The sequence below is a fragment of the Corythoichthys intestinalis genome, chromosome 16 (assembly GCF_030265065.1).
Source record: "Corythoichthys intestinalis isolate RoL2023-P3 chromosome 16, ASM3026506v1, whole genome shotgun sequence".
NCBI classification, from domain to species: Eukaryota; Metazoa; Chordata; class Actinopteri; order Syngnathiformes; family Syngnathidae; genus Corythoichthys; species Corythoichthys intestinalis.
In genome coordinates this window covers 7,627,665-7,683,885 of record NC_080410.1, presented here as the reverse complement: position 1 = coordinate 7,683,885, position 56,221 = coordinate 7,627,665, and the positions used below count along the sequence as shown (strand labels likewise).

The 56,221-nt window shown below is 38.6% G+C and overlaps 1 protein-coding gene across 4 annotated transcripts; it reads left to right on the top strand.

Annotated features, from left to right (window-relative positions):
• Positions 1-23,836: 23,836 nt before the first annotated feature.
• On the top strand, positions 23,837-55,497 carry LOC130904687 (protein FAM83G-like). Of its 4 annotated transcripts, XM_057817623.1 has the most exons (6): positions 23,837-24,576; positions 36,219-36,386; positions 46,400-46,524; positions 46,869-49,560; positions 52,522-52,595; positions 55,312-55,453. In XM_057817623.1, the coding sequence occupies exons 1-5, from the start codon at positions 24,124-24,126 to the stop codon at positions 52,579-52,581; spliced, it is 3,498 nt and encodes a 1,165-aa protein (XP_057673606.1). In that variant the 5' UTR covers positions 23,837-24,123; the 3' UTR covers positions 52,582-52,595; positions 55,312-55,453. The 4 variants fall into 4 exon arrangements, 3 of the variants coding, with proteins under 3 accessions (XP_057673606.1, XP_057673608.1, XP_057673605.1); XR_009060892.1 differs by lacking the exon at positions 52,522-52,595 and having other exon boundaries at positions 46,869-49,632; positions 55,312-55,436; XM_057817625.1 differs by lacking the exon at positions 52,522-52,595 and having other exon boundaries at positions 55,312-55,497.
• The last annotated feature ends 724 nt before the right edge of the window (positions 55,498-56,221 follow it).

Here is a 56,221-nt window from a genome sequence, read left to right as displayed (position 1 = left end):
TAAGCGTAGATTTTTGGGCTGTGGAATGAATTAATCGAATTATAATGTATTCCTATGGGAAAATTCCGCTCCACATACGACCATTTCGACTTACAAACCAGGTCCTGGAACGAATTAAATTCATATATAGAGGTACAACTGTATGTTTTTCCCAAAAAAGTGGTATCGATACCACAATGCCAGTTGTCTAAACCAGTGTCGGGAGCGGGGGGAAAAAATGGTATTGGTGCAATACTAGTTTCTGTGCACTGAATACAAGCTTTGCAGTGCTCAAATGAACATTTAAATGCATGCATGTGTATAGGAGTGTGCGTGTGTTTGGTGTGATGACATAAACAGCCCTGTACTCAGTGATATACACAGAAATGAAGGCACTATGAGAACATTTCAATCCTAACCATAACCACTTTGACCTAATAGCAAGACTATTATACGATACATTTTGGGCAAAGTGTATTCATGTTTTTGGCGAGCAGTGGCATCCACAACTGCTGAAAAGTGATACCGAATGATGCTTATATTCATGTACAGTTTATCCCGAAATACTTGAAGAGCACATTGCATTGTATGATAGTAACCCATGAACACGTCACCAAAATGACTCAAACTTGCTTTACAAATGAACTCTTGCTGAATGCAAGGGTGAAGAACTGGAAAAATACACAATGGACACTCCCCCCCAAAATTTTATATAGCCTATATTAATAATTTAACTTGTAATTATATCACTAGTAAGTACAATTCCAAAACTATATAATAGTATTAAAACACGCCACATACAGATACTGTACATGGATTATAAATTATTTTTGTTTTGAAATAAATACAATTTAAACTTAGCCATTTTATAACTATTTTGACTCTGTGATCGATATACGTACAATATATACTCTCATGTTTCAGTAGCTGCAGTTTTCAGTTGATTCGCGGTAACGTCCACCGGAGACAACGGTGATCAGGACGTCATTTCAAGAAGCTCAGCACAACTATCTGACATGGAGCCTTGCCTTGATGGACTGAAATCATCCGTCACATTACTGCTAGCTGTAAAGAAGATACCCATCAGCTGGTGATCAACTCTATCTTCTCAGCCACAAACATGGCCAATTAGAAGGAGCTTGGAACTTGTTTGGATGGCTTTTTTGGTCATTTTAGGACAAAAAAAAAAAAAAAAAAACTACCGTGGTCAATTAGTCAATGCAAAAAGTTGAAACTGTAACTCAGATAACAATCTTTGAGTGTTTATATCTATGTAATCTTCTATTTACAAACCAGTAATTCCAAGTAGGATTGAGCGTATTTGTATGTTTTCTGTCACAGCAGCTTGTTAGAGAGTCACCTCTATTTAATGATACCTGTGAGTCATTTGAATAAAGTGAGCAATGTTTCTCTTTTCACGTAAAGATCTGACCTAACTGTTGTGTTACAGCTGAAATGACACAGTAATAAAATTAAATAGGATACGCGTTTGACAATGTTTAACACTTTGCTTTATTTTTGAAAGTGTGAAACAACCTACATGTGGTAGGCAATGTTCAGGCAAGGCAAACTCCTGAGCACGCAAAGGACCACTGTGAGCAACATCAGATGTGTACACTGTGGCCACACACCAGGATCCCGCCTGTTCAAAACCTTGGATCATAGCAAGTTACATGGCTTATAAAAAGAATGAAATTACAGCAGCGGTTTTTATTAGTTTGCTTTTTTATATACAGTTGTGGTCAAAAGTTTACATACACTTGTGAAGAACATAATGTCATGGCTCTCTTCAGTTTCCAGTTATTTCTACAACTCTGATTTTTCTCCGATAGAGTAATTGGAACAGATACTTCTTTGTCACAAAAAACATTCATGAAGTTTGGTTCTTTTATTACTTTATTATGGGTTAACAGAAAAAGTGATCAAATCTGCTGGGTCAAAAATATACATACGTGGATCTGAAAAAGCGAATCATTGACTTGAACAAGTCAGGAAAGTCACTTGGAGCCATTTCAAAGCAGCTGCAGGTCCCAAGAGCAACAGTGCAAACAATTGTTTGTAAGTATAAAGTGCATGGCACTGTTTTGTCACTGCCACGATCTGGAAGAAAACGCAAGCTACCACCTGCTGCTGAGAGAAAATTGGTTAGGAGGGTGAAGATTCAACCGAGAATCACCAAAAAGCAGATCTGCCAAGAATTAGAAGCTGCTGGAACACAGGTGTCAGTGTCCACAGTCAAGCGTGTTTTGCATCTCCATGGACTGAGAGGCTGCCGTGCAAGAAGGAAGCCCTTGCTCCAAAAGCGGCACCTTAAGGCTCGACTGAAGTTTGCTGCTGATCACATGGACAAAGATACGACCTTCTGGAGGAAAGTTCTGTGGTCAGACGAAACAAAAATCGAGCTGTTTGGCCACAATGCCCAACAATATGTTTGGAGGAGAAAAGGTGAGGCCTTTAACCCCAAGTACACCATGCCTACCGTCAAGCACGGTGGTGGTAGTATTATGCTGTGGGGCTGTTTTGCTGCCAATGGAACTGGTGCTTTACAGAGAGTAAATGGGATAATGAAGAAGGAGGATTACATTCAAATTCTTCAAGATAACCTAACGTCATCAGCCCGAAGATTGGGTCTTGGGCGCAGTTGGGTTTTCCAACAGGACAATGACCCCAAACACACATCAAAAGTGGTAATGGAATGGCTAAATCAGGCTAGAACTAAGGTTTTCGAATGGCCTTCCCAAAGTCCTGATTTAAACCCCATTGAGAACTTGTGGACAATGCTGAAGAAACAAGTCCATGTCAGAAAGCCATCAAATTTAACTGAACTGCACCAATTCTGACAAGAGGAGTGGTCAAAGATTCAACCAGAAGCTTGCCAGAAGCTTGTGGATGGCTACCAAAAGCGCCTAATTGAAGTGAAAATGGCCAAGGGACATGTTACCAAATATTAGCGCTGCCGTATGTATATTTTTGACCCAGCAGATTTGATACCTTTTTCTGTTCACCCATAATAAAGTCATAAAAGAACCAAACTTCATGAATGTTTTTTGTGACAAAGAAGTATCTGTTCCAATCACTCTATCAGAGAAAAATCAGAGTTGTAGAAATAACTGGAAACTCAAGAGAGCCATGACATTATGTTCTTCACAAGTGTATGTAAACTTTTGACCACAACTGTATATATAATTTTTTGGGCCAACTTAAAATGAAAATGACAAAAATCTTGTTGTTGTTATATGTGAGTCATGCTTTAACCAAAGGAAGGCTTTGGCCTGGGTAAGGTCCAGTTGTGACATGTGTGAGTTAATAAATAAAACATAATGAACAACCACAATGGGAGTATATCTAACTCCCACATTAAAACTGTTCAGACAATAAGGACACTCAAGATTTCTATTCTCTGTGTCCAAGCAGCTATACAGGACAGGTTAAAAAAAAAAAAAAAATTCTCAGTTTCACCACTTGTTCTTCTATATGCACATACTCCGACAGGCATCTCATCTTAAAAGAAGCACATTTCTTTTTTACTTTGGCATGCTGAGTGTAATATCGCTGTCCATTCCTTTCGCCATGATAAGGGATTAGCATTTGCATCTTTTAACTCCGCTGCACTATTGCTAGCTAGCGTACCTGCACGGCGTGTATTCGCAGGAGACATATGCACAACACTGTCAATGCTATGATTGGCTGTGTAGGGTAACAAAGGTAACTATCGTATTATTGGCTAGACACATGTTGCTCATTGAGTTACGTTGCAAAATTGTACAAAAACAATTTTGTTGGTCTTTTTTTTCAATTAACTAGATTATATCAGTTCTAAAATGAGATATTAATTAATACTGTAGCGCTTGGGGAATATTGCTTCAGTAAATCAGCACAGGAGTCTAGCTCACTTTTGACTCTTTATTTTTCTCCTCACCCACCCAGGTCATACACCTGACAACTATACTGGTATACAATAATGGTGTAGTAACGAGAGCTGGGAATCTTTGGGCACCTAACGATTCGATTACGATTCAGAGGCTCCGATTTGATTATAAAACGATTATTGATGCACCCCCCTCCTTTTTTTTTTTTTTAATGTTTAGTACATTAGTTCCAAAATTGTTCAAAAATCCTCTCAGGCTAAACCAAACTACTATTTCAGTATCAAGTTAACATATAACAGTAAACAAATACACAAAAATAACAGTAAATAAAAAACTCCAGTCCCCATTCTGTATCAGCAGCTTTAAACTACATTCAATTAAATTAATATTGTGAATCAACTGTTACAGTTGTTAAAATTGCTCCCATTATTCCATAATTTCCCTTCTGCTTACTTTTGTCAAAGTTTTAACACTATTTCATCATTTAAAGATAGATTCAAGACAAGATTCTGCCGATTTAGGAGTATTTTAGATAAAAAGTTAAATAAGTTCGCTCCAACAGAGCCTTCTAGAGAGGTCTACTGCTTTAAGATGGCGGCTGTTTACTTACGCCGGAAAGTCTGTCATATCGAATCTCTGTTCAATAATACATGGTCTAACACTGATGTCGTATGTCATTTTGCATCTAGTTCTACATACTGTATATATCATATCTACTGTAGCCGTATGTTTGTAGCAACTAGCAACTGGGCGTTCTTTGTAGCGGCTGTCAGCCGCAGTCAGGTATGATTGTTTTTTTTTTTTTTTTCTGGCAGCATGAGTTGAACGTGATATTTACTCTCTGTCCGTTCTTCATTGCGTCCCAAAGACCACGCTGACTGTGTTTTACTTCCGCTTTACCTGGTATAATTCAATAATTGGAATTTGGATATTTGTGAATCATTCTCGAATCTTCCACGGCCAAATCGCGAATAATCTAAGAATCGGAAATTTTGAACGCCTCACCAATAGGAGCATCGTGTTGCCATATCCTTATAGCTCGTATAAGAGTGTCGCATTGGCGTATCGAACGCATCAATAGGAGTGTCGCGCTGACACATCACTGCGGCGCTGACAGTAGTCCTAGTGTTGCTACAACACGTTTATGTTCAATTTTTTTGTGCACTGCATAGATTTTCTTGTGCGCTGAGAATTAAACCCCTTTCACACACACCTGAACCCCATATAAATCCCGGAATTTAAATGGGCAACCCTTATGTGTAAAAGCAATTTCCCGAGTCGACTGACACGGAGATGACGTGGACATTTCGCATCTTAGTATAATGTCTGGGACTTTCCCAGGAAGACGTATGTGTGAAAGCAGGCGTTAAATTCACGAGTCACAGCACGAAGGCTGATGACGTAAACATAATGGTGGGCCGATGGTCATTTCCTCTTTCTTCGCAGTGAGATGAAAAGCGGTAAACAAACATCGCAATTACCAACATGGCAAACTGGAAATAGCTAAATTAAACCGAAAACATAAAACGAAATTGCTACTGGATTGCAAAGCTGAGGAAGCGTCCATCGTCCATCTTTGGAAATGTGTGGTTTATTTTTTGTGATGCAGACCAGTCGGCAACACGGGACAAATCTTTGAACGTGTCTAACCCGCGTTATTCCTGGGATACCTCCCCATGTCTGAAAGCCATGACACGATCACATCCTGTGTCACCTTACACACGGATTTACGGGGATTTAAATCTGAAAGGGGCTATAGAGGGAACATTGGTGGTAGGGATTGTACTCGAAAAGATGAACAGCACACCATGCATTTTACGATATCCCCAGCGACAATCCAGTCTGTCGTAGGTTAACGGCAAGGTTTGCACCGATATCCTTTTCGGCTCCCGATACAGATTCCAACACCTGGCTGTGTGGTATCGGCCAATTTCATTTTAGTGCTACATCATTACTGACACTGGTATTGGTTCAATACTAATAACTGTTAAGAGGTGACACTATCCCCTTTCACAAACATATCCCAGTAAATTTCCATGTAACTTGACGTGGGAATTACTCGCGTCATTGCTTTCACGCATGTAGAGATATCCTGGGAATGACAGGGGTTGGACACTTTCACAGACTTGTCCCATGTTGCCCACTAGCACTCTCTGTGCGAGAACGGCTGCTGGTGCGATTTTATAACCCGGACATTACGTCATTTTTGGTCGGCATGGGTTGTCACAACATTGGTCAAATCGTGTTTTGTTACAGAGCCGTTTGTCATCATAACTGGAGCCAATTTAAGCTCATCAAGACTGTATTCAAGCCCAGGTGATCCAAGAGAAGGGTGCCGAGATATTAACTTGCTGGGCACCATTCAACATCTCTGCCGCCCTTGTTTCGAAATTCCCTATGTTGTGCTGGTATTTGAGTATATTTGTTTTGTTTTCCTGTTGGCTCTCTGCCTACGGCTGTGGTTAGTATTATGGATCCCTGTCAACCTACTCTCATGGACCCCTTGTGTTATTTCCCCTTTTCTGTGATCGCGTGTATTTTTGTTTGTATTTAATAAACCCTTGAACGCATCCCTCCGTTGTTTTCAGATTTGAGGTAAAACCTTGTTTCCACAGTTGCGAACCCTAACATCGGCAACAAAATAAACCACACATTTCCAAAGATGGACCATGGACTCTCTTCCTCGGCTTTGCGATCCCGTAGCAATTTAATTTCTTTATGTTTTCAGTTTAGTTTAGCTATTTCCAGCTTGCTATGTTGATAATTGTGATGTTTGTTTACCGCTTTTCGTCTCACTGCGAAGAAAGAGGAAGTGACGATGGGCCTACCATGATATTTACGTCATCAGCCATCATGCTGTGACCCGGAAATGTAATGCTTGCTTTTACATACAGTACAGCTTTCAAATAAAAGGACTGCACGTGAAAATCCCGGGATTTTGACAGTGATTAGGGTTATGTGAAAGGGGCTATAGTCACATAAACAATCCAATGAGACCAGCTATGTTGTTTGGTCTGGAGACTGCGCCACAGAGAAAAAGACAGGAGGCAGAAGTGGAAGTGGCAGAGATGAAGATGCTGTGGTTATCTCTGAGAGTGACATGGATGGATAGGATCAGGAATGAGCATATCAGAGGGACAGCACATGTTCGAGGATTTGGAGAGAAAGTCAGACAGACCAGACTGAGATGGTTTGGGCAAGTCCAGAGGAGAGATAGTAGGTATATAAGCAAAAGGATGCTGGATTTTCATAAACCAGGCAGTGGTTCTAGAGGACAACCAAAAATGAGGTTTATGGATGTAGCTAAAGAGGACATGGACATGAAGGTAGTTGGTGCGAGAGCAGAGGATGCGGAGGACAGTGTTAGATGGAGACAACTGATTCGCATTGGCGACCCCTGACAGGAAAAGCTGAAAGGGAAAGAAGAAGATTGAAGGAAAATACAATGAAGAATGAAAAGCTGTATAAGAAGAAACAGAGGGAGCTATGCAAGGGGCTAATTATGACATTGTGCAGATTCTTTGGACTGCACACAGAAGACAGATGAACATGCGGTTGGTTGAAGTTCTACTAAATTTTAGCGCTCATAAATCCATCAATTCAGAATGGGATCCAGAGGCATGTGCAGCGGTGGGTGTGGCCAAAAATCAGAATCAAAAAGAATAGTATTACTTCAAAATAATATTACTCAGATAAGAGTAGTGATAGAAAAAAATCCCTCAAGTACAAGTAAACTGTATGAGGTGAATAGACTACTCAAGAAATGGCTAACTGCTCACAATGTCATATTTAATTAAAAAAAAAAAAATGGTACATTATTATTTTTATCAGCACAATGTAATCAACATGAATAGTTATAATTATACTGCACTATAACCTATTACATGACCATCACTTAGAAATACATAAAATAATAGAATTCCGACTAGGAAAACCTACAGAAATGAAACATCACCCCTCCAAAGAGCATGAGCGCCCTCTAGTGGAGCAACCATATTTCCTAACATGAAATTAAAATGATCATAAAAAACTGGGAGAAAGGTTGAAATCCACGCTTTCAAGTAATGTCGGCAGCGCTCTACGAATACAGTTTTTGTCTTACAGCGCTTTAAAGACGCCATGCGATTGAACAGGCCAGCGTGATCATTGGACTTCCGACTGCAAGCATGTGTGTGGTCGTGTGACTGTATTATTACATCTGCTTTTCATAATTGAGTCACATAAACCTGCGCTTATGTCAAATTCAACTTTTTGCAACAGTTTCATGCATAAAATAGATCAAAGCGTGGCCCATTGGAAGTTTGTCATTTATGTGGATTGTATTTTGCCTGCAATCACTTTTGTAAATCAAACTGCTCTGAAAACCCGCAGATTAGAAATCCATGATGGTGTGACATCACGCCACTCCTCATTGATATGCAAGAACCTGCCCACTTCATTCACAGCACACCCTTTAATTCTGTACAATTTTGTTTCCCACGAAGTTTCGGTCGAATCCAAACTGTCTGGGATTTACAACGGTTTTATTGTCTTGCGCTAAACAGATCATTGTGTTTTGCGCGCCAATGTTTTCAAGGTACTAAGAGTACTGCAATATTTTATAATCTTGTAGTATTATATTTCAGCAGTTAAGGGCATGTAAAAGTTGTTGTTGTTTTTTTCTTAAACTTGGGGCTAAACAGACTTATCACTTCCAATATTTTTGAGTTTCAAGGCGGCTCACACTCAGTGTCAAAAATGTACACACACACACACACACACAAAATGCATGCTATTTTGAATGGTAAGAGCTCTCACTTGAGTGCTGTTATGTGAGGAATGTGGTGCCGTTTCTTTCACAAGGATGCCAATTTCAGATGGAGCAGGAAATGAGGTCACCTGCGGAAACTCCCCTCCACGGCATCACTTTGGATCAACTGATTTTTTTCCTTATGTTTCCTCCATTTTATTTTTTATTTACTGTATTTATCATTCCAAACCCCTTGATACCAAAATTAAATAAATAAATGAATAACTCACTGGCTGCTATTGACAGTGATAGACACTTACTTCATTTTGACAGTCAAATTGAAATGGTCGTCTATTGCCGTTAATGGCAGTAAAATTTGCCTGGCACAGCCAGACTATTCTCCCTGTATTTTTCAAACACTGTGAGAAATAGTCTGGGACCCAGCCCATTAACGGCCTCTGGAGCAAGGTACAAAATCAGTCGTCCATTCAGATTCGTTTATTTGCGTGACGTGTTCTTAACGAGTAACGTCACTCTTGCGCGCCGAAAGTCGTGTCTACAACAACACAGATGGCGAACAGGAGAGCCGAGAATATGTTCCAATCCGCGGTAAAACCAGTTTTAAATGACCAAAAACACATCAAAACAAGTCATTGACAACAGTCAACATGGCTCGCGCTAGCCATGATGAATAAACTTTTCCATTCTCCGCTCACGCTAATTACTTGTCGCTTTAACAACGTCACGTCTGCCCGTCGCTGATTGGTCCACTCCGCTGTCTATTTGCTGTGGCTTGCTCCGCCCTCGGAATTTGATCCGCCGGACGGTCGCCAGACTCAATCGCTGGAACAGTGGTGAGTCTGGTACACTAGGCAACAGTAAAATATGATTACTCAATAACAGCTGTGTTTTTACAGCACTTTTAAAGGTGGTCTTAGTGTTTTGGATGACATTACTTACTAGTCTTAGTCATATTTTAGTAATCTCAAAATGTGTTTATCTTCCTCCAGTTTTTACAATGGCCGAGCGGTGTCAGGAGAAAAAGTCCAAACACTTTGCAAAAAGAAAAAACCAAGAGCCCCAATTTCAAACACTTTGCAAAAGAAAAAAGCATGAATGCAACCTGCCACAACACAATCCCCAAAAGCACAATTGCAAATTGACAAAAGCAGGAACCCCACTTGCCCCAACGCGAATGCAAATAGACCCCAATCACCAACGTCACACAATCACGTGATTGCTGTATTGTGCCACCATATTGTCCGTCATTGTGTGTCCGTATTGTCATTGATTGTAGTTTCTAAAGGCGGATTCACTTGCAAATTATGGAAGCCCGGTTGCTTTCAGACGCTGTAAACTCATTGGATGAGTTGCATAAAAGCCGTTATTTGAAAAACCTTCGGTCGATCCAGTTGCTAGATCCATATTTGATGCCCAAACCGATGTTTCCTCCGTCCGGTCCCGTCCCGTGTGTCAGAGCTCGTCCTGAGACCACAAAATTTCCAATCATACTCCAGTTTATGTCACGATGAGGAGTCGGGTACCCAAAATCGGCACCGGCCCGAATATAAACCAACATTTGGTCAGCTGAGCGTCACCGTTGTCACGATTGTAAAATGAAACTTGATCGACAATGGGCCGGTGTGTGCCGAAAAATAGCTGCCCCGCGAAATGTCCCCCCTGACGGGAGCGCTTATTTATAACGCTTTATTGATGTGAAAACATTAAATGTTTTAATGGACGCATTACAGTAATGGATTTACGACTGTAAGATCAGTTTTAAATAATTAAATTACACAAAATATTAGTACTGTATTTTAGTAACAAATCGTGGACTGAGCCACATAACCATCTTTGAACAGAAATGTATTAGTCTACAGGTTTTCACGACCATATCCCAATGACAATCACACAGGTATGACATTTATTAGTTCAAGCTGAGTAAAATAATACATATTCACGGTACAAGAAAGTCGTTTCCGTGTGGGCGCTCCCGTCAGGGTGGAAATTTCATGCAGGGCGGCTATTTTTCGGCACAACATCTGTTGTTGCGCTCACCTTCTTGCTGCGCGATCGTGGCGACGAGCTTCGTAGTCTCCGTCTGATGATGTCTGCGATCGTGTTGGCATCATATTGATGTTTTCGCCGCTGTCTAATGGTTGTCGACACAATCGCATCATGGACCGAGATGAACAAACCGTGCTGCTTTCGAGATTTGCCCTTTTAACAATGGGCACACAGCAACTACTAAAATGACCGTTTATCTTCTCTCTTACTGCAACCAACCGCCATACATGCCTTCACCATTTTGATTAATCAATGTTAACAATTGTCAGGAAGGTTTTTGGGTTCGTTTACTAGGCGGTGATTCCTTAGACAAGCAGAAAAACACGCAGTAATAGGAGGAATGTACGTAGCGATAATATTTAAACGCGATGAGCTGACGGACAAAATGGCGGCACCAGTCAGGGGGGCGAAGTTGTGACGTCACGTGATTGGGGTCTATAGCCACAGCACAACAGCAAATAGCCGCAACATGACAGCAAATAGGCACAACACGACAGCAAATAACCACAGCACAACTGCAGGAAGCCACAGCACGACAGCAAATAGCCACAGTTCAAAAGAAAGAAGCCACAGCGCGACTCGAAGAGGAAGACCCAGAAGTACATTTTATATCTACATATCTACATTTCACAGAAGTAGACATGAGGACTACAACTCCTGCCCTCCTCCTGCTACCATGTAATCGCAACTCATGATTTCCACACACGTGCAGAATTGGAAAACGTAAGTTACAGAAATTTGCTCACACATTTAAACTTTAAATATTGCTATTTGTGCTTGGTGACCATCTCTACCGACCTAAACGAAGTCACCCCCCCACCCTTCAGATGCAAAAAAAAAAAAAGAAAAAAACCCAAACAAATTCAAGTCTGTTTTGCTGTATAGGGGGACTTGAGATATTAATTTCAAGTTATTACGTCACTCTCAGCCCCTCTTTTACTGCAAAACGGACCCAAAGTGGAACCATTCATTTGTGCTACATTCGTGCTAGTTGTTTGGACACCCCTCTGTTGTTGAGTGATTCGGTACGCTCCATTGGCTGCGGGAGCTAGGCTACGGAAAAGCTACAAGTGACGTTACCACTTGAAATTAATATCTCAATAAAAGCATAATATCTACTAAATTGTTCCAGCACAAACTATTTTTAATAGAATTTGGGGGGGGGGAGTGACCTCAGATTTACCTATAAAAGAATTGTAAATATCTCTAAAAAGACAGTAGCACAAACGAAACTTTTACAGCACAAACAATTGACATCCCTGTGGGGCGGGCGACTTCATAAAGGTCCGTAGAGATGGTCACCAAGCACATTTTGCGATATTCAAAGTGAAAATGTTTGAACGAATTTCTGTAACTTACGTTTTCCAGCTCTGCACGTAAAAAAAGTTGTCCGAGTGTTTAAGAGGACGCTCACGTTAGTATTAGGCTAATGTTAACACGAATGCTATGCTAATGCCATGAGTTACATTTAGTGTGTGATGATCACTAAGCACAGACTTTAAAATCCTGAAACAACATTTCATATTCTCTCTTTTATAAAAACTTCGCTGTTTTTGTCAAGAAAAAAAATTGCTGATTCGTTTTTGTGCCATGTTAATGCCTCGTCTGTCAACAGTTTACTTTTCCGCGCCGCCCTATTCACCGTGACCCGGTATTAAGCCAGGTCTCAGGTCATGAAAATACTTTTTTTTAACATATATATTGAATCCCCAAAGTTAAATATGCTATTGTTTTAATGTTTTTTTTATTTATTTATTTTTAACAACAACAAAAAACACAAATAATCTATCAAACATATTTTTTCCCTCCCCAACACCAGCGGGTGCTGCAGCACCTTAAAGGGGAAATGTGAACTAAGGTTGGCCAACCATGTTTTTGAATAATATCAATGGCTGAACAATTATAAGCATATTTTCATTATGTTTTTTTAACGCAACCCTTCCAGATTCTTTGTTTAACCCATAGCAACGCCCTTGACAACGATAATGCTTTTCTTCGGCAATCTTCGGAAATTACGTCACACCGGGAAGTGCGAGGGAAGTCCGCCATAGAACAGTATTGTTTGTTGCATTGCTTCTCGGTAAGATGCCACGGCGGTGTGTGGCGATGTTTTGTTCTCACTCAAATGAAAAGTTGTATGAGTGGCCAAAGGATAGCAGTGCACGTAAATGGACATCTTTCGTTCGCACGAAGCGAATGAATTTCATGCCATCATCGAGTAGTCTTCTCTGCTGCAAAGACTTCGAAGATGCCTGCTTCCTTAACCGGTCTGCTTATGATCAAGTATTTGCCAAAAAGTAAGTGTGATTTTTGGATAGATGACTGATGACTTTGTCAAAGCAGAGCTGCCAACTGTTGTGGAATGTACAGTAGAAGCTAGCGACGTTAGCCGAAAGCCAACTCGTGGCAATAGTCGTGGCATAGTTGTTGCTGTGTTCGCTAGTGTTACGTCCCAAGGACGGCTCGCGAAAGACGTAACAAAAACGAGCCACACAATTTCACAAGTGGCACAAATTTATTTACAAAACAATCAAACTCGCAATGAACATGTACAAAATGTGGATGAAGCGCGGCTTCAGGGTAAGCCCAGGCCAAAACAACAAATAAAAGGAATCCCACCCGCTAACTAAATCCTGATCATGAAAAAGAACAAAGAAAAGACAGCCATTAACCTAGCTTCTTACGCTAAACAAAACTGGAGAAAACGGGTTGAACAGAAATGGTGACTTACACCTATTGCTTCAGTGCTCTTATTTACTGTGGTGAACAAAAACGATCCAATAACCAATAAACACAAAAGACCTCACCGAAAAGCGGGAGTGTATCAGACTAGCGATCAAATGCAAACGAGCGTGAATGGCGAGCAAAAAGCTGGCGAGGAGGACCGCGGCAGAATGCTGTGAAATGCGACCTCCCAGAGCGTTGACAGCGGCAGGTTTACACCGCCGATGAGTTTGTGCACATTTATTTGTATTTGTATTATGTATTTCCACCTTCATGCTTCAAGCATTGCATTGCATTGCATTTGTAGCGGCGTTTCTTTCACAGTGATCGCTTGATAGCCTTCTAGTTTGTTTTTCACGTTTTTCGCTGCTGACAGGTGACAGCGAGCGTGTTGGAATTGAGTCAATCTCGCAGCGAATCAGCGAACGGCTCAAGTTACGCAGTGAATCATGGGAAATGTAGTCTCGGGACAACACTGAAGTGGTGCTTTGTAATCCGTTCGCTTGTGTGAAAAAACTACATTTCCTCACGCCATTAGACGCCGCTTACTGCCGAGAGCCCCAGCTACTGTTAGCTCCATGTGTTAATAAAGAAACAAAGTTGTAAGCACGTCGTGTGTTCGATACCTTTGTCAACAAAACGCTCATAACAACATACTATGCATGATCCGTTTAAGAGACGCTGGGACTGGAAGTAGTAGTAGCTTTTAGTACGAGGCGAGGCGGAGATGAGTGAGAAGCAAAACTTCGCGGTCGAATGTGGCGGCAGTCTGCTATTATTTTGTTTTCTTATTGTTGCCACAATAAAGTGGAGAAAGCCATCAACGACTCATCTCCTTCTCCCCCCAAACGTTTTCATATTATTATTTTATATGCATGAGCGCTGCCGGATCTGCCAAAATGAACATGCAGTCTGATTATTATTTTTTTAAACAATGTCATCAGATAGACAAAAACATAAAATTATGTGCAAATGCCTGCATCTTCAAATCATGAAAATAATAACAGCCTATATCTTACCAATATTGTAATCTTGATGGGTCTTGTCTCCATTCGATGTCAGGTAGTCTGGGCACATTGTTTGCATCCTGATTAGCGTCTGGCTAAACCATGTACGATCCAACATAAAATTCCAACCTCCTCCTCTTCCTCCAACTCTTCAAAAACTTGGGTCTCCTCTCTTGCACTTGATCTATCACTTATATCGCTGTTTGAAGCATAGTTTGAAGGGCTTTGTAGGGCGGCCGTATGGAGCGCTCCCATCGCTGTTCTCGGTGTGACGTATCACTTCCGGACCGTCCCGTTTCAGGCTCGAACTTCGGAAACACGATTATTTTGTCAAATATACAACATATAAATTATTTTTTCATGCTTTATTTGATGGACAATGTTTAATTAGTTTAATTGTGACCCTATTTGGCATGTTATGAAATTACTTCACATTACAGCTTTAAGCACCCCACTTCCCGTGCCACTCTTCACTTGTTTTTGCTTTCAAGTAGATGCTAAATCACCTTGAGAAAGTAAATTAAAATAAATTATAAAATAAAATGATCAATTAAGAGAATAAAAATAAATATAATTAAATAAAAGCATTGTTAAAATTAGTGACAACCGGTATTTCTGGTAAAAGGAGGGGGGGGGAAGCATTGAGGCTTTGATTTGGAAGGTGACTAATTCAAGACAAAAAGCATCAAAGGGGTTAAAGTGCTGACAGTCACGAGTTTAGATGCTTGAGGAGTCTCTAAATGCGAGTCAAAAAGGCTCCTATATTATTGTGCTTTTATAAGGAAATTTGCTGAATCAGTTCAAAGTATGTGAGACAAAACAAATGCTCTTCTGTGAGTCATATTTGTGTCACGAGAGACGGTATAAAAAAACATACAAAGAGGAACCCATGACACATGCTAGAATGGGAGACAGCGTTCAGGGTTGAGCGGGGTTGCCATTAAAGAGTAAATAACAAGATTAGCAGAGAGTGGAAGCGTTAGATCAACAGCAGGCATACAAGTGATAGTGACAAAGTGGGAGGCGGGGTTTGGGAAAATAAGAGCTGAGGAGTTCCTGATCTTGGGATGTGAAGCCAAACAAAAAAAAGTGTCAAACCAGTTTGACCGACTTGCAGCCTTGAGCAGTTCCAATGGCTAATCTAACGCCTACAGGCAGCACACATGCCTTTCTTAGAAGAAGTCAAATAAGTAGTTACACTACAACAACAACAAAAAACAAAAAAAATCAGAGGTGAGATCCATCTGCATCTCTGTGCTATTTTTGTCTCATTAAACAGGATTCCTATAATTTTTGCAAGATATAAAACGTTTAAAGGAGATGGAGATCCTTATTTCACTTATAGTTTCTTGGCACAAATAAGGAACCTCATGCCTAACTTTGCACTTTGGTCAGTCGCTGAGGTTTTGTTAGACTCTTGTATTGGATCTTGGACCCGTTTGATGCCTGAATTTACATTTAACAAATGTGCATAGAGCACTGAAGGAATACATAAGTACGAAATATATCAATTGAATCGAAAAAAATACAAGAAAAAAATATTTTAAAATAAAATGATTTTTAAAATAATTAGAAATAAAAGTGTTTGTATAAAATTTATTGAAATATATATCTTAAAATAATACATTTCAAATTTTTAAAAGGAGGAATTTTCTACTTATTTTTCAAAAATCTTCTTGATATTTTTTTGTTATTTTTAATGAATTTTCCATTCCACCCCCCAATTTTTTTTTTCCAATTATTTTGGATTTTCACATTTTTGTGTGTTTTTTATCTTAATTATTATTATTATTATTATTATGTTCTTATTTATAATACCAATATTTTTAATGTATTTCTGTTATGACTTCCAACCCTCCCAGTCCAAATGGATTGGAGGTCGATCGCTGTCAATGGCACTGAAACATGATCATTTTTCCATGCCAGCAATCCCAGTTCAAGTGGATTTGATGTCTATACTGTTAATGGCAGTGAATGAGTTAAGAAGGGTCACAGCAAATAATACATTGCAAAAAAACATAACAACCAATATACCAATATATCTATACAATAACTACTCCACGAGGAAGGTTAATGTGCATTCAAAGTATTCACAGCGCTTCACTATTCACACATTTTGCAAATGAAAGGCACACAACTGTCTATAAATCAACCCAAAGGTGACAACGCACATCAGACATGAAGTCAAAGGAATAGTCTGTAGAGCTCAGAGACAGGTTTGTCTCAAAGAACATATCTGGGGGAGGGTACAGAAAAATGTCTTCTGCTTTTGAAGTAGAATAAAGGGGAAAAATGTAATGACTAGTGAAGCCCAAAGTAGCGGAGTAAAAGTAGCGTTTCTTCTTAACAAACCTACTGAAGTAAATACAGTATACATACAGGCTGGTAAATATTACCCCCCTCAGACTACTAACAAATTAAAAACTATGTATTTTTACTGTACCAATATTTAGAAAATTTGAATGAAAAGTCCCACATACATGTGTACTTTGATCAGATTATAGTTCTCTAATGGTTTACTCATGTTATAGTATATTCTATCAATGACAGGTTTGCATTAAAATCACTACATGTTAGTTATTGTTTACTATCTGATTTTTGTCCTTTTTTTTTTTTTTTTTTCAATTAATCAAGGTACAGGTACTTGTGTGACTGGCTAGATGGCTTTCAACACCGTCAATGAAGTGGCCCGGTCTTTCAATGACTCCCGGGCCACTCCATCCGACCCATTCCGCCCCTTGATGGTGGCCATCTTGGCTAGGGCAACTAGGAGTAGGAAACTAGATCTCGAAAAGTACATATTGCGCTGCATTAGCATGTTATTTTTGTTTTTTAAACTTTTTTAAATTTATTATTACTTCGTATTCCCCGATGACATTATTTTAGTGCCGTTGCTCTGACGAATGGGTATCCTTTGTCGAAGTAGTATTCCAGCTTTTGATTGCAGCTTAATGTTGAAGAAATCTACTTTACGTTTAGACACGTCTATTTAGATATATTATTGATATATTATTCGATGAAAATATTTAGATACTCCCGCTATAATGTCAATATTCTATCTTGAACAATAAACACTATTAATACCCAGGCGACCCACATTTTTACTGCTTATCAGACAATGTTACCGTTAATCGTTTAACGTGTTAAACAGTTGCTGTGGTAACTCATTGTATGTAAGTGAGCAGCTTGAGCGGATTTGAGTGGACTCACTCAATGAAGCATTTAATAAAGACAAGCATTTTTATATTTTATTCTTGTTTAAAAATAGCTTGGTGGGACAGTAACATGTTTAAAACTTATAATTACTACATTTGAAGTACTTAAAAACCATTTATTAATATATATGGCGGAAAACACAGACAAGGCTGAAAAAGAAGTTTCTGCTCTTGCACCCGTCTTTAAAATAAACTGCTGTATTTTAAGCCAAAAGAATTGTTGTGTTTGATAAAACAATATGTCTATATACTGGCATAGCAGATTCATGGCGCATTAACCCCCAAACTATTTTTAATTTGTAGTTTTACCATGGAAACCCCTGTTTACGGACGTCGCCCAACCCCTTTTGTTTAGCCATAAAAGAAGGTAAGTAATTACATTTATTATTCGAAATGTCTCATGTTTACCTTAAAATCATTGATTTCAAATATTTAGTAAAAAAAAAAAAAAAACTAAATGATTGAACACTAAATTGTCCATAGGTATGAATGTCTGCGTGAATGGTTGTATGTCTCGTTGTGTCCTGCGATTGGCTGGCATCCGATTCAGGGTGTACCCCGCCTACTGCCCGTAGTTAGCTGGGATAGACTCCAGCACCTCCGCGACCCTCGTAAGGATAAGCGGCATGAAAAATGAATAAATGAATGAATGAATGAATTAATTAAAAATTATTCACTCGCATATTTTAAACTTTTAAACAAATTGCGTCCCAATGAAAAAAATTAGCATCTGTAAATAAATCACGGATATCTATCTCATAACTATCGCTTATTTGTATTTTTTTGTGGCTGTCGCATTTTCCCCAATATTTTAGATGATAAATAATCAATCCAAACAAAGAAAAATTGGGGGAAAAAATGTTTAAAAGCATAAATATATGAAAATGAAAATCTCCACCACTCCTTGATGTCTGCGATTTTTGCATCGCGACCCTTGTTATAGTATTACCATGTTTCACCCATAAAATCCCCCAAAAATCAGGCTGTGGCCATTCATAGCTGTGTCTTGACACTCGGTGATACATGCCACATGGAGTTTTTGGATTGAAAAGAGGTAAGTACGCGATAATATCCCGTTAAAATCATGGCGTCTTTAATCATGATCTTGCGTGCTCTCACATCCAGTTAGGGTTTTGCTGTTTTAATCTTTTTTTTTTTTTTTTTTTAATGCCCTCCCGTTCAAAATTTTTCTTCCACCAGAAAATTGAGATTTGAAGCTTTCCATGAGAGACAGAATGTGGGGGAAAAAAAACAGAAAATCACATTGTTTGATTTTTAAAGAATTTATTTGCAAATCATGGTGGAAAATAAGTATTTGGTCAATACCAAAAGTTCATCTCAATACTTTGTTATGTACCCTTTGTTGACAATACCGGAGGCCAAACGTTTTCTGTAACTCTTCACAAGCTTTTCACACACTGTTGCTGGTATTTTGGCCCATTCCTCCATGCAGATCTCCTCTAGAGCAGTGATGTTTTGGGGCTGTCGTTGGGCAACACGGACTTTCAACTCCCTCCACAGATTTTCTATGGGGTTGAGATCTGGAGACTGGCTAAGCCACTCCAGGACCTTGAAATGCTTCTTACGAAGCCACTCCTTTGTTGCCCTGGCTGTGTGTTTGGGATCATTGTCATGCTGAAAGACCCAGCCACGTCTCATCTTCAATGCCCTTGCCTAGGAAGGAGATTTTCAGTCGTCCTGGTGCCTTTGCAGAAAAACAGCCCCAAAGCATGATGTTTCCACCCCCATACATCACAGTGGGTTTGGTGTTCTTCGGATGCAATTCAGTACTTTCTCCTCCAAACACGAGAACCTGTGTTTCTACCAAAAAATTATATTTTGGTTTTTATCTGACCATAACACATTCTCCCAGTCCTCTTCTGGATCATCCAAATGCTCTCTAGCGAACCGCAGACGGGCCTGGACGTGTACTTTCTTCAGCAGGGGGACACATCTGGCAGTGCAGGACTTGAGTCCCTGGCGGCGCATTGTGTTACTGATAGTAGCCTTTGTTACTGTGGTCCCAGCTCTCTGTAGGTCATTCACTAGGTCCCCCCGTGTGGCTCTGGAATTTTTGCTCACCGGTCTTGTTATCATTTTGACGCCACAGGGTGAGATCTTGCATGGAGCCCCAGATCGAGGGAAATTATCAGTGGTCTTGTACAGTTGTGGTCAAAAGTTTGCATACACTTGTGAAGAACATAATGTCATGGCTCTCTTGAGTTTCCAGTTATTTCTACAACTCTGATTTTTCTCCGATAGAGTGATTGGAACAGATACTTCTTTGTCACAAAAAACATTCATGAAGTTTAGTTCTTTTATGACTTTATTATGGGTTAACAGAAAAAGTGATCAAATCTGCTGCGTCAAAAATATACATACATGGATCTGTAAAAGCGAATCATTGACTTGAACAAGTCAGGAAAGTCACTTGGAGCCATTTCAAAGCAGCTGCAGGTCCCAAGAGCAACAGTGCAAACAATTGTTTGTCAGTATAAAGTGCATGGCACTGTTTTGTCACTGCCATGATCAGGAAGAAAACGCAAGCTATCACCGGTTGCTGAGAGAAAATTGGTCAGGAGGGTGAAGATTCAACCGAGAATCACCAAAAAGCAGATCTGCCAAGAATTAGAAGCTGCTGGAACACAGGTGTCAGTGTCCACAGTCAAGCGTGTTTTACATCTCCATGGACTGAGAGGCTGCCGTGCAAGAAGGAAGCCCTTGCTCCAAAAGCGGCACCTTAAGGCTCGACTGAAGTTTGCTGCTGATCACATGGACAAAGATAAGACCTTCTGGAGGAAAGTTCTGTGGTCAGACGAAACAAAAATCGAGCTGTTTGGCCACAATGCCCAGCAATATGTTTGGAGGAGAAAAGGTGAGGCCTTTAACCCCAAGTACACCATGCCTAACGTCAAGCACGGTGGTGGTAGTATTATGCTGTGGGGCTGTTTTGCTGCCAATGGAACTGGTGCTTTACAGAGAGTAAATGGGATAATGAAGAAGGAGGATTACCTTCAAATTCTTCAAGATAACCTAACGTCATCAGCCCGAAGATTGGGTCTTGGGTGCAGTTGGGTGTTCCAACAGGACAATGACCCCAAACACACATCAAAAGTGTTAATGGAATGGCTAAATCAGGCTAGAATTAAGGTTTTCGAATGGCCTTCCCAAAGTCCTGACTTAAACCCCATTGAGAACTTGTGGACAGGGGTCGCGTTAACCGGAAATTTTCCGTCGTTGACCGGTTTTTTAAAACGGTGACGGAAAAAACTGAAGTCCGTCAGTCATTTTGACAGGTTGCAATTCACACCCCAGACCACAGGGTGGCACATTAATTAGCTATTGTCTCTCTTAATGCATGACGTCGTTGGCTATTCTGTCAGAATATTGTAGCGTAACCGGGGTCTGGCGGCGGCACCGTGATTGACACATCAACGCGAGGTTCTTATTGGTGCACCCGGTGTGCCAGCGCGTGATCCAATTGGTGGACTAGATTGCCGCCAGTGTATAGACAAGTTTTCGAGGTACCGGTTTACTTCCTTATGTCTTCCTTCCCCTTCCGTATCCGCCTGTTTACCATTGAAGTCAATGGCGGTGGAATCGAAGTTAAAAGGTCTTTATACAAGATCCCGGGAATGTTATTTTGATGTAGGCGGGTGGAGAACCAAGCCAAGGCCTCCATGCTTCGTACCATGTCGATTTCCAAACCATGGGTGCTCGTACTCGTCATAAGGAGATGGACAAAACTGACAGCTCCTGCAGTCATGCCCCCGCTGTTATGGAAGGTAATGTGCTCTAAAAATACGAAACCTAAAATCTGGCGCATGAAACGACTTGTTGCCTTTGCTATTGATATTACGATGATGATTGTAATTACGAAGTTTAATCATTTTTACAACAACTAGCTTCTGCTACTGCTGCTAGCCGCCTGTTGCTAATCGTGTTTGAATGCACCGCATATATCCAAGTGTTACAAGTTTTTATTCGTTTGTTTACAGCTGGGAAATGCTGTTATAAAAGAGAAGACAACTTGACTTGTACGTTGATGGACATATATCGAACATATATAGTTTGCGTTCCACAATGATGATGACAGCTCGACTCCCGGGAGAGGCCGAGAGAGGCAGGAATTGTGACAGACGGTGGTTCGCCGAGATCGCCGTGATCCAACTACGAACTTGTGAACGGTAGCATTTTTAAATATATGCTATTGGAGCTGGAATTACCGAAGAGGAGAGCGAGATGGACTGCTGTAATTCGACAAGAAATCGGGGCACCAAACGATCACCACAGACTATGTAGTAGTCATTTAATATCTGGTAAGATGCATTTAATATATATTTAGAAGATTTTGGGCTGACAACCACAATTAAGATCATTGTGTGACGTTGGTGATTGGGGTCTATATGGTTGCCTTTTTTTCTTTGGGAGTGGAGTTGTTTTGTTGGTGTTGTTGGCGGTAAGCAGAGTAAAAAGAGGGAGAAAAATACAACTTCAGTGTCTAATTTTTCGCCGCCAAGCAAGCGTTACAAAATTAAAAATGAATGAAAACTAAATACTATTGAATATGTCATCATTATCATTTTAAAAATTTCAGTGACTGGTAAAAATAGATTATGACCGGATTTTTATGACCCTGTCAGTCAAAATGACAGACAACGAAAATGTCTAGCGCAACCTCTGCTTGTGGACAATGCTGAAGAAACAAGTCCATGTCAGAAAGCCATCAAATTTAACTGAACTGCACCAATTCTGTCAAGGGGAGTGGTCAAAGATTCAACCAGAAGCTTACAAGAAACTTGTGGATGGCTACCAAAAGCGCCTAATTGAAGTGAAAATGGCCATGGGACATGTTACCAAATATTAGCGCTGCTGTATGTATATTTTTGACCCAGCAGATTTGATCACTTTTTTCTGTTCACCCATAATAAAGTCATAAAAGAACCAAACTTCATGAATGTTTTTTGTGACAAAGAAGTATCTGTTCCAATCACTCTATCAGAGAAAAATCAGAGTTGTAGAAATAACTGGAAACTCAGGAGAGCCATGACGTTATGTTCTTCACAAGTGTATGTAAACTTGTGACCACAACTGTATGTCTTCCATTTTCTAATAATTGCTCCCACAGTTGATTTCTTTACACCAAGTGTTTTATCTATTGCAGGTTCAGCCTTCCCAGCCTGGTGCAGGTCTAAAATTTTGTCTCTGGTGTCTTTCGACAGCTCTTTGGTCATGGCCATAGAGGAGTTTGGAGTGTGACTGACTGAGGTTGTGGATAGGTGTCTGTTATACCGATAATGAGTTAAAACAGGTGCCATTAATACGGGTAACGAGTGGAGCCTCGTAAGACCTCGTTAGAAGAAGTTAGACCTCTTTGACAGCCAGAAATCTTGCTTGTTTGTAGGTGACCAAATACTTATTTTTCACTCTATTTGGAAATAAATTCTTTAAAATCAAACAATGTGATATTGTTTTTTTTCCACATTCTGTCTCTCATGGTTGAGGTTTACCCATGTTGACAATTACAGGCCCCTCTAATATTTTCAAGTAGGAGAACTTGCACAATTGGTGGTTGACTAAATACTTATTTTCCCCACTGTATATACACTTTTTTTTATTACACTTTGGGGGAGAAAAGTGGAAAAAAAACATGTCATATATGCATCTCTTTCCAATGCTAAATCTGAATAAATACATTGAACTCACACAAATACAAAATTTAAAAAAAAAAAAAAAAAAAAAAGGGGGGGGGGGCTACTTCACGGTTTTTCACTTATCGCGACGGGTTCTGGTCCCCATTAACCGCGAAAAACGAGGGATCACTGTATTCGGCTGCTCGGGCCCTAATGATCAAATATGTACAATGCAATCCCACTAAAATACCTCCAAATGCAGCTTGCTAATATGATTACATGCTACCTATGTATCCTTTTCTAAATCTCAGACTTTCCCATACTTGCACAAGATGAGGAATACCAAACTTGGCAGAGCAGGAAATTGCCGCAGGCTTCGCTGGTGTTTTACAATGCGGCCACTAATGATTTAATGATATTAAAAGGGGTTGGGCGCCTTAGTTTGGCGCATACAACCCTTTTACTCCCTAGCCACATCCAGCACACACCCTTTGCTGCTAATCGCTGCGGGTCATGTGAGGAAAGGTGTGTCTGTTTCGCTTCTAGGGTCACACCTGTCGGGCGGCGCCTCACAAGAGGCGTCACCCACGCGCTCCATCGCCGGCCGGCGGATTCGAGTCCTCTCATCCTGAGAAGACTCTCCAGGCGTCGGAAAGCTCTTAATATAACATGGCAGTTCTTTACTATTCCATTATAGTGTTAGAAGTAGTAGGTTTCAAATGCGACGGAGCTGAGCTGCCCCGCTGTTTTGATTTCAACGACAACTGCCGTTTTGATTTCAACGACAACTGCCAGGAGCGAAGCGGACTTCACTAAAGTTATCTCGTCGACTTGTTGGAAGCTCACGTTTTGTTTTTTGTTTTTGTTTTTTTTTTATTGCTCATTTCCTCGGGTTCCATCATGGCTCTGTCCCAGATTCAGTGCCTGGATGACAATCACGTGAATCCACGGATTAACGAGTCCAAACCGGACTTCTTGTACAGCGAGGACCAGAGGCTCGCCTTGGAGGTTCTGCTGCGCGAAGGTCGCGAATCTTTTGTCAAGTTCCTGGAGGATCGCCAAATGCGGAGCTTCCTCTCAGACCTGGAGCAGGAAACTCTCACTAAGGCGATGGAGCCTTATGACCCCGGCTTGGAGCTCTTCCCGGAGGATGCCGAGGAGAACGAGCCTCCGCTGTCGTCGCACTACTGGCCGGAGTTGTCGGACATGTCCATCCCTCAGTTGGATTTAGGGTGGCCGCACATTGACGCTTACCGCGGGGTGACGCGCACCACAGTTTACACGCAACCGCCATTGGAGGGTCAAACTCACATAAAGGAGATTGTCAGAAAGATGATCGCACAGGCGCAAAAGGTATCTGTCGTTTCCAGCATTTGCATGTACTTAACAGGACTATTTTCTTTGCAAAGCAGCACGACGTCTGTGTTTAACAACGTTTAACATGGAAGTGTTATGTTAATAGAAGAAAAGAAAGCCATACAAATGGTGTGTGATCGTACCTTGGTGGGAATTATTCCAGAGCCGATACTTTTAAAATCAACTCACTGACAACAATGGACATACAATTCATTTAAACTGGAGGATTGGCTGTGAATGGTCATCTTTCAGTGCCATTTACGGTAAAAAAAAAAAAAAAAACATCCAATTCATATCGTAGAAAAATCTCATAGATGTCACTATTTAATAAAGGAACACACAGGTTGCTAGCAAAACTTTCCACTAGACCAAAATTTCCAAGCGATTACCACAGGTCTATTTTGTTCATGATTCAATTAAATGTAATAAGATAGTGAAGAACAATGTACCCTATTTTCCGCATTATAAGGCGCACCGAAAAGCTTTCAATTTTCTCCAACGCCAACAGTGCACTTTATAATCCGATGCGCTTTATATATGGATCAATATAGGTTAATTATGGCCAGAGGTAGGTAGAGCAGCAAAAAAATTTTTACTCAAGTAAGAGTGGCGTTACTTTAAAATAATATTACTCAAGTAAAAGTAGTCATCCAAAAAAATGTACTGAAGTGCAAGTAAAAAAGTTTCCAGTGAAAAGAATACTCAAGTAACGAGTAACATTGTGAGTAACTGCTTATTTTTGTTTGATTTTTTTTTTTTTTAAACACTAGTATTTTTTCTCTCTCAGCACAAACTTATCTATATGAACTGTTATTATAATGATACTGTACAATAACCCATTACATAACCACATTAAGACAAAGAAATATAAATTAAATAAATAAATCATTAAATCCCACCAGTGAAAAAAAAAAAAGAAATGAAGCATTTTTTGTCCAGAGAGCATGAGTGCACTCTAGTGGACAAAACAGTTTCTAGTTTGAATAGTGAATAGTTCCTTCTAGGGCTGCAGCTATTGATTATTTTAGTAGTCGATTAATCAATGAACTAGTTAATTCGAATAATTGAGTAATCGGATAAGGAACGTAAAAAATTTAAATACCTGAGCTGAGCCTCAAACAGTATAAATAAAATAAATAAATAAATGACGATCTATGTACATCAAAAGAACAATTGGCTAACTTACATAGCAAAAGTCCGCTAGCTTAAATGCTGTAAAATCCAAAAACAAATTTGACAGTGCTGACAGCGACAATGCTCTTAACAAATGGTTTAAACACAAATTCCTACAAAAACCACTAAATATACCTATAAACTAAATTATGAATGCATTAAAAAACATGAGCTTAAACAAAAACTTATGTTGGTCTAAACAGACTCAAACTCATTTCACATGGCTGCATTCAGCCATGTGAAATGAGTTATTTTCACTCTTGCCACTAGAGGGAAGTGTATCCACCGAAGTCAATAAAACTATATGTAAACACTTTAAACAAAAAACATGACAACGCCAATTTAATTAAACAACACTCGAAGCAGCAAAATGTAATTTAAATCTTTTTTCTAATCGAATTACTCGAGTTAATCGATTAATCGTTACAGCACTAGTTCCTTCATAGTTAGTATTATGAAATAAAATGATCAAATCTCCGGTTTTCCGAGGTCAATCGGTGCCAGATAAAAACTGGGAGAGGTTTAAATCCACATTTTCGGGTCATGTTGAAGGCAGCGCTCTATGTCAAATACACATTTTTTTACGTTGCTTTAAAGACGCCACATGATTGAACAGGCTGTGGTGATCATAGAACGGCAAGCTTGCGTCTTACTGGTGTAATGGAGTCATGTGATTATTGTTGTGACGCCTCATTGGTGTAATTACTTGCTCTGCTCTTGGCATCGCTGGCAAAAAAAAAAAATCTAATATGTAGAATAAAGAGGAAAAATATTGACTAGCGAAGGGAATCTTTGGGCACCTAACGATTCGATTACGATTCAGAGGCTACGATTCGATTATAAATCTATTATTCATGACACCCCCCAACCAAGCTATTAACTGCTTTTAATGTTTCGTATATTAGTTACAAAAATTGTACAAAAAGCCCTCTCAGGCTAAAATGAACGACTATTTCAGTATCAAGTTAACAGTTCAAATCAGTAAATAAAATACTCAAGTCCCCATTCTGTATCAGTAGCTTTAGACTACATTCAATTAATTTAATGTTGTGAATCAACTGTTAAAGTTGTTAAAAATGCTCCCGTTATTCCATAATTTCCCTTCTTTCTACTTTCGACGTCCAAGTTTTAAAATTTTTTCATCATTTAAAGATAAAGTCTAGATTTTTTTTAATAAAAACTTAGTTAGGTTAACTCGGAAGGTTCACTACAACAGCCTTCCAGGGAAGTCTACTGCTTTAAGATGGCGGCTGTTTACTAATGCCGGCAAGTCTGTCATTTCGCATCTAGTTTTCTATACATGTGCTGCTAATGCCACAGAGTCTGTCATTTTGCATCTAGTTCTTTATACATGTGATATCTACCGTAGTATTATGTGACCGTAGTTTGTAGCAGCTGTCGGCATCAATCAGGTGTTATTGTTTTTTTACAGTCCCTTGCAAAAGTATTCGGCCCCCTTGAATCTTGCAACCTTTCGCCACATTTAAGGCTTCAAACATAAAGATATGAAATTTAATTTTTTGGGCGAGAATCAACAACAAGTGGGACACAATCGTGAAGTGGAACAACATTTATTGGATAATTTAAACTTTTTTAACAAATAAAAAACTGAAAAGTGGGGCGTGCAATATTATTCGGCCCCTTTACTTTCAGTGCAGCAAACTCACTCCAGAAGTTCAGTGAGGATCTCTGAATGATCCAATGTTGTCCTAAATGACCGATGATGATAAATAGAATCCAAATGTGTGTAATCAAGTCTCCGTATAAATGCACCTGCTCTGTGATAGTCTCAGGGTTCTGTTTAAAGTGCAGAGAGCATTATGAAAACCAAGGAACACACCAGGCAGGTCCGAGATACTGTTGGGGAGAAGTTTAAAGCCGGATTTGGATACAAAAAGATTTCCCAAGCTTTAAACATCTCAAGGAGCACTGTGCAAGCCATCATATTGAAATGGAAGGAGCATCAGACCACTGCAAATCTACCAAGACCCGGCCGTCCTTCCAAACTTTCTTCTCAAACAAGGAGAAAACTGATCAGAGATGCAGCCAAGAGGCCCATGATCACTCTGGATGAACTGCAGAGATCTACAGCTGAGGTGGGAGAGTCTGTCCATAGGACAACAATCCGTCGTACACTGCACAAATCTGGCCTTTATGGAAGAGTGGCAAGAAGAAAGCCATTTCTCAGAGATATCCATAAAAAGTCTCGTTTAAAGTTTGCCACAAGCCACCTGGGAGACACACCAAACACACCAACTTTTTGGCCACAATGCAAAACGATATGTTTGGCGTAAAAGCAACACAGCTCATCACCCTGAACACACCATCCCCACTGTCAAACATGGTGGTGGCAGCATCATGGTTTGGGCCTGCTTTTCTTCAGCAGGGACAGGGAAGATGGTTAAAATTGACGGGAAGATGGATGCAGCCAAATACAGGGACATTCTGGAAGAAAACCTGTTGGTATCTGCACAAGACCTGACACTGGGACAGAGATTTATCTTCCAACAGGACAATGATCCAAAACATAAAGCCAAATCTACAATGGAATGGTTAAAAAAAAACGTATCCAGGTGTTAGAATGGCCAAGTCAAAGTCCAGACCTGAATCCAATCGTGAATCTGTGGAAAGAGCTGAAGACTGCTGTTCACAAACACTCTCCATCCAACCTCACTGAGCTCGAGCTGTTTTGCAAGGAAGAATGGGCAAGAATGTCAGTCTCCCGATGTGCAAAACTGATAGAAACATACCCCAAGCGACTTGCAGCTGTAATTGGAGCAAAAGGTGGCGCTACAAAGTATTAAACGCAAGGGGGCCGAATAAAATTGCACGCCCCACTTTTCAGTTTTTTATTTGTTAAAAAAGTTTAAATTATCCAATAAATTTTGTTCCACTTCACGATTGTGTCCCACTTGTTGTTGATTCTTGACAAAAAATTAAAATTTTATATCTTTATGTTTGAAGCCTGAAATGTGGCGAAAGGTTGCAAGGTTCAAGGGGGCCGAATACTTTCGCAAGGCACTGTATCTAGCGGGTTGAGCCAGAGACGTGAGTTGAGCATTGTCATTACCAGGGTAATGACAAGCATGATGTTTACTCTCGGTTCGTTCCTCATTGCGTCGCGAAGATCGCGCTGACTGTGTTTTAGTTCGGCTTTATTTTGACATTTCAATAAACGGAATTTGGATGTTTGTGAATCGTTCTCGAATCTTCCATGGCCAAATTGCGAATAATCTAAGAATCGGAAATTTCACACACCTCTAGTATCGACTCTTGTGTAACCCAAAGTAGCGGAGTAGGAGTAACGTTTTTTCGACACAAATCTACTCAAGTAAAAGTAAAAAGTATGGCTTTGTAAAACTACTGTTAGAAGGACATTTTTCTCAAAAAGTTACTCGAGTAAATGTAACTGAGTACGTTTAACGTGTTACTACCCACCTCTGATTATGGCATGAAATTCCCTTGAGCGCAGCTCCATAGAAAGGATGCCTGAATCAACCCCTACTACTACTACAATACTTCCGCGCCTCATCATGCGCTGCGCCCTACATATGAAAAACATTTTTTAAAAGGCCATTCATTCAAGGTGCGCCTTATAGTGCGGAAAATACAGTAATGTCAGTCACTTAACTCATTGGCTGCCATTGACAGTGCAATATGTCCAATTCATTTTGCCTTGGAGTTGGGAGTTGGATTGGACGTCTAGCGCCATTAATGGCAGCCAATGAGTTAAATGTATTTTTTTAACACAAAGATGTACATTTACTTATATATTATTATAATATTAAACATTAACCTGCTTTCATTAAATCATTTTGGTCGTGCTTAGTTAAAAATTAGAATTTTTAAAAATTTATAAAATTAAAATAAAAACCGCTTATTCTCTTATTGGCTGCCATTGACAGCAATAGATGTCCAATTAATTTAAAGTGGGAGGTCTGGCTGTGAATGTGCGTCATTCAGTCCCATTGACGGCGCTAGACGTCCAATTCGTTTTGACTGGGAGATTGCAAATAAACTCCCAGGAAAAATTAACTTGACGTCTAGCGCTGTCAATGACAGCCAAATTTGTAAAGAAATGCAAACCACCGATGACATCGCTCTTTACTATGTCATTACATTTAATTGCATCATAAACAAAATAGCCCTGTTGCAATCTTATGGAAAATTTTGGTCTACTGGGAAGTTTTGCCAGCAACCTGTGTGTTCCTTTATTAAATAATAAACTTTTTAAAACGATATAATCGATTCATGGCAGGAGCCAACATTCGTTCATTCGAAGTCAAAAGTGATTCGACATTGAGCGCCGCCAATGGATTAAATACAGGCGATGAATAAATATATACTTTTTTCTTAAACACATAAATGTACTTTTACTTAAATATAGAGTGATAACGTAACAATGCCTCTTTGTACATGTGTCATACAGTTTGTATTTAAGCTACTCTAAAACACCAAATTGTGTGTTGTTTTGAGCAAATCATTCAAGTTTGAGGACTCTGTGTTAAACATTTTAGTACTAGAGAAACACTTTAAGACAGCAGGATTCCACCTCACGAGCCAAATTTAACTCATCGCTAAATGAACTAATTAGATAGTTAGTTAAATGAACTAATCAGGTTATCGCAAATTTCCTTTTCTGACCTTTTACCTTATAAAACCAGATTGTAATCACCTCTTACTTTCTGTATTACAAAAATGTACTGTGAGTTTGAGTATAATCCCTTTATTCGTTCTTGAGATCTTTTAAATACAACCAAACAGACAGAAAGAGCCGAAAACGTAACCTCCTCTTTCGGTAGGTTTCACCTACTGGCGGAGTGATCATTTTTTTGTGCACAAGTGTGACCCTTAACCCCAGCTGCAGAAGGATTTTGGATACAATAAGAGTCGAACAATGCCAGGAAGAGAAAAGTTTCGGTTAAAAAAAAATCATAATCTTACTAAAAATGTGTCTAGTTTCTAGTAAAAATGATCATATACTTCAAATAAAATGCAGTCGCTTAAAAAAATACAATCTCAGTAAGATATAATGGCTTATTTGAGACACTTTTTCTTTGTTCCATTCGCAGATTTTTTTTTTTTTTACTCGTGATTAGTGCAACGATTTTTACTAGACAAAAGCTTCAAATCAAATTTTGCTGGTTCGAGGAGTCATATAATTAGAGTGGTGTTGTAATGGTTTGTTTTGAAAGCGTTTGCATTTATTTTTGGTGATTTGGGTGGATATACTGCCATCTAGTGGCAACAGTGAATATGACATAAATCGTCTAACATGGCTGAGTCAAGCTGCTCCCTGTTAAGACCAACATAAGGTTAAGTTTTTGTTTGAGCAAATATGTTTGTTTATTCATTATTTAGTTTAGAAGTACGTTTAGCAGTTTTTTGTCGGAATATGTGTCCGAATGATTTGTTAAGAGCTTTGTAAAAAAAAAAACATTCTTTTTAAACAAGTTAGCATTATATAGCATTTAAGATATTGGACTTTTGCTATACAAGTTAGCCAATTGTTCTTTTTCATTTAGTATTTTTTTTTTTTTTACATCGTTTGAGGCTAAGCGTTGGTATTTGAATTGAGCTTTAAATGCATTTATTGCTCTTGTGAAATGAAAGTGCAATTCTGCATTGTTTGAAGAAACACTCAGGAATTTTGAAAGTAATCTGAGCAAGCCACAATAAATATTATTGCAAGCATGAACACTTGTTAATTTGTTTTAAATCTCCTGAGATTTATTCTGCAACGCGTTAAATGTTCATAATCTGATTATTTGATCATTCGAACTAACCGATCGATAGATTGATCGATTGTTTAAATAATCAATAGCTGCAGTCCTACTTGTGATTAGCAAAATCTAACTTGCTTGAAAAAAACATACTCATTTTAGAAGTGGATTTTTATATCCAGTTCCGATACTCTTGAAAATCCTGTTTGAAAAAGAATTTCAAATCCTAAATTTAGCCACTGTAAAGAATATGTATGCATGACCTTGAATATGGTAAGCAGCACTGACTTGACCCCACAAAACAAGTGAAACAACAGCGCAGTTCCGCGTCATCATGAGGGATAACAATATCCAAACTCCAAACAAATTCCACATACTTACATGAACAGACAATGGTTCTATAGTGTTTATGATTAGCTTTAATTTCCAATAGAAAATATAAAGCAGTTTTAATATTATAAGCTGCTGTCACTTTGAGGTCAAAGTCCAGATATGAGTGACCCAGTGAAACAGTGTAAAGTGCAACAGGATTAATCAGTGTTATCTAAAGCAGTCATTCGCAACTGTTGTTATAGGTGGATCAGTCATTTCCTATTGTTGTTCAGTTTTGACAGTCAATTTAAATTGATCCATATTTTCCTTAATCACGAGTCTGGACGGGCTTCACAGTTGACAAACTTGACACTGATTTGACTCCCCCTGTTTGATAAGGAAAAACTCAAAACCCCATTTGGGAAGAAAAAGATGAAACATTAAAACGAGGTACGAAACACGTGAGGTAATCTGTCAAAAATGGCCTTGTATATAATTTTTAAAAATTGAAATACAACCACATGTTCAAAGTGAGTTTCGGAACGTCCTATTAGGAAACTAAGGATGAACATAACAACTGCCATGTTGACTATAAGCCATACCCATGCATGAAAATTTTGTTCTAGGGATGTCCCGATCCGACACGTGATCGGAAATCGGGCCGATCTCACCATTTTTCAGAGGATCGTAATCAGAAATGGATCAGGTTTTTTAATTTAAAAAATATATTTATGTTTTTTCTGCTTCATACTCATACAGCCTCTCACGCTCCCTCCTACTGCTTTTCTTGGTCAGCAGTGCAGCTGGAGTTTGCTAGTTAAAGTTAACAATGATTGACAGGGTTGTAGCTTTGATCTGGTGAGTGAAAACTCGGTAGCTCCACGATCAAAAGCACAAATGTGTTAATCATCGTTTAGTCAATCTTTTTTGTCTAGAGGCTGTTCTCCGCAGCGTGAGTGAATTTGTGTGGACTCACTCAGATTAATTATATGAATGTTTTGGAGAGTGATTAAAAGTATGGCGTTAAAGGTGATGGAATGAAAAATGTGGGTGCGCCAACATTTTGTGCTGGTGCAAAAAGTTAGGTCCACCAGTGAAACCAATGCAAAAAGTACAGTAAGTGTGGAGCCTTGACAATATACAGCAGGGGTGTCCAAACTTTTTGCAAAGGGGGCCAGATTTGGCGTGGTAAAAATGTGGGGGGGCGACCTTGGCTGACGTCCTTTCCGTAGAACAATATATTTAAGCAAAATTTAGCAAGTCATTCAGGGTGTCACCCCAAATGATTGTCAGTACTTACAGTAGATAGCGCCAAACCTTTTTCTAAAAGAGGAAAGAAAGAAATTAAGGAAGAACTTTTATTTTTTTAAGCTTGTAATCAAGTATCAAAAGTCAAATAAAGCAAACTGTAGTAAACAATTGCCAGGTTGGGGGCCCCCTAGTGGTCAGGGGCCCTAAGCAACTGCATAATCTGCGTATAGGCTGGGCCGGCCCTGGCTGTAACCCGGCATGGACTTCACCAGCAGTTGACAGGACACGGAGCTCGGGGCCGATTCGTGGGGGGCCTGTTTTCAAAAACTTAAAAATAAAATATTTTCAAAACCAAAGCCGCTAGCAACCTAAAACTAAAACAGAAACGTCCCTTAGGCATATATGAGTCACAATGATCAGCGACATCATAAAAATCAAAGTCATTCCCTAATATTTTTTTTAAATGAAAGTATAACAAAACTCAAAATTGCTAAAAAAAAAATTCTCAAATGTTATGCTAGATGCACAAAAATCACCAAATGCAGAGATAATAACCTAATAATAACCCGTATCATTTAAGGTTTTGCTCAAAATAGAATCTTAATTGTTTTTTAATTTAGTGCAAGTTTTCAACAGCTAATAAATCACTCAATTTTCACATCAGAAACACTTGAGGAAAGGAAGCAGAATCATCTTAATTTTACTCAACAAAAGCAACATTTGCATTTTTCTATACATAATCACAATTTATTTAGGTTTAATTCCGCTATTGTTTAGAAATACAAAATCCAACATGGCGGCCGTCACGAAACAAAGAGCTTTTTAAGTTGAAAAGTCTTGCAAATAAATGCTTAAATCGCAGAATTTCTGTAGATATGAACGTAAAACAGTCTAGACTCATGGTTAAAAGTAGAGGTGTGCGAAATTTCCTATTCTTAGATTATTCGCGATTCGGCCGTGCAAGATTCGAGAACGATTCACAAACATCCAAATTCCGATTATTGAAATATGTCAAGTAAAGCGGAACTAAAACACAGTCAGCGCGATCTCCGGGACGCAATGCGGTCCGTTCCTCATTGCGTCCCGAGAGAAACATCCCGCTTGTCATTACCTGGCTAATGACATTGCTCAACTCACGGCTCTGGCTCAACTCATGCCGCTTAATAAAAAAACAATAATACCTGACTGCTGCCGACAGCCGCTACAAACTACGTCCATATCATATTACGGTAGGTAATAGATATCATATGTACTGTATACGGAACTAGATACAAAATGACAGACTTAATGGCGTTAGCAGCACATGTATTGAAAACTAGATGCGAAAGACAGACTTACCGGCGTTGGTAAACAACCGCCATCTTAAAGCAGGAGACTTCTTTTGAAGGCTCTGTTGTAGCTAATTTCATTCACTTTTTATCTAAAATACTCCTAAATCGGCAAAATCTTAACTTGAAAGTATTTTTAAAACAGTTTTAAAACTTTCACATGTCTAAAGTAGACAGAAGGGAAATTATGGAATAATGGGAGCAATTTTAACAACTTTAACGGTTGATTCACAACATTAAATTAATTAAATGTAGTTTAAAGCTGCTGATACAGACTGGAGACTTGAAGATGTTATTTACTGTTTTGAACTGTTAACTTGATACTGAAATAGTCGTTCATTTAAGCCTGAGAGGCTTTTTGTACAATTTTTGTAACTAATGTACGAAACATTGAAAGCAGCTAATTACTTGGGGGGGTTGTGGGTGTCATCAATAATCGATTTATAATTTAATCGTTGCCTCTGAATCGTAATCGTAATCGAATCGTTAGGTGCCCAAAGATTCCCACCTCTAGTTAAAACCAAAAAAAAAAAATGGCAGTTATCATTCATTTTACGTAAATATTTCAAGCTAAAGTTAGGCTACTTTTTTTCCACTCATTTCATTGTATTCACAGCGTTTCAAAGTGCATGCATGGTGCGAAAATTATAAAAATTACCTTGAATCCTCGACCAAATCACTCTTGAGACACTCCTGCCTGCCCGTATGCAGTAAAACCTTCGTCCTATTTCCTCCTAAATCTGGCGTTAGAACGCAGCGTGTGTTTGAGTTTATCACAGTGAATTGTGAAAGCCACCTCAACGCTCTATGGGTTGGTCTCCTACGGGAATGCGTGGCGCAAAGTCTGCGGGAGTTTTCTTGTCAACTGATGGTGGAGTCTATGAACCCGGATTTCCGCACAAGTCGGAATTAAGCCTTTAAGCACCCCAAGATGTATTAAACATCATATTAATAAGCTAAAGTAAAAAATAAGATATTGTGAGGTACGTCCTGTTAAATGCCGTTATATTACAAATGTACTCGAGAGTGAGTTGCCTTGCTGAGAGAAAAGGGCGCTGAGGAAAGAGTAGGGAGATGAGAGGATGGGGGTACGACAGCTGCTCAGGTCAGCAGCATCCCCTCTTTTAAAGCGAGCACGCCGTCCGAACTACAAGAAAGAACAGAGAACAGATCGGGACTCGCAAGAGGAGTCCACGCTGTGGTAAAGCAGCAGCAGCATGAGAACAAAATCAGGTGACTTTGACTTGGGTGCAAAAAAAAATGCGGGAGATCCCTAATTCCTCATTCGTGGCCACACCTTCCACTTCAAATGGATTGGATGACTAGCGCCGTCAATAGCAGCCAATGAGTTAACGGAAAAATCTAAAAAATGTCCCCCATTACGATTACTATCAAGACTAGTGCAGAAACAAGTTTACCCCATGACAACAAATTTCTGGTGGCCTGCGGTCGTGCACATACAAATGAATAATGGACTATCAATACGTTTGCAATCGAATATGACCGCTTTCATGCTATGCTGCCTATTTGCATGAGTGTGCATTAAGTAAGAGTGTGACTACACTCATTATATGCTACAACGCATTGTGCTTGGAACACCCTTTGGGCGTTTTAAAAGCTGTTGGCAAATAAAAGATGGAGACAGTAAGCTACTGTATGAGTGCGCAAACAAAACCTCTTAATTGGCGTTTTCACTTGCTTTAGTTAAACAAGGATTGAAACCTGTGGAACCACTTGAATCTTATTTGTTTTAACGTTGTAAAACTACGTTGACTGGAATGTGGAAGTTTGGCTTTTTGCATGTCCCCAAGTGACAAATTATTCTAAGTTTGAAATATTTGTGTTTTTTCAGGTCATTGCTGTTGTGATGGATGTCTTCACTGATGTTGACATTTTCAGAGATTTGATCGATGCTGGTTTTAGAAAGAAGGTTTCTGTCTATATCCTTGTGGAAAGCACATCATTACCTCATTTCCTTTCTATGTGCCAAAGAGCTAACATGCACCCAGGACACCTCAAGGTATGTATCGTTTAACTCTTTCATTCACAAATTGTGTTTTTTTTTTTTTCCAATTTTTATTTTAAAATCTTACAGGGCACTCATTAGCTGCCATTGACGACGTAAGACATCCAGTCCATACCGACTTGGAGGGGTGATGTTTATTCGCCCCTCCCAGTCAAAACAGATTGGACGTCTGGCGCCGTCAATTGCACTGAAACACCTCCGTAAAGTTGCCCCCCAAAGTCTCCCCACCAAATTTATAGTAAAAATTATGTCATTCATTTGTGCTCGTTTGTTCTGAAAAATCTTTCGTTTGTGCTGCTATCATTTTTGAGATATAAACAATTCTTTTACAGGTCAATCTGAGGTCAACCAGCCCAACATTTTGATTAAAAATGATCTCAATTGTTTGTGCTATGTTTGTGCTGGTTTTCGCTGTAAATTTTTTCGTTTGTGCTGCTATCGTTTTTGACATATTAATTTTGAGTGATGACGTCACACAGCCCCCCATTTATTGCAAAATGGACCCGAAATGGTGCCATTTGTTTATGCAATGTTTGTGCTGTAAAAATTTTCCTTTGTGCTGCTATCGTTTTATAATCAATCACAGTACCCCCGTCAAGGCTGACGAACCGTACCAACTCTCTCAATAGCAGAGGGGTGTCCCAACAACTAGCGCAAACGTAGCACAAACAAATGGCACCGATTAAGGTCCATTTAATAAATGGAGGGCTGCGTGACATCATCACTCGAAATCTTTACAGCACAAACGATTGACATCATTTGTTGCCATTTTTAATCAAAATGGGTGGCTGGTTGACCTCAGATTGACCTATAAAAGAATTGTTAATATCTCAAAAACGATAGTAGCACAAACGAATGACATAATTTTTCCATAAATTTGCGTCTTATTGGAGGCCAACTTAACCCAGTTCACTGAAACATGAGCACTCACAGCGAGTCTTCCTGTTTAAAGGAAATGGACGTCTATCACCATCACTGGCATACAACAAGTTAAATATTATGAAGAAAAAAGAATAAATCAACTTTAGCGTGTTACTTGGGGATTTAACCAGTTTGTATTTCTCTTCTCTTTTTTTTTATTTCATTAATTTTGTTTTTATTAACATTTTATTAATTCATATAATTATGTTAACAAAAATATATAAAAAAATAAAATGATAATTCATATTTAAAACAAAAATAATTTAAGAATAACAATAGCTAATATTTACGTTTTTTTTAAAATGACCAAAAATAGTCCTTATCCTAAAAGGGCTAAGGATCTTATTTTTTACCTTTGAGAAGCTGCCCACTGTTGTGACCGCTGTCATTGAAAAGGTTAAAGAACAAAGAAGAGTAGAAGAAATAGAGAGAAACCACGTACACTGCTGGCCAAAAGTATTGGCACCCCTCCAATTCTGTCAGATAATGCTCAATTTCTCCCAGAAAATGATTGCAATTACAAATGTTTTGGTAGTAGTATCTTCATTTATTTTGCTTGCAATGAAAAATTATATCATTATCATTTTACACAAAACTTCAAAAATGGGACGGACAAAAGTATTGGCACCCTCTGCTTATACTTGGTAGCACAACCTTTAGACTAGAAATAACTACGAACAACTGCTTCCGGTATCAATCAATGAGTTCCTTACAATGCTCTGCTGGAATTTTAGACCACATTTTAGATACAGGAACATTCAGGTCTTTGGAGATGGACTTTTAGCCTTGAGATTGCCCATGCTTCCTCACAATTTTGCTTCTCAAGTTCTCAGACAGTTCTTTGGTCTTCTTTCTTCTCTCTATGCTCAATGTGGTACACACAAGGACACAAGACAGGTGTTGAGTCAACTTTATTCCATTTTAACTGGCTGCAAGTGTGATTTAGTTATTGCCACCACCTGTTACATGCCACAGGTAAGTGACAGTTGCTGTTAATTACACAAATTAGAGAAGCATCACATGATTTTTCAAAGATTGCCAATACCTTTGTCCGGCCCATTTTTGGAGTTTTGTGTAAAATGATAATGATTTTTAAAAAAATTTGCCCATCCTCTTTTGTATTTTTTCATTGAAAGCAAAATAAATGAAGATATTACTACCAAAGAATTTGGATTTGCAATTATTTTCTGAGAGAAATTGAGCATTATCTGACAGAATTGCAGGGGTTCCAATACTTTTGGCCAGCAGTGTAAGTGACTAAATTGCGGCTGTGGAAGCATTTAACTGATTTTAAAATGGATTTAATGTTGCAATTCGACCATTAGGCCTTTTGCAATGATATCTAAAAGTAACACAAACATTTTTAAGGCTTCTGTATTGCTGGTCCTTACAAGGGAATTGGCCTGCCACAGCATGTTTCTTTATCTCATTGTGTGCCAGACAGTGAAAAAGAAAATGTGGAACACAATCTGTTTATCTGATTTGGTCAGGTGTAATAGCATTTCTCCAAATGATAGAAATAATGTATTCCAGTGAAAAGCATCAAGTATTGATCACAACTAATTATAAGTAACATTTAAACATTCTAAACGTGTGCAGAAAATAATTTGCAATATATATAATATATATATATATATATATAATATATATATATAATAACTGCTCATAACTGTAACATCAATGAAGCAATAAAACACTCTATAAACGCACACCTTTGATGATGAATGATAGGAATGTAATAAAAGTTTTATGACATATGTGCTCCAAGCAACTTTTTTTCAATGCACATTGTGACACAAATGTTAAAAGAAGTCTGTCACTCCAGTATGCTGGATTTCAGATAGTCAGCTCCTGGCATCAACTTGATTACAGTGGAATCTCTGTAGACGGACGACGCTATTCGCTAAAGGGTTTCCGAACAAATATTTCATGCTTTGATTTTGATTCAAGAACTCTGCTTCACTTCACTAACAGTCACAGCACCCATGTGGAACGCTCAGCTGTGGTCTCACTCACACTACATAAACATCATTCTTCTGTCATTCTTTGTTTTGTTGCTGTAAATTTGTCTAGCGCTGTTAATGGCAGTGAATTTTGACACTATTGTAGTGGAAATCTTTGGTCTAATGGAACGTTTTGATATTAACTTGTTCATTCGTCCCTCTCAGTTAAAATCAAGTGGACGTCTTGCGCCGTCAAAGGCAGCCATCAAGTTAACGTAGATGCCTTTCTAGTGGTAAATTTTGGTCTCCTGGAATGGTGCTGACCAATGGTGGGTTGCCTACTTTGCGTCCAGCTGCTCGAACTGCTCATCTGATATACAGTAGGGCTGATTAGCTAGTCCAGATGCTCACAGTAAAAAAATATATATATATATTATTATCAGTGAGCATACAGTGGGGAGAACAAGTATTTGATTCACAGTCAATGGGAAAACCCATTGGCAGTGTATCAAATACTTGTTCTCCCCACTGTACGTGTGACTTTTAGTTTTTGGAAGTGCGCATGTTGGCGCTTTCGAACAACACACCTAGATTTGACTTTGTTGTTTTAGAACTCATCAACCAACTATTGACCAATCAATTAAACTGTTGACCACTCAGTCAATCAATAAAGCCCATATAAGCAGTATGTGAACACGTTTGCCCAGTGTTGTTTTTGTCTTAGTCTCATGGACGAAAATACTTGATAGTCTTAGTCATATTTTAGTCATTTCAAAATGTTTTCGTCTAGTTTTAGTCGACAAAATCTCAAATTTTGTCGAGTTTTAGTCAACAGTTAACGCATTTTCCGCACTAAAAGGCACACCTAAAACCCTTCTATTTTCTCAAAGGCAGACAGTGCAACTTATAATCCGATGCAGTATGCAGTATGGATGAATATTGGTTAATCATGGCATTACATTCCCTTTAGCGCAGCACCGTCTAGTTGATGTATAAAGCAACCCCAAGCAGTACTACGACTACCTTATAATGTGCGCCCTTATAGTCCTTCTAAAAAAATTAGCATATTGTGATAAAGTTATTATTATTATTTTCTGTAATGTACTGATAAACAATAGACTTTTACGGTAGCCGAGAGGTGTCAGGCGAAATTGCAAAGTCCAAACACTTTACAAATAGAAAAAGCACGAAACCCAATTGCAAACGCTTTGTAAAAGAAAAAAAGCACGAATGCAAACTACCACAACACGATCCCCAATTCCTAAAGCGCAATCGCAAATTGGTAAAAGCACGAACCCCAATTGCCACAACATGGGAGCAAATGGCTCGCAGCACGACCGCAGAAGGCTCGCAAGACAATTGCAAAGACAATGACCCAGAAGTTAAAAAATAATAACAAAAAAGACGTCACTTTGTATATTGCTATATGTCCTTTGTGACCATCTCTACGGGCCTCCGTAAAGTTGCCCCCCCCCATCTGACGCACAAAAAAATTCGGGTCCATTTTGCGGTAAATTGGGGGGCTTGAGATATTAATGTCGAGTGATGACGTCCCTCTAAGCCCCTCATTTACTGCAAAATGGTTCCGAATTGGTGCCATTCGTTTGTGCTAGTTGTTAGGACACCCCTCTGTTATTGAGAGAGTTGGTACGCTTCATTAAAATAACAGAGGGAGAGAGAATGCCGATGTCACACCCCCGTACCGGTGCTCTATGTTCAGCTTGGACTTCAGGAGACTCCGATGGCTGGATGGAGCCCTGGTGGCCAGTATTCTTGCTTTTATGCCATTGGCGTAATCAGCTGCCACTCAAACACACCGGAACTAGCATTGAAGTTGAATCTTTGTGTCAAAATGATTCAATCGAAAAAAAGTGCCTTCAAAACTCTTCCCACTTCAAAAAAAAAAAAAAGTGTGTTCAAAACTTTTTCCACTTTGGAAAAAAAAAAGAGTTTAAAACTTTTTGCTTTTCAAAAAAAAGTGACACTTCAATAAAAAATATATATTTCAAATAAAAAAAAATATTTTCAAAAAATAAATATTTTTGCAAATGATTTTTTTTTCTTTGATTAAAAATAGTTTTTTGATTAAAGCAACTTTTATTGCGATTGAATGATTTTGACACAAATGTCCTACCCCTAATATGGCTCAAACACAAAAAGGATTGCTTCAATCAAAGAAAACAGCTTGAATGAAAAATAAAGTGTTCAAATGCAAATTTCTGAGTCTCAGATTTTTTTTTCACATTCCAACCTTTTTTTCTACGATTGAATTTTTTAAAAAATTTTGATTGAGGTGATTTTTCTTTTGAAAATATACATTTTTTTGTTTGAAGCAACTTAATTTTTGATTGAATAAGACACAAATGTCCTAGCCAAAAAAGTGGTCCAAACACAAAATTACATGACTTCAATCAAAAATGGTGTTTCAATCAAAAAAAAACTTGATTTAAATTTTTTTTTTTTTTTTTATTTCAATCAAAGAAAAATAGTTTTCAAATATATATTTTTTTGAGTTTCAAATGTATTTTTGCATCCAAACACATTTTTTTTATTGAAGTGACGTTTTCTTCGATTCAAAATATATATTTTGATTGAAGCAACTTTTTTTTTTTTGATTGAATAATAAAGACACAAATCTACCTCCATAAAAACAAGTTTCCAACAATTTCAAACGAACATAGACAGATGAGCACATATTGTAGCATCTACAAGGACACCACCACCTTTGTGATGAAAATACACACTCAGCAGGAAAAGCAGTACATTATTTTCAATTAAACCTACCTAGAAGCCACAAACTGTATGTAAAAAAAAGTTGTCCGAGTGTTTAACATCCTCCAGACTTTCTGACCAGAAAAGCCAAGTAGCTCTGCTTTAGATTGGCCAGGACGCTCACCATTCTGAAGCTAAAGCTAAGGCTAACATTAGGGTTTACATTTAGCGTCTGATGATCACTCAGCACATACCTTTAACAGCTAAAGCAACATTGCATAGTCTCTCTTGCCAAGATAAGCAAAGAAATCCTACAGTGTTTCCGAACAAGAAAGATGGAGCACAGCCTAGCTTGAGACACATCTTAAACTCCGGTGAGGAGGGAGAGGCGCAGTACATCTCACATGAGTGACATGACCCAAACACTGCCACGATGCAAGCTGATGTACTCCACATACAATATGAAAATGTCACGCATTGTGAACATGACAGAATCGATGTCGCATTTTCGTCTCGCCAGACGAAAACTGGCATTCTTCTCGTTACGATCAAGTTTCCCAAGCCACGTTTTCAGCTCGTCATTGTCATGTCATCGCCATGAAAAAAATTGTTCGTCGACGAAATATTTTCGTTATCGTCATTGCTGTCAAAAACAACATTGCGTTTGATGCTAGGTTGCTGTTAGTGTACGACTTATTTGGTTAGCTTTAGTATTAGCTGTAAAGCATAGCCAATGGATGGATTTATGGCAACAAAATGCAAGAACCTAACCCGTGTTGAGGGATCCAGTTAAAGCCCCGAACAAAACACAGTCACGTACTCTCTGCTTCAAAAGAGCGTTTATCAAATAGTGAGGCTTTGTTTTTGGCGGTTGAAGGATGTGGTGTTATAGAAGTGTAATCAATTTATAATTTAGATACTGAAAAACAGGATTTTTCCATTTTTACCTTTTTTCTCTCAAATTTAACCATTCCAATCTATTGCAATGTCAACTTAAATGGGCAATGGGAATTTGAGCTGAAATATATGTTTATATTTTGGCATTGATGACAGTAAATATGTGGTGTGTTATGAAGTACACACACACACATACAAATGAATAAGGGCAAGTGCATGGATTTGAAAAAACAGTCGCAAAACAGGCACACACACGCTCAGACTCCCCTTAGCTAGCTCTTGCCTTGGAGGGACGAAAAGAAAGGACAAAGGCAGGCTGGCAGACTCTCAGCGCCATCTGCTTCTGGATTATTTAAAAAAAAAAAAAAAACTGCAGAAAATACCAGTCTCATGCGGCAGCCTGAGCTCAATAAACCCTGTATGACAGCTACACATGACAAGTGAGCAAGGCTCTTCGGGTTTGGCAAGTTATCGTTTTTTTTCTGACCGATTTCCTTCTCTCTACGACATCTCTCTTCAATAACTCGCCGGGATCTCAGAATTCCCAACTGCATGTTTTTTACATTAAAGTGTGCACATAATGATGCATCTGAATTTACGACACAAGAATGTGTCAAATAACTTTGTTTAATATGTTGGCACAGCCAAGGCTTATGGTGGGGGTCGAGTGCCCACTTCGCAGCACAGCTTTTATTCAACTCCTATGCAAAGTCAAAGCGATTGCCCCAGCCTTTGCCTGTTTTCTCTGTGTGAATGAAACAAACATTATTTTGGGGCTTATAATTTTATGCCTTTTTGCATTGGGCAATAGCAAGGCATCATGTTAACCGGTCAGCCACTGTGCAACCAAATGCATATTTGTACAGCACATTTTTCGATTTAAAAGTATAACAAAATTTTAAAAAAAAAACATAACACACCTGTAATGTCCATTTTGAAACCGCCCAATGATGATGTTGTAATTCTTCTTAGTGAGGACTAACTAAAATGGGTTCGCCTAATTTGGTGGCTACATTCTATGGATTTACAGTGATCCCTCGCGAAATTGCGCTTCAAACTTCGCACCCTCAGTCCAATCCCTCAATCAATAAAAAATAATAATATTAAATACAGTATTTTATTTATAAATGTTAAGATATATGCATGTATACATGTACAAATCATTTTCTTTTATATATATCTCAATTATATCATAACTATTACATTTGCAGTGCTTAAAAAACATTTAATAAAACATACATACTGTATACATATAAGGGCTTTTTTTTTGTTTTGTTTTGAAATTACATTTTGGGGGACAAAAAAGGGGGAAAACAGGTATTTCCGATGCTTTTAAATTGGAATAAATACATTGAACACACACAGAAAAGAAATATGTAAATAAGCTCCGCCTCTACTTGGCGGATTTTCGCGGGGGGGGGGGGCAGTCCAAATTAACCCCGAAAAACGAGGGATCACTGTATTCGCCTGATTTTTAATGAATTTATTTTTGTCTCAGAGCTAATTCATTAATTGCGAACTTATTGTTGTCTGTACGTTCCGAGTTTGCCAGTAGAGGGCATGGATCCTCTTCAAATGTGCATATCATGTCGCTAGGCTCATGATAGACTACGTTTAGGGAGACAGGCAATCAGAGTTCGTTTGAACTTGTTTAACTAAATTGGAGATAAGATGTAGTCTCACAGACTATTTTAATCTTAACAACTTTACAAGCCTAGAAATTTCACTGTATTGTTTGAGCCACTCTCTGCAATATACTGTATTTCCATTAGGGAGCAGGGACTTTTATGCATACTGCTGGGCATTATCATGTTCCTTGCTGAGGCTTGTGCTAAGACTGAAATACTGAGTTGTGCCGAGCTATTGATAGTAACAATCGAAGTCTCTTTCTGACAAGGCTTTAACTGACATCTCTGCACATGGCATCACTGTGGGCATTATCTAGCACAGGGGATGTCTTCACAAGTAAGTGGCAAATCGTGGCCAGAAATAGTGATCATCATACATCATGTCATTGTGCGATGACTGGTGGAAGGAAGCAAAGAGAAGTGTAAAAGCTTGATGAATGCATTCATAAGAAACTGGAAATGGATAAGCTTTATTTAAATGCAGCACTCTCTTTCACGATTTTAACCATTTTGTGCACGAATTAGGATTTTTTTCTCAAGTGTTTTTATTACATTCATATAAGACGGGTCTCAAACTTGCAGCTATATTTTGTGGACCCTGTGTGACATCCAATTGTAGTATTCGTGTTGTCCTCACATATTGCGCGATCAGCAATAAAAAATATTGATATAAAAAATAATGAAAAAAATAAAATATATAACTCTAAGTAAAATAAAAATTGTAATAAATTGAAAAAAAATAACAAAACAGTAATCCCTCACTACTTCACGCTTAAAACTTTGCACCCTCAGTCCATCGCAGATTGGTTTTCAATTAAAATAAAATAAATAAATAAATACAGATGAGCTCTCCCGATCCAATCACGTTGTCTCTCTCTCCCTCCTGCTGCTTTTCTTGGTCTAGCAGTGCACTGGAGTTGCTTATTAGTTAACGAGGATTGACAAATGTTAAGGTTTGATCTTGCCAGAGACACTTGGAAGTCGAAAATTCAAAGCGCCGCATGTGTCAATCATAATTTAGCTTGTTAAAAAGTTGCTGTGGCAACTCATTGTGTGTAAGTGAGCAGCTTGAGAGGATTTGAGTGGACTCACTAAATGAAGCATTTAATAAAGACAAGCATTTTTCTACTTTATTGTTTAAAAATAAATCGGTGCGACAGTAAGTAACATGTTTAAAACTTATCATAATTATTACATTTAAAGTTCTTTAAAACCATTTAAAATATATATACATAAAAGGTTTTTTTTAATTATACTTTGTGAAAAAAGTTTAAGAAAAAAAAAGAAAAAAAAAACATTTATTTCAGATGTATCTCTTTCCCATGCTAAATCTGAAAAAAAATATTGAACACACATACAAAAAATTATATAATTTTTTTTCTACTATGCCGTTTTTCACTTATTGCGGTGGGTTGTGGTCCCCATTAACCGCAAAAAACGAGGGATCACTGTAAAGACAAATTGTGGACCCTGTTTATTCAGCTTTTGGAATTCTATTAATTTTTTTGTTTTTTTTTTTGTTTTATAAATCCTTTGTGACCTCACATAGCTTAACTCCTTGGTTGCCGTTGATGGCAATAGACGTCCTATCCATTTCAACAGGGGAGGCTGGAAGCAAGCAGTTGTTCAATAGGGCTTTTCAATATCAATTTCCCCTATCTACTAACAACCACAACACATTCCTGGGCTGTCAGTGAATGAGTTAAGCTAATGATAACTTTTAAATATACAGTATATTTACTAGAGTGGCCGCTGTACCTGAAAGGTTTCATTCAGTCAATAAACCTCATTAGCATAGAAATCATCCGATTTTGTCATACACATTAGATTGGTATCCAAGCAACTGTCCTTGTTTTTCCAACATTAGAGTATAGAGTATGATTGTATATGTGTTTATATATTGTAGAACCTCCGTGTACGCTGCACAGCTGGAACAGAGTTCTACACTCGTTCCTGCACCATGGTGAAAGGTCGACTAGGACACAGATTCATGTTCATCGATGGAGACAAAGCCTTGTCCGGGTCATTCAGGTCAGCATGACTATTGTGTATACCTGACACATAATGTCAACACTGTCTATAGATTTTAACATTTCTTCTCTACATATCAGCTGTATAAACAGCTACACATTCCATGAAGCTAAGCGAAAAAATTATTTTGCCCTTATCAAAATGTGACTGGACAGTGATACCCTGTCAAACCTAGGGCTTTATTAAGAAGGGTAATAATTCACTCTTGACAGGTTTAATACATGGTGTCTGGCAGTTTTTAACACTCATCTAATTGTCAGCACTTCATTGTCACGGTCTTATTTATTACCAGCTGTGAACTGCTTTTTTGTAATGTTTGTTTGTGTTATCTGAATAATCTATAGTTTCACCTGGATGTCCTCACGACTGGATAAAAATCTCGTGACCGTGGTTACAGGCCAAGCAGTGGAGGCCTTTGATCATCTCTTTCGTCACCTTTACATGACCTCAAGATTTGTTGATCTCCAGCAAGTCACCACAGAGCCTGAGCCAGAGCGTGAGGCTCCTGTTCAGCTAGCCCCAGTAGTCCTTCCTTCTTCTACTATAAGGAAATTGTACAACCCAAAGTATGCCTTACTCATTGGAGATGGAGCTAGCACTACCACCGCTGCTGACCAAGAAAGCCCTAAAGAATCCCAGACACCAGAGGCCCCAGATACTAAGAAGAGAAGGCGAGGAAGAGCGAGTAAAGAACCTGTTCAAGAGGAGGATTCAATGCATCCTGGGCTCATGAATTTAGAGAAGGCGTACCTGATCCCTTATTTGCCCACCTGGCCAGAGCCTGACCCCCCAAGTGATGTAATCGGATTCATAAATATCGTGGATGCGAGCAAACCAACTCAAGTGCATCTGCAACGCTCTGAGAGGTTTGAAACCAGTCAAGCCATTCGGTTCAGAAACCCTTTGACCATGTCTGACGAACCAATGCCAGAAGTGGAAAAGCCCAGAGAGACAACTTCTAAAATTGAGGAGAAGCTAAATGTCCCACAATCACCAGATCTTCATAAAGTTAAGGAGACTGTGTATGACAGGATACAAAGCAGCGCAAATGTTGAGAAACCTGAATCCCACTCAGGTGCATCGCGATTTGCCACCAATGCTGATAATTCCCGTAACACTAAGCAGAGTCTACATTCAGTTGAATTAACTAGTCCGAATAAAAGTCAAGGCACAAAACACCTCTCTCTTTTGTTTAGCAACATAGAACAAAATCAAAATTCTAGTAAAATAGACCACCTTGATGAACAAACAAATAGAGCAGCACCAAAAATTGGGACTAGTTTATCTGCTGTTACAGGAGCCTCTTACCTGCCGGATCCTGCTCACTCAAACTCAGGAAAAGAACTCGCTGATACAAAAACAACACCACTAGTGAATCAAGCTAATAATACACAACCATATAGCACCTCTGAAATTTCCTCCGTTACTCACACTCTTGACACCTCTCGACCTACCTCTTCTTCATCCTCAAGCTCCAAAACGTATACTATGGAACCCCACACAAACCATCAAGCTACCAAAGATAGCAACAACAGCAATGGCTTGGGCACGCCAACTGTTAGCACTAGCAACACAGAGACCACAGAGAAGCACACTGGAGAAAACAAGCAACAGACTGTGTCTAAAATGAAGAAAAATAGCAATGGGAAAACTAAAACGCAGAAAGATGACAGCAAGAGTGACGCCTTCCCGAAAAATCAACAGCACACACAAAAAGAAACCTCCGCAGTAAGAAAAAATGAAAAAGCTGTTGGACGCAAGGATGACAACGGAAGAATTGCCGTGGCTCCTTTGGCAACGAACAGAGACTGTTTGAATATTGAACAAAATATTTCAGATGACATAAAAACAGTGAGTCCAGTACACTGTGATAGAAGTGTAAAGCCTCAGGAAGACCAGCTGGTAGCAACAGGAGAGGCTGAAACCAAGGCTACATCGAAACCGCTCACTAATCCAAAACCTAAGGAAATTCTGAATGAAACTGAATCTGAAAAGAAAACATACCATGTAAAAGAAAACAAACCACAAAAAATATCTTACGGTCAAAGTTCTCCATTAACTATGTGGGAGCGGATTCAGGCTGGGATGGATGAGCCGTCCAAAGATGCCGCATTACAGGAACCAAGTGATAATACCACAAATTTGACAAAGAAAAAAATCAGAAGTGTCTCCCTAGAATATCCCCTGTCACCAAAACAACAATCACCCCCTCACACACCCAGGAAGGCCCAACATTTAAACACCCCAGACACTCACCTCCCACCGAGGAGACGATCGTCCTCCACTAGCAGACACATATATGATGGAAAACCTACCCCAGACTCACCTGCACACAATACAAACTTTCGAACCCCTTCACCAAAACAACAACCACCTCCTCACACACCCAGGAAAGCCCAACACTTAAACACCCCAGACACTCACCTCCAACCGAGAAGACGATCGTCCTCCACTAGCAGATACATATATGATGGAAAACCTAGCCCAGACTCACCTGCACACAATGCAAACTTTCAAACCCCTTCACCAAAACAACAATCACCCCCTCACATACCCAGCAAAGCCCAACACTTAAACACCCCAGACACTCGCCTCCCACCGAGAAGACGATCGTCCTCCACTGGCAGACACATTTCTGATGGAAAACCTACCCCGGACTCACCTGCACACACTGCAGACTTTCGAACCCCTTCTGCCACTAATTCCCTATTCACAGACTATAGTGCATATGTTGCTTTGTTTGACAACAAAGACAAGAATACCTCCAGCAAAGAAACGCGGAGTTCTGGGAAAAAAGTGAAAATGAGGGATAAGGAGGATGTAAAAAGTATAGACAGTGGGATCAAAAAGACATCCAACAAAGATTCCAAAGAGAAGTCGGGGCGAAATGATGTGGAATCAAAACAGAAGACTTTTGAGAACGAGAAAGAGACTCAATCCCGCACTCTCATGAAAAAGTCACGAACTCAAGGGGCAGCAGGACCCAGCAGTGGGGACAAAACAGATGGGTCAGCCAGAGAGGTGGCTGATCAGAAGGTATTAACATAAAAATCCCGGAAAAGAAGTTCTACACCACTATAAACTACAGCGACAAGAATTCACCTTAGAGTAAATTAATATCCGTACGACTGTCAATAAAAATGATCATTATCTCCCTTAAAGCATTGCTTAACACATTGGCTGCCATTGACAGTGATAAACAAAAGAGTTGCCTTAAACATGAGCCATTTTTACATTGACCACACCAGTGTTGTTTTCTTCTACGATGACGACAATATTTCGTCAACGAACACTTTTTTTCATGGCAATAAAGAGACGATAATGAACTTAAAACGTGTTTTGGGTGACTAAAACATATCGAGACGCATGCCAGTTTTCGTCTGCCGAGAAGAGAATGAGACGAAAATGCGCAATAGTTTCCGTCACATGTTCACAATATGTGACATTTTATGAGTAGTTAGTTAGCTTGCATTGTAGCAGTGTGTGGTTGTGTCACTCGTGACGTGCTGCACCCTTTGCCCCATCTCCCCCAACTCACCAATGTGTCGTCTCCATGAAAGCTTGCACACACGGTAAGAGTTGTTTTCTTGGCGAGAGAGAATAGGCAACGTTGCTTTATCCTTTAAAACAGGGTACCCAAACTACGGCCCGCGGGCCGGATCCGCCTCCACATTTGGTCCGGCCCCCTGAACAATTTTTTTTTTTTTTTTTTACTTGTGTTATTTATTTTCTGGCTTTTTCTGTGAAGAACCCAGAGAGGGTTATTTGGTTATTATCTATTTGATTAATAGATATAATATAATATAATATAATATAATATAATATAATATAATATAATATAATATAATATAATATAATATAATATTATATATTAAATCATATTATATTATATTTATAATATAATAAATTATATTATATTTAGGGCTGTCAAACGATTAAAATTTTTAATCGAGTTAATCACAGCTTAAAAATTAATTAATCGCAATTCAAACCATCTATTAAATATGCCATATTTTTCTGTAAATTATTGATGTAATGGAAAGATAAGACACAAGACGGATAAATACATTCAACATACTGTACATAAGTACTGTATTTGCTTATTGTAAAATAAATCAACAAGATGGCATTAACATTATAAACATTCTGTGAAAGCGATCCATGGATTGAAAGACTTGTTCTTAAAAGATAAATGTTAGTACAAGTTATAGACATTTTATATTAAAAACACCTCTTAATTTTTTGGTTTTAATAAAATTTGTAAAATTTTCAAACAAAAAAATAAACTTGTAGCTCGCCATTGTTTATGTCAATAATTACACAATGCTCATGGTGCTGAAACCCATAAAATCAGTCACACCTAAGCGCCAGCAGAGGGCGACAAAACACCAAAAAACACAAGTAACAAATGAACATGACACTGTGGTGTAATTTTACTCTGTTTGAGCGGGGCATGTGCGTTAAATGTGTCAAATATTTTAACGTGATTAATTTTTAAAAAATAATTACCGCCCGTTAACGCGATAATTTTGACAGCCCTAGTTATGTTATGTTATATTATATTATATTATATTATATTATATTATATTATATTATATTATATTATATTATATTATATTATATTATATTATATTATATTATATCATATATATATATTTTTTTAATTTACTTTTGTTCCGTGAAAAATCCAGCAAGGGCCTATTTGATTGTAGCTTTCTGAAAAACAGTCATTTTTGACATTTAGGCACTCCTGCAATCGTCACACTTTTTTTGTTAAAAACTGACCCCGGCCCCTCATCAGAGAAGGGAAAAGTTATGTGGCCCTCACAGGAAAAAGTTTGGGGACCCCTGCTTTAAAAGGTCTGTCCTGAGTGATCATCACGCACTAAATTAGGCATGTGCCGGTATGAGATTTTGATGGTATGATAACCCTAAGCCGAAATATCACGGTTTCATGGTGTCACAGTATTGCAACTACAGCTCTACTGTTTTTCCATTGATCAGGATTTTTATGTTTAAAAAAATGTTAGAAAATTGGAACAGAAATATAATATTGAGTTAAAATAAAATGGAAAAAAAGAAATATTCTAAATAAAATTAAAATAAATGCAGTCCTTTAGGTGGGCATAAACCCACAGCTCAACATTATTACCATCAGAACAAAAATATTTATTTTCCATAAAAAGCACATGTGTATGACTCATATCAAGTTTACATAATACACACACTCTCTTTCTCAAAACAGACGGTTGCCAGACGGAAAAAAAAAACACCACAGTGTACCACCGCTAGACACACTAAACATGCTTGAGTAAACTTTCATAGCTGGTGGGAAACGTTCATGACAGTGTTTACTGACTTCGACATTCAATCGCTTCGACACACGATCTTTTCGACATCCAACGTAAAATTTCACCCGCCATCTGTTTCTACATCATATGACATGCTCGAAAAATGACGACATGACAGCGCAGCAGACGGACGCACGGCAGATTTTCTTGTGAGAGAAATCAACACAGGTTCCAAGAAGGTTAGTGCATCTTGTGAAACAAGGAAAAAGGTGACGCTTTACCATTGAAATGAAGATGGAAATGATAGAAAAATATGAGCGTGGAGTGCGCATCCGTGAGTACGTGAATACGGCCGTAGAATGTCTACGATCTCCACGGTCCTCCGACGACCTCAGTTCGCCAGTCTTTATAAGTTAATATCGCCATAGAAATCGTCAGGTTTTTATAATTTATTTCAGAACTTGTGCAACACAACAGGACTACTGTCCGCCGCCGTTGACGGTATTCAAAACACGTCCGCCACAATAGAACCAGATTCGTTAAATTGTTACAGGAATTATTATCATTATTATTCCGTTTTTTATTAATAATATGTTTTGCTATATGTAATTGCCATTTGAAATCATACCAGCAGTATTTATTAAGGATTTAGTGTAGGTTTTTGGGCTGTGGAACAAATTAATGGAATTATAATGTATTCCTATAGGAAAATCCTGCTCAACGTACGACCATTTGGACTTACAAACACTGTCCCGGAACGAGTTAACTTCGTATGTAGAGGTAACACTGTATTCCTATACTAGCGATTTTGTTTTCTTTGATGGGGGAAAAAGTTCAGGAGTTTCAGCTTCTCCAGCCATCATGTAGAACAGCTGATTCACTGAAACTGAGCAACAACCGGTGGGGGAGGGTTGAGCCTTGCAGCTGCAAGCGAGGGATTTCTCCCTGCATTTTTGGGACATAAAAAATAGCTAATACAGTAGGGACAGTATGATGGAATTTTTTTTGCGTTTTTGAAACCGTGATGTTTTCATACCACGGTTTACCCTGAAACTGGTAATCAGCACATGTCTATGCTACATTTAACTGTAGCATTAGCAAAGCATTCACGTTAGCAATAGATTAATGCTAACGGCGAGCATTCTCTTAAACACTCGGACAACTATTTTTACATATTGGTTCATGGCATCTAGGCGAGTTTAATTCAATATATTGTACTGTTTTCCTGCTGATTGTGTATAATCACCAAGTTGGCGTTGTCCTTTTAGACGCTACAATATGTGCTCGTCTGTGAATGCTCATCCAGAATACAGTAGTTGGAAACCTTTATTTATTTTAATTTATTTATTATATGCATGTTATTATTTTAGGAGTTATATTGATTTTACAGACGAAAATATTTTTAGAACATGTCGACTAAAACTAGACAAAGACACATTTTGAGATGACTAAAATATGGCCAAGACTAATCTAGAGACTATGACTACTATACTACTATAGAATAAGTATTATTCTAAAACTAGACAAAGACACATTTTGAGATGACTAAAATATGACTAAGACTAATCTAGAGACGATGACTACTATACTACTATAGAATAAGTATTATCGTCCAAAAGACTAATACTAAGACAAAAAAATAAAAGCGCTGCCAAAAACAACACTGGACTTCACGTAACTTTGGCATATTACCACTTACAACAAAAGACTAATACTAAGACAAAAAAATAAAAGGGCTGCCAAAAACAACACTGGACTTCACGTAACTTTGGCATATTACCACTTACAACATTCAAGCTAAAGAAACACACCGACGACATTCCTACCCCTAGATCAGATTTAATGTTTTCATAAAATAACTAATTGGCTTACATTGACGGCACAAAACGTCCAATCCAGTTTGACAGGTAAGGGCGAATGAACATTTTTTCGCTGCCTATTCATTCACCCCTCCCAGTCAAAATGGATTGGACATCTGACGCCGTCAATATCAGTAAAACTACGGTTGTCCCGATCTGATTAGGGTTGGGCATCGTTTGAAATTGAACGATTCCGATTACGATTCCACGTTTGGATTCCGGTTTCCTAGCGATTCTCGATTCCGTTCTTTTAGGAGGCAAGGTCCAAAAAAGGCAGGGTAAAAAAAATTGCATGGTTTATATGAAAATCTTTACTTCTCGATGATTTTCTTCAAATTATATGAACTTCTCACAGGGCTAATTTTAACTTGTATATAAATATAAGTCTTTGAACTTGAGTAATTTTTTCCGCTCGGCGGTCAGGGCATCGAAACATGGAATCGAAATTTAAAAATTCGAACGATTCCGGGAGCATCTGAGTCATAGAACTGGTTCCCCTTGATGCCCAACCCTAGATCTGATACTCTGTATCGGCGCCCGATACAGATATTTTTCGGACTGTGTCGGATTTCTGAAGATCTGATCTGATCCAGTATCCATGTGCAGTTTTTTCTTGATCTTTTGACTTATTTCTTTTGTAAAATGGTTATATTATAGCTTTTGATTTTGAACTATTTGCGACTGATATAATTGTTATTTGATGTATTTTTGTAACCTGGTTGGCAGAGATTTGTTGCAATACAATTCATTTTGTAGACCAAAATAAAAAAGGATATACAGCACGTAATACTGGTTGTTCTTCCATTATTTGTAATAGTCTAAAAATACAGGTATTGGCTCGGTATTTGGAGAAACATCGCGAAAAATAATCTGATCATTATGTTTCGGGACATCCCTGACCTAAACATGATCAATGCCAGCTATCACAGTTACCGTAAAATGAATTTGAGGTCTATTGCTCTCGATGGCAGTCAATGGGTTGATACGTCATGTTGGATCCCTTTAGATGAGGGAGCCGCAATTTGAGGTTTAAGAGGTCCAATTCAGGAATGTTTGTTCAATTTGCAAACCGTAACACATAACATAAAAATATATTGTGTAGAATGTGTTGTAATTTAGTTTAATCCAGGAGTTTGTCAAAAGGCTCTAATAATACTTTAGGACTGGGTCCATATCAATATACGCTTGTCAGTATGTCAATAAAATTTTTTTCTTATTTTTAGCTCCACAGCAGACAGGAGTTACATATATATCATTCCATTGAAACAGAATCATCTAATGCAGTCTGTATTGCCTGTGCAGTACGCATAAGCAGCGCATCACTAACTTGAGACCTGACACGTTATCATTTTTCATAATTGAACAAGGAGACGTGTGTGTAAAAGTGATGTTTAATGAAGCATACATGCACATCCTGATACAATAATCATGAACATGTTAATGATTGATAATGTCACATTTGTTTTTAACACAAGTGTTGGCAGACATCTGCTCACGACACTCAGGCCCTGCATCATTTTAACCTAATTCAGACATTCTTTAAAAGTAATGAGTTCCTTTTTTAATTTGCAACAGTTCTCTTTGGTCAGTTGGCTCTACATTTCTAAGAGGTGTAATGTATCCTCTGCTTTTTGCAGCTGCCTAATGCTACAGCCACACCCTCTCGTCCCGTCTCAGCCCTGTGATTCAAATGGAAAGGAAAACGGCTTGCAGCACTTCACAAGTCTTGGATTATTTATCATCTTTTCACAAAGAATCTTTGGGGCAACCACATTCTTAAGGAGTTGTTCAAAAAGACAAAAAATACTAATAGGCTGTGAGAATATATCGATATGGTGATATACCGTGATACTTTATATCCTAATAGGTTATGAATATGATCCTGCCAAGAATTAATGCATCATTTTCAAAACATGTTACTGTTTAATAAAGGAACCAACAGGTTGCTTGTTAAATTTTCAATGTCTGTGTTAAAACATCGGCTGCCATTGACGGTGCGAGACGTACTCGACGTTCTCACATTCTTTTTGACTGGGAGAGGGCAAATGAATTGTTGAAATGTTGCACTGGAATATTCTCATAGTCTGTGAAGAAGACAAAAGTTTTTGACCAATTGTCTGTGACAATCCAAAAAAAGAAACTATTTTTCCATTAGAAATGTCATGTCTGTTTTTCTTTCAAATACCATATTTTCAGCACTATAAAGCGCATCAGAGTATAAGGCGCACCTTCAATTAATGGGCTATTTTAAAATTGTTTTCGTATATAGGGCGCACTGCATTATAAATTGTTGAGGTTGCATTATGCATCCACTAGATCAGTGTTTTTCAACCTTTTCTGTATCACGGCACGGTTTTACATTGGAAAAAATGTTGCGGCACACCACTCACCAAAGATATTCCAAAATTACTTTCTTTACAGTACATTTAATTATTGAATAATCTCTCAACATTTATACTTACTCAGTGTGAAACTTGAGCCTTTATGGATAAACACAAAGTCAATATCCTGGCAGGAATCTTCTTCAGCAGCTCATAGTCTCTCTGT

Excerpts from the sequence above, each read along its gene's own strand:
- LOC130904687 (XM_057817623.1), top strand. The coding sequence starts at position 24,124 with ATGGCTCTGTCCCAGATTCAGTGCCTGGATGACAATCACGTGAATCCA. Across the intron at positions 36,387-46,399 it reads TGCACCCAGGACACCTCAAG|AACCTCCGTGTACGCTGCAC; the intron begins GTATGTATCGTT and ends TATATATTGTAG. Across the intron at positions 46,525-46,868 it reads GCCTTGTCCGGGTCATTCAG|TTTCACCTGGATGTCCTCAC; the intron begins GTCAGCATGACT and ends AATAATCTATAG.